This window comes from Peromyscus maniculatus, chromosome 11, assembly GCF_049852395.1.
Source record: "Peromyscus maniculatus bairdii isolate BWxNUB_F1_BW_parent chromosome 11, HU_Pman_BW_mat_3.1, whole genome shotgun sequence".
In the NCBI taxonomy this organism is placed as follows: domain Eukaryota; kingdom Metazoa; phylum Chordata; class Mammalia; order Rodentia; family Cricetidae; genus Peromyscus; species Peromyscus maniculatus.
This window is the reverse complement of record NC_134862.1, coordinates 102,177,680-102,248,079: the sequence shown is the minus strand read 5'-3', so window position 1 is coordinate 102,248,079 and position 70,400 is coordinate 102,177,680. Positions and strand designations below refer to the sequence as shown.

The 70,400-nt window shown below is 47.5% G+C and overlaps 3 protein-coding genes across 5 annotated transcripts; 1 reads left to right on the top strand and 2 right to left on the bottom strand.

Annotated features, from left to right (window-relative positions):
• Window positions 1-11,648: 11,648 nt before the first annotated feature.
• Traf3ip3 (TRAF3 interacting protein 3) lies at window positions 11,649-36,327 on the top strand. 2 transcript variants are annotated; one of them, XM_006988136.3, is made up of 15 exons: window positions 11,649-11,797; window positions 15,293-15,692; window positions 17,429-17,576; window positions 17,679-17,745; window positions 17,982-18,006; window positions 18,257-18,286; window positions 18,371-18,466; window positions 25,003-25,074; window positions 27,246-27,386; window positions 27,583-27,720; window positions 30,253-30,388; window positions 30,901-30,963; window positions 32,489-32,545; window positions 33,636-33,772; window positions 36,075-36,327. In XM_006988136.3, exons 2-15 carry the CDS (start codon window positions 15,351-15,353, stop codon window positions 36,165-36,167), a joined length of 1,545 nt encoding a protein of 514 aa, XP_006988198.1. In that variant the 5' UTR covers window positions 11,649-11,797; window positions 15,293-15,350; the 3' UTR covers window positions 36,168-36,327. The 2 variants fall into 2 exon arrangements, with proteins under 2 accessions (XP_006988198.1, XP_076404357.1); XM_076548242.1 differs by having other exon boundaries at window positions 11,658-11,797; window positions 15,293-15,632.
• C11H1orf74 (chromosome 11 C1orf74 homolog) lies at window positions 34,814-37,514 on the bottom strand. Its single transcript, XM_042258887.2, has 2 exons — window positions 36,701-37,514; window positions 34,814-36,137 (listed from the first exon to the last, which is right to left on the bottom strand). Exon 1 carries the CDS (start codon window positions 37,512-37,514, stop codon window positions 36,723-36,725), a length of 792 nt encoding a protein of 263 aa, XP_042114821.1. The 3' UTR covers window positions 34,814-36,137; window positions 36,701-36,722.
• Window positions 37,515-40,493: 2,979 nt separating this feature from the next.
• Irf6 (interferon regulatory factor 6) lies at window positions 40,494-59,829 on the bottom strand. 2 transcript variants are annotated; one of them, XM_006988138.4, is made up of 8 exons: window positions 59,623-59,829; window positions 55,482-55,658; window positions 50,852-51,056; window positions 49,759-49,887; window positions 45,914-46,072; window positions 44,048-44,440; window positions 43,191-43,309; window positions 40,494-42,543 (listed from the first exon to the last, which is right to left on the bottom strand). In XM_006988138.4, exons 2-8 carry the CDS (start codon window positions 55,653-55,655, stop codon window positions 42,319-42,321), a joined length of 1,404 nt encoding a protein of 467 aa, XP_006988200.1. In that variant the 5' UTR covers window positions 55,656-55,658; window positions 59,623-59,829; the 3' UTR covers window positions 40,494-42,318. The 2 variants fall into 2 exon arrangements, with proteins under 2 accessions (XP_006988200.1, XP_015862099.3); XM_016006613.3 differs by lacking the exon at window positions 59,623-59,829 and adding an exon at window positions 55,780-55,905.
• Window positions 59,830-70,400: the final 10,571 nt, after the last annotated feature.

The window sequence follows — 70,400 nt, the reverse complement described above, 5'->3', positions numbered from 1 at the left end:
GGTGGTGTTGACAGGACTGGTCTGGTTTGCAGGGCTTCCCGTGGTCTTCCTCTCTGTCCAGGAAGGGGAATTTCTCCCCAGTACAGGCGAGCTGTCCTCTGCACAGGAGTGGCAACTTGGGCTTAAAGAAAAGCCATAAGGCCAGGAAACCGGAGGCTGAATCCACAAAAACTGTGAGCCAAAATAAACTCGGGGGGTGGGGGCAAACTCCAAGGTCAGAGGGTTCTCCCAGCCTCCTCGCAACACACACCTCTCACCCACCCCCATCCTCCAACCCCCGGTTTCAAAGTACCTTTAACTGAAACAGCTTTGCAGACAGCATATGTCTGCCTGCTTTTGCCCTTTGTGTGTGTGTGGCGGGGGGGGGGGGGGGGGGGGGGGGGGGGACGACACACCACCACACCTGGCATAGGCAGTGCTGGGGATGGAACTCAGGACCTCTTGCATGCTAGACAAGCATTCTGCCAACTAAGCCATCCTCAGCCAATATAAAAATGAATGCTTTAAAAATCGAGCACCAGGGGGCTGGAGAGATGGCTCAGCGGTTAAGAGCACTAGCTGCTCTTCCAGAGTTCCTGAGTTCAATTCCCAGCAACCACACGGTGACTCACAACCATGTAATGAGATCTGGTGCCCTCTTCTGGCCTGCAGAAACACTTGCAGGCAGAATACTGTATACATAATAAATAAATAAATCTTAAAAAAAAAAAAAAATCAAGCACCAGATGTACAGGAACTGAGCAGGAAAGGCTGTGAAGAGAAGATTTCAGGAAGCAGAAGTCACAGGAGAGGACCCAGGGGTATGCTGAATGACCTGGAGCCAGAGATTAGGGAAAAAAAAAAAAAAAAAAAAAAAAAAAGCCCCACAACCACCCACACCATATTACAAGACAGAGCAAACAATAGTATTCCTGAGTCTCTGATGGGTAACTACCTGGTGGGTGGTGTATTTCAAGGTTCTCTCGCTGTCCTTGGATAGACTTGCAGGGAGCAGGTTCAAGAGTGAACCCCTAAACCATCACCATGCCTAAGGCACAAGGCATTAATTACCAGGACTATCGCCAGCCTCCTGCTGGCAGACAGGGGCAGCAGCACCACCCAGTGGCTCCACGCCACACTGATCCTTCTGACAAGGTTCTACTCCAAAACTCATCACCATTCAAGCCAAAGCTCACGAAGGAGTCATGGTCCGTGGACCACGACCAGAACAGAAGAGGGGAGTCAGCTCCAACACCCTGGCTCCCCTGCCCTAGTCACCTAGGAGATTGGCCTGGAGCTGTGGGAGGGAACTAGTCCCGTTCAATAGCGGCCCTTAGTGGTGCTCTCAGAAAGGCACACTGGGCCTGGCAAGGAATGAAAAGCAAAAGGCTAGGGGAGAGAATTGACAGATTCCCTGCTGGGAGGAAGCTGGCTTCTATCCAAAGCCAACCTTGAGCAAAATGGAAGACACCTGCAGGCACATCCCAGGCCGCCTGCTCTGCTTCTGACTCTCCAAGGACATGGAATTGTGTTCCTCTGTCGGTATTCCCACCCCCATCTCCTCTGCTCAAACCACTCTCCATCCCTGTTGCCTACCTGAGCTATCTGAGTATCTTTCTATCAAAATTCCCGGGTTTACCTCAGTTGACTCTTGCAAACTCTTCTTTAGGAGACACTGGGAAGCAATTCAAATCTTTCTCCCATACACAGTCATATGCACACATCCTTTAAAGATCTTTGCTAGGAGGCAAGGGAGTAGCTCAGATGCTAGAGCACATGCCTGGCACACACAAAGCCCTGGGTTCCATCCCTACACCACATAAAACCTGCTGTGATGTACACACCTATACCCTAGCTCTTGGGAGGAGAGGGATCATAAACTCACATCCTTGGCGATAGAGTGAGTTTGAGGCTGGCCTGGGCCACATGAGACCCTGTCTAAAAGAAAACAAGAACTTGGTTAATTGAGTTGTGTTAGATGAATTTTAAAAAGTATGTTTTAACTTCTGCTATCATCCTATGAAATGAGAGGCCATGTGCTTATGAATTTTCCAGGTGATTGGTTCTCACAACATTGTATCAAGTAGGAACAAAGCATAAATAATTATGTGTGTGTTTCATAATGAAACCCATTTTATGAACTAATTAAAATTAATTTTTAAAAAGCACATCAGACAGAATGCACTCCCTGGGTGACTCCTCGGTTGTCACAAAGATACAGATCTGAAGGAGAATCCCTCTTACTATAATTGTTAGGTCACAGGTCAACAGTCTCAACTGCAAGTGTTACTACAGCAATGGAACAGTAGGGTCTGACTGCTGTTTGCTTGTTTGTTTGGTTTGTTCATTGGTTGGTTGGTTGGTTGGTTGGTTGGTTGGTTGGTTGGTTGATTGGTTCATTGGTTGGTTGGTTGGTTGTTTGGTTGGTTGGTTGGTTTGTTCATTGTTTGTTTGTTTGGTTGGTTGGTTGTTTGGTTGGTTGGTTGGTTTGTTCATTGTTTGTTTGTTTGGTTGGTTGGTTGTTTGGTTGGTTGGTTGGTTGGTTTGGTTGTCAGGACATCACACATGTTGGACAAACACTGTACAGCTCTGTTACACCTCAGCCCCTACTGGGTGCTCTATAAGTGGTATCATTTTAGTAGCACCCTAAGACACCTCTGTAAAATAAGGTCTCCTCCACATTTGGCACTAGGGATACGCCCAGGGATGAGCCTACCCGTCCCAGAGCTGCACCCCAATCTAGGTCAACATTATTGATATGACCGTTTAACAGTGAGGGAATCAAATGGCAGAGCAGGTGAATATGTTTCTAACTGTGGATGAGCCTTTGTGGGAAAGCCAGTCCAACTTCCCAGTTCCCCTGCAATCTGTGTCCCAGGCTACTGCTATAAAGGAGTCCTGTTACACTGTGGACAGTTATCTCAGCTCTGAACTACTGTACCCTGTAGCCTAATTGGTCTTATTAAATAAAAAACACTGAGCCAAATATAAGGGTGAAAGCTTTAGAGATCAGGGAAATAGTGAAAGCCACCAACCACCTTAGTTCACCAGCTCTGTCGCTTCCAAAATGCAACTTCTTCCTGTTTAACCTGCACCTTTATTGCCTTGCTGTTCTGCCCTCTCATTGGCTCTTAACCCAGCTACCTCACTTCCTTGTCACTACCTGTCTGTACAGACCTCCAGGTCTCTATGGTTGGTACTTGGATTTAAAGGCTTGTGTCACCACACTTGGCTCTGTTCCCTAGTGTGACCTTGAACACACAGAGACCATGCCTGCCACGTGATTGGATTAAGGGCGTGTGCTACCACTGCCTGACTTCTATGTTTAACTAAAAAGGGCTGGCCTTTTTCCCCTTGATCTCCAGGCATGCTTTATTAGCAACATACAATTAAAATATCACCACATTTCAGCACAAATAAAATATCATCACAGTACCCTTAGAACGCTAAAGCTCATGTTGACCTTAACTGTGTGAATTAAGATGTGTTTGTGTTGGACTCACCAGTGGTTAATAATTACCATCAGTGATGTTAGGGCACATGGCAGCTGCCCAATAATAAAGAACTCATTAAACATTCCTAGAGGTGAAAATTATGAAGACATGGAATATATTTATATCTTAGTGCCAAGTTTAAATAACAAAAACAATGATGGGTCCCAAGACATGAAAACAAAAAACAGGTGAAATTAAAATACAGTGACAAAGGCATGGGACTTTCTGTGTTGGGTAATAGGACTTTTTTCTCAAGACAGGGTTTCTCTGTGTAGCCCTGGCTGTCCTGGAACTTGCTCTATAGACCAGGCTATCTTGGAACTCAGATATCCACCTGCTTCTGCCTCCGAGTGCTGGGATTAAAAGCTTGTGCCACCACTGCTCCGTTTAAAATCTTTTAAAGCCAAGCATGGTGGTATACATCTGCAGTCCCATTGCTTGGCAGGATCAGAAGCTCAGGACCAGCTTGGGCTAGATGAGATTGTAAAAAGAAATCTTTTAATGGTGCTACATTATACTTTCATAAAACCGAGAGAAATTCTGAATGTTTCCCGGCCATTTTTCAGTGTGTCTTCCTCCCCCCACACGCTGACAGCACAGTCTATGACCCTGTACTTTGGTGGGGTCAGTTCAGGGCAACTCCCCTATGTTACTACCCATGACAGAATAAGAACAGGTTTGAAAGGTATGTGTGAAAACGTGGAAAAGGCTCTGGGGAAGGGGACTCCATCTAGAGTAGGGCACCATTCGTGACATAATTAAGATAGTTTTAACTGAGGGTGAGCCTCTTAGATAAATGCTGCTGACACCACTAAACACCATCATACACTAGAACCCACGTCTCCAGCCCCAGAAAATACATAAGCAGTCACCTCAGCTGAGTCCCTGGGACTCTGAGCTGAAGCCACCAGTGAGGGTCATATGAGAAAAAACGGCTCATACGAGACAAGCAAGTGGAAGCACTTCATAGCTTTGATTTCTGATTAAAGGATGATTTGCTAATCTGGTAATTTATGTAAAATAATGTCATTAACTCGGTCTCCAATTGCTGCTTGTTGGACAGCTCACACAGCCCTGGAGAAGAGGTGAGATGTTTTCCAGTGTGCAGAATGAGGGGAATGCGTAATTCATGAGCAAGTCTGTGCTTTTCTGCCAGCCCTCCCCTCACCCACCCATCCCCCCCCCCCCCGGGGGGGGGGGCGGTGCTGAAGACACTGAGCTGTTCTGAAAACTGAAACAGCTTTGTCCTGTGGTCCCCAGATGGTTACTTTAGTCAGCCTACCTTACACTTTGCTTTTCCTTCAGTTAATCTATATTGCATCATACTACATATGTGTGTGCCTGTCTATATATTACAGACCCCACCCCAGGCCTGAGGCTGTATCCTGCAGGATACTGAAATTAAAGGCTAAGAATTCACCCTTCTTATCAGCCTAGGACAGAAAGTAACTCCTCCTTTGCAATGCTGGACCCTAAGGACAACCCCACCATTGGTGCACTAGGGCAGGCCTTCAGGCCTTCAGCACTGAAGAGCAGAGAGAAGTTAGTTAGCTCTGCTGATTCAGGACTAGCATCGTGGTGGGAACAGTAAACCATGGAAATCAGGAGGTAGTTGGAGGAGAGGCAAGCGGAATCTTTAAAAGCAAAATGAGGATTATTAGATGACACCTCTGAAAAAAATCCTTGTGCCAAAGGCCAGTGACAAGGGTGGCATCTGTCCAAGATTAAACAAACAGCAGGGCAGATGCCCTTGCAGAATCTGTGGTGTGTGTGTGTGTGTGTGTGTGTGTGTGTGTGTGTGTGTGTGTGTGTGTGTGTGTAGCTAGAGTTTTCCCCCTTGCCCACAGTCAGGACAAATCTTTGTCACCCGCCAGTCCCATAGCCGCTCAGACCCAACCAAGTAAACACAGAGACTTATATTGCTTACAAACTGTATGGCCGTGGCAGGCTTCTTGCTAACTGTGCTTATAGCTTAAATTAGTCCATTTCCATAAATCTATACCTTGCCACGTGGCTGGTGGCCTACCGGCATCTTCACATGCTGCTGGTCATGGCGGCGGCTGCAGTGCCTCTTGCCTTCCTGTTCTTTTATTTCTCCTCTCTGTTAGTCCCGCCTATCCTTCCTGCCTAGCCACAGCCGATCAGGTTTTATTTATTGATCAATCAGAACAACTTGACATACAGACCATCCCCCAGCACAGCCAAGTGCAGACCATCTCAGACACCTGCACTCAGGCCCATGGTCCTAATCATCCTCTATGCGGACCTGCTGGGTAACGCCACAAAGAACCCAAGAAGGGCTCCCACAGGATATACAGAACGTCCCACAGCATGTGTGTGTGTGTGTGTGTGTGTATGTGTGTGTGTGTGTGTGTGTGTGTGTGTGTGTGTGTGTGAGAGAGAGAGAGAGAGAGAGAGAGAGAGAGAGAGAGAGAGAGAGAAAGAGAGAGAGAGAGAGAGAGAGAGAGAGACTGGGTGTGTATGTGTGGTATTTGTATGACTCTGTGTGTGTGTGTGTGTGTGTGTGTGTGTGTGTGTGTGTGTGTGTGTGTGTGTGTGTGTTTGCAGTGGACTTTGTGCAAGTTTGTGGCGCTAGCTCTGATACAGTTTTTTTGGTTTTGGGCTGGCTTCAGACTCCCTATGTAGCAGAGAATGATCTTGAGCCTCATCCTTCTGCCTCCACCTCCAGAGGGCTAGGAATACATGTGTATACCACTGCACCCAATTTATGTGGTGTGCAGATGAACTCAGCCTCGTACATGTTGGGTGGACAATAAGCACTTCTTGTTGACAGGCGGTTGTCTCCTTCATAGCCTCCCGGTCCCCCAGGATCTATACAACAAACACAGATCTTGCTTATATTGAACATTTCTTACATAGAAATATGAGGTTTTTATATCTAAGAGACATTCCACCAACAAGGCCCACACAAATCCCATAGAGGGCTGAGTGCCTGTTGTGCCACAGATGTGAATTACAGCTAGTTCTTTACAAATGTAGGAAATAAGGAACATTGGCTCCCTCCCAATGAGTGGAGGCTAGACCACCTCCAAAGGGTGGACACCTGATTAAACTGTGACCAGAAAGACCCTTGAAAGACCAAAGAACAAACTCTATGAAAACCTGGCAATAGTCTGCCTACCCTGAGACCTCCATGGTGTGGGAGGCCAGCTCCCACCTTTTAAAGGATTTCTATGAGGAGGAGACAGGGATAAGAAACTTTTAGATAGAAAGATAGCGAAGAGGAGGAAGACAGAAACACAGGATAGCTTCGGGAGGACCTGGGTCAATACTCAACAGCCCAGAACTTTATTCAAAGGGGATTTTTATAACAATGCCAAGGGACGAGGCAAAAGACCTTCCCCTAGCTAGACAGCCAAGTATAGACCCTTCCAAACACATGGTATCCATACCTGTGGTCCAATTATCCCCTCATGCAGCCCTGCTGGGAAAAGCAAGCTCAGATCTCACCAGGAAACCTCTGTGGGCTCCCACACTGCGGGACTCAGGGTGTCAGTCAGCTTTCCCTTACCTTAATAAACTCCCAAGAAAATCTGTTATAAAGAGAGAAGAATTTGGAAGATTCTTCCAAGTTGATTCTTCCATGATTGGTTCCGTCAGACATTTCCAGGCCTGTGGAACTTCCAGTGCAAAAGCTCACCTCATGACTAGGAAGAGAAGAGCAGGGAGAAGGGCCTGCAAGGCACTCTCCCCTCCAAGGACATGCTCCCAGCAACCTAACTCCCTCCCACCAAGCCCATTCTGAAGATTCTACCACCTTCTAACAGTGCTCTGAGATAGGGGATTTTGGGGAATCCAAACTACAGCAAGTGCCACATGTATACTAACATGCTAATAAAATTTATTATAGAATAAGTTACTTGGGCTTGAGAATGCATTGCTGAGAAACAGGGGCCAGTTGGGAGAAACTCCAAGAAAGAACAATTCTGATTAACATTACGGTTTTCCGAGAAAGATGCAAGCAGCTAGCAGAGGTACTGGAAAGGAAGACCCTCATAGCAATCTGAGTGTCCAGTGTTAGTACAGTGCAGATCTTTTCTTTTCCTCAACGGGCTTCCTTTAGCTTCCTGAACCACACCATAAAATCTGATGGTCCCAACATGCTTATTGACACCCAGACTAATGCAACAGGTCTGTATTCAAGTGCTGTGGACCCTGTGTCTGCGCTGAGAGACTGCAAGTTCCAGCAGCAACCACCCAGCAGCAGAGATCCCCAGTGACCCGGGAGAGGTGAAGGGACACACAAGGCTCAGGAGTCACTGATTAAACCCTCCCTTTCCATCCTCAGAGGCCAGCTGGGGATGAGACAATCTCTTTGTGTGTGTGGTTTTCTTAAATCCATTTGACTCTGATTTTCAAGGCCATCAGCACAGTTATACAAACGACTCTTACGTCATTTACAGGAAAATTGATGAACCAGGGATCATCAGGCCAAGTGAAACAAGCCAGACTCAGAAATCAAAAACCATGTGTTTCCTCTCCTGTGAGATTTTTTTTTTTTAGGCAGGGTCTTACTTCATATCCCAGGCGGGCCTCCAACTTGTGCCAATCATCCCTGCCGCTACCTCCCAGGTGCTTAGAATACAGTGTGAGCCACTCTACCTGGCTTTGGAATCTAGGTTTAAACAGACAGACAGACAGACAGACATGAAAGTAGAAGGGAACTAAGTAGGGGGAAGTGGGTCTGAAAGGAGGGGGGCAAAGAGGGACTATTGAAAAGGAAAGGTAAGTATCATGTTTTCTCTCACATGTAGAATCTAGACTTAGCAATACACGTACTCTATATAAGACATGAGAGCAGAAAGAGGCTACTTCTGAGGAAGAGGGCAACCCCTGGGAAGGAGAGGGGTTGAACCAAGGAGAAGTATTCAAGGGGCTGATGTGAGCAAACTGAAATTATGTACACATCAAAATGCTATAATGAAACATCATTCTAACTAACTAAAAAGTTAATAAAATAAAATGAAAATGATTCAATGTATTAATTTCCACCATAGTTAGAAATTGCTTCCTAGGGTTTTACATATGTCCTTACTCTTGTTTTCATTGATCGGACCAGGCAGTAACTCCCTTTTAAGTTTTGCTTTCTATTGGTACTTATACCACCATCCCCTACACCACAGCACCCATGCACCCAAATGCCCAAGTATCCATGCACCCATGCACCCAAATGTGCAAGCATCCATACACCCATTTACACAAGCATCTCTGCATATATGCACAAACTTCTGAATTCTCATTACACCTGCTCAGTATTCTAACTTAACATTTTCTTCTTTCCTTTTTAATTTTCACCTACTTTCCTTGGTTATTCTGATTATTTTTAGAAGTCTGCTTGAATGTAAGTAAACTCATAAATCATTTTAATCTTATTTAAACAATGGTATGGTTGTAGCTATGAGTTTCTCTTGGGGCATGCCTCAGCAATGACTCACAGGCTTCTGTCTTGGTGTTCCCATTATCACCATGTCCACTGGATTTTTCATTTAAAACTTGATTCTCTCCATATTTCAATACTGAGCTAGGAAAATTTTTTCATCCTTTTTTTTTTTTAATTCCCAGCTTTCGTTGTTAATTTCTGGTCTCATTGTACTATGGTCAGATAATCTTGTTTCAAAGGCTTTTTCTTTTTTGAAAATCTCACTGGCTAGCCCAGGCTATCCTCAGGCACACGTTCCTCCTGGCCAGTACTGGAATTACAGACATGTGCCACCACACTCAGCTCAGACATTTTTTTCTGTCAACATGGTCAGTCTTGTAATGTTTCATACATATTTGAAAATAGGATATATTCTCTATTCTCAAGGATAGTGTGTGTCTGTGTGCACCCAGGTGGGTGCGTACCTTTCTTTTTCAATGTAGATAGATTAGTAGGCGATGGCAACTTCATGAACTGTTAATTCTCAGAGCAATGTTAAGAGTTCTGGCTTTGCCTCTGGTGGTGGAGGCTTACAACTTTAGTCCCAGTCCTCAGGAGGCAGAGGCATGTGGATCTTTATGAGTTTGAGGTCAGCCTGATCTACGGAGTTCCAGGATAGCCTGTACTACACAAAGAAACCCTGTCTCAAAAACAAACAAACAAAAAGAGTTCTGGCCTTGATGTGGAGCAAACCTGGGCCAGCCTTTGCTACCTGAATTTGAGCATACATTAAAAACCTATTAGCCGGTGGTGGCGCATGCCTTTAATCCCAGCACTTGGGAGGCAGAGGCAGGTGGATCTCTGTGAGTTCGAGGCCAGCCTGGGCTACCGAGTGAGTTCCAGGAAAGGCGCAAAGCTACACAGAGAAACCCTGTCTCGGAAAAAAAGAAAAAAAAAACCTATTAGTATAAATAGTGTGAGTGTGTTAGGGTCCACAGATCACCCCACAAAAGACTATCACTCACATATGCAAAAGTAAGAGCGTTTATTTCTCAAGAGAAGAATTCCTGCATGCTGGAGTCAGTCATACAACAAAATGGCAATGACTCCCAGAGAAGCTCACAGGCTCCTTTTATAGACAACCAGGAGAAGATTAGGCCATCCTAAACATGATTGGTTTTAGCAATCCTATTTTTAAATATGCATGAAACATTACAAGACTGACCATGTTGACAGAAAAAAAAGTCTGAGCTGAGTGTGGTGGCACATGCCTATAATTCCAGTACTGGCCAGGAGGAACGTGTGCCTGAGGATAGCCTGGGCTAGCCAGTGAGATTTTCAAAAAAGAAAAAGCCTTTGAAACAAGATTATCTGACCATAGTACAATGAAATCAGAAATTAATAACAAAAGCTGGGAATTAAAAAAAGAGCAGCCACACTAATATGTTTCTGATTGTCTGGGGCTGTAAGTGCTGAATCATGCCTGGTACGCAGTTTCTCCCTCACCTGCCTAATCAGAAATCAAAACAGAAACTGAAACTTAGGCCTAGTAGAGGCTGGGGCCAGGAGAAGCCCACCATGGTGCTACTGTGGCCTCTCAAGTGTAGCCCCCAAAGAGTGTCCAGCCCTAGAAGAGATTTTGATCTCTGTACACATTTCTGTACGGTTTTTGATAGAGTCCAAACAGTCTGCAGCAATTCAGTACAATCTCCTGACTTCCTGTATTCTCTAGTGTCTCCCACCCTGAGGGCGTCTCATGGCCTGCCTCACATCTGCCTCCCATCTGCCTCACAGACGTCAAACCTTGCACTTACAGCAGCCACATCAACCACCTAACCCCTCCATACTGAGGGCTTGCTCAGAAGATTCCAGAGGTGTTCGTGAACTTGCACCAACCCAGTTTCCTGATTATCTATCCTGAGCCACTCTGCAATTTCCCATTGGTAATAGTTTCTTTTTAATGTGTCCGTTCTCTTTAATTTTTCCCAAAATGTCTCAGTTCAACTCACTGGGATTCTTCTTCTTCTTCTTTTTTTTTTTTTTTTTCAGATTCTGCTGGGTATCTGCCTTCTGCCTTCCAGCAGCCCAGACTGTCACCCCTCCACATTGCTTCATAAAGAAATGAATCCAGAACACACATCCTTAAGGGTCTAGAATGCCACAAAACACAGAGATCCTTCAGATCACAGGAAATGCTACCCAACGCCAACATTGAGAAGAGATGCCCAAAGGAAAGAGAGACTGCCAAACAGATAGCTAGATGGCATAGGGAACATCCCTCCTGGATCTTACCACAGAGATGACAATGTTTGGATCTGGTCCAGAGCCCATCCCTGTGTAGTCTTAGAAACTATTAAAAAAAAAAAAAAAAAAAAAAGGCTTTTAATCAGGGTTTCTTGTAGCCCAGGCTGCCTAGAACTCAGTATGTAGCTGAGGATGACGTTGAATTCCTGGTTCTCCTGCCTCCACTTCCTGATGTTGGGGTTTCAGGAAAACAGGAAAACACTACCAGGTCTGGCTTTTAGTGCTGGGGACAGAATAGGGGCTTCACACATCTAGGTAAGCACCCTACCTACTGAGCTACATCACCAACCCCTGGAAATGGATATTAGCTTAAAACTGCTGGGGAGCACAGACCAATCAGGTAGTGAGAGAGTGGGTGGCTGGGTGGAGTTCCTCACCAGCCCGGGGAGGCCCCAAGGGTGAAGGGGCCCTCTCAAATTGCTAAGAGTAAGGAGAGGAACTGAGGTTTGCAAGCACTGTGGCTTGTCTGTTTCCTGTTTCATCAAGCTGCTGTACAAAAAAAGAATGTCAGTACAAGAGGAAAATGGTGAGGGGGCTGAGAACATCTGATTGACCGCTTCCCTGGCCATCTGAGACCAGAGAGACCCGTAAAGGGCTGAAGGTTCTCCTGAGACACTTGAGACAGAACCTGGGACCAGAGGTAACGGTGGAGGAAGATGCTTTGGGATCTAGGTTTGGATCTGTTGACTTTGGGGTGGGGCGGAAAGTTCTCTGCCATGCCAGCCTCCTACATAGCAGCAGGTGGTAGAATTTGAGTACTGGGTTTTATGTGACCAAGAAGGCATCCTGGGTTGGATTCCTTGGGCAACCACTAGGATATGGCTACCAACTCTGCTCCACCTGTTAGCTTACATTAGATGTGAGTCGCATGACTTGGTGTTGGGGTGCTCAGCATCCATGCCATGAATTAAATGACCTTTTCCAGATCCCTTTAAAGCAGGGATCCCTGTAACAGGCCCTTCTCCCTCAACTCTCACTGAGAACTCTGGACTAGGAAGGCCAGATCCATGCAGGATACCACCCATCATTTCTTCTGCATACACAGCTAGGAGGTAGGAGCAAAGTTCTGGAAAGGCGGCAACAAGTCTGTAGGTGGGGGACAGTGCCCTGCTGTCTTCCTGTGTGGGGAGGAGAGCCTCCCCTAGCCAGTATTAAGTCTTCCTCCAAAGCTCTAACTGGACCCTCTCTTGTTGCCAAATAGTACCTCAGAGACTCCAGAAAGCCTTGGGCAGTGGCCCTGTGACCTTTCTCTGAACTACAGGACCAGTTCCTTTTTCTGCAGCCCATCCCTGTCCATCAGGCCTTCCACAAGGAAGAGACATCAGCACAGGCTTGCCTCAACCCCACAAGACCTTTCCTCTTCCCATCTGGAAGGCAGGAGGACCCTCAACCCAGGTAGCTACTTCCAGTACAAAGCCTATGTGGCCCAACATGGAGGAACCTAACTAACCCTTCACACTCGTAACACAGCACCCATTACTCACCCACCTGTTTTTTGCCTTCCTGTCTGACCTAATTGAGTTGATGATTATGTCCAGACCACAGAGAAGTGCTTTGTCCTTGTAACCCAAACTCAAAGGCCACAGGAACCAGAGTAGTAAATTTATTCCAAGATGGAGCTACAAGCCCTGTTCAGAACTGAGAGAAGGAATTAGGGGAATCAGAGGGTAAAATTGAGCATTCTCGGTCCTAGAGTCTGGCTTTGCCTGGGACATTTGATTCATATCACCAATTCTTCAGTATCTAGCATAGCAAGGATAAGTATGATATTTTACATCTATTATTAAAAATAATATTTTATTTTTTATATTAATATTTTTTAAAAGCTGAAATTTATCATAAGTCATGTGCTAGGGGTATGGAGTGGATATTGTTATTTAATACTCAATCCCTTCAAGGGAAGTTTTAGCCCCATTTCAAAAATGAGAACCCTGAGGCTTTAGCAACACTTAACACCTTCCCCTCTGGTAGGCAGTGACAGCCTGGGAGTGAGTCACAGTCTGTCCCCCAAGCAAGAGTTCCCCTCCTCCAGTGAAGACAGAATAGTAAGGTGCTATGGCTTTGAGGTGCACATGTATGTGGAATCCCAAGTCCCCTCCACCCATTCATTTATCACAGAACATGTGTCGAGGTGCATGTGTGTGATCCCAAGTCCCCTCCATCCATCACAGAACATGTGTAGGCCTTTTGGCTCCTTTTCTACATAATTTAATAAACAGAGTGACATGTGGGAAGTCTAGGGAACCCCATAGAGTAAGAGTGAGGGCAAAAGCCTGAGGGAAGACATTCAGAGGTGATGGAAGAGGACAAACACTACCTCACAGTCCTTGGGGTAAGCTCTACCCAAGGGAGAGGGTGTCCCTCTACCCTCAAGAGCCAGATAACCAAAACCATACGGGACTTGGCCACATAAGAGCCCTTCAGAAAGTGAGACTGTCCACCCACTGGTTTGTGAATGAGTATAGTGACCAGAGACAGAGCAGGAGCCCTGCACAGAATTCTATCTTGTGCCAGGATAGGGATCAAAATTCCAACAAAGACGCACAGGGCCTCTGCCTGTAGAGTCTGTGCTGCCTATAAACAAGCCTTGAGTGAGGGTCAGAGCTGGCCAGTGCCTGCTAGTCAGTGAGGCTGGGACACTTCCTCTGACTACCCAGGAACTGAATTCCTGGGCAGTGGGATGAGTGGGTAACAGAGAAGAGACAGCAACTGTGAGGAGGACCTTCCTCATCACCCCAGTGTAGATGTAACCAACCGTCTTATTAAAATAAGAAACACAGAACCAATGTAAAAGAGAAAGCCGAGAGGTCAGAGCTCAGAGCTAAAAATCTTACCTCCAGGTCCAGGTCTTAAAGGCGTATGTCTCCAATGCTGGCTGTATCCCTGAACACACAGAGATCTACCTAGCTCTTCTACCAAGTGCTGGGATTAAAGGCGTGCGCCGCCACCATGCTCTTGCTATGGCTCTAATAGCTCTAACCCCCCCCCCCCCCCCGCAACTTTATTTATTAACATATAATGAAAATCACATTTCAGTACAATTAAAATACCACCATACCCCAGTCTGACTCCAGAGGGCAGAGGAGGCAGAACACAATTTCTGATGCTAGGATATAGCCCATCTGAGTCCAGCCCTGACTTCACCAAGCTGCCAGAGACCAAAATGAGACTAGCCAAATCCACAACAGGTAGGTGAAGATAAGAATTTGGGTACTATATGGATGGTAGGTAAGGCCACCTAGTGGGACACCAAGCCTGTCCTGAAGACAGTCCCCAAAGTTCCTTGGGGACTTTGCATTACAGGTTTCTTAGGGTTTGTCTTTGTAAGACTCCTGTTGCGAGTACTCTGCATGCTTGCTAGTTTAGATGGCAGCTTTGGAAACAGACTGAGCCTGGCAGGGAGGCTATCCTAAAAAGGTAGAGCCCTCCTCTCTGAGTCATTGAGCCAGGTTCTCTGAAATGGACCAACACTAAGTGTTTTGAAGGTCCTCAGCCAATAGACTGACTTGATTAGCAACTAAAGTCAGAGCCTAGCCCTAGATACACAGTAGATGACAGAGAGAAAGGTCGGGATGTGGTGGTGGAGGAATCGGGGCAGGTTTCCCTAAGCCATGCCAGTCCAGAGCCACAAGATGAGTGCTGAGAGCTAGGAATGGAGCAGAGGGTGCCAGTCACGAACCTGATCACTTCCTGAGGAGTTGTGGCTAACCCTCTAGGTCTCAAGAAGTGCCACTTGGCTATTTTAGTAAGAATGTGGGCAAGAGAGCAGTAAAGATGACATCTTTCATTTTAGACTAGAAGATAGAGTGGGCTGGAGTGTCCTCAGTTCTACAAGCCACTGGAACAGCTGTAAGCTCAGGAGGATTGTAATTTGTTCCTTGTATTCCCTCACTTAGAGGCAGCAAGGACGAAGGGGCTCCAGAGAGGCCGCCCACTTCAGGGATTAGTGCTAGAGAACGGCAGAAACCTGGCCTTGCTGGATTCCATCAGTTCATGCAGGACTGAGCCCGGGAGTCCTGGCCCTGGGTTCTCAACACACATGGATGGAGCCCTGTGCTATTTCTGCCCTGACCCAGGGAGATAGATTGTCAGTTTTCGGCCCATCTTCTGACTCCTCCCTCTTGGCATCTGGTAGATCCAAGCAGCTGTTCAAGGAACTGGAAGCCAAGCACAACAGGTGCTCGGAGGTCACCATGATCAGCTCAGACCCCAAGTCCTCCCCTGGCTCGGCTCGCTGGGCCGAGAGCTATGAGGCCAAGTGTGAACGACGTCAGGAGACCCGAGAAAGCCGCCGCTGCCGCCGCAATGAGACCACTTGCCGCCAGCCAGGGAAGCTGCTGAGGACCCAGCACAGGGAGCAGCTTCAGAGAGCTCGGCAGCTCCAGTTCTTCAGAAGGAGAAACCTGGAAGAGGAGAAGAAAGGCCAGGCCAGGGAGCCAGGGCCCTCCAGCAAGACAGATGGAGGGACAGGCCAGGTGACTGTCCTCAAGGAGTCCTTGCCTGGGGACTACAAGACCTCCTTCCCTGGACAGCAGGTGGGATATGTCCGAGAAAACCCTGCTGCAGGCCCAGGGGTGGGGGGTCTGGGAAGTACAAAGGCTGAAGGTCATTAACAAGTGATTTCTGTAAGTCCCTTCCTCAACCATGCAATCAAGTTTCCATTACCCATCAGCCATTGCTCTTTTCGGGATTTTGTTGTGTCTTTGTTCAACTTCTTTTGAAGTGAAGGGAAGGGGGTGGTCCTACACCTGCCTATTAGGAGAAGGGAAATAATTGTACAAACAATCCAAAGCCAATAACTACTATAAGGTCCGGGGTTTTTTTTCCTGAGATAGGGCCTTGCCATGTAATTCAAGATGGCTTCAAACTCATGATCCTCCTGCCTCCCCTTCCTGAGTGCTGGGATTACAGGTGCACCATAATTCGCAGATTCTACTGTTTGTGTTCTCTCAATGCCGAGGGCCTTATGCACAGTGGGCAAGCATCCCGCCACTGAGCCACATCCCCAGCTCTGTGACATCTTCTGCAGCTGTCCATCATTCACTAGAGACTGACTAAATGCTTTTAATATGCCAGGAACACAAGCCAATGTTCTTCGTGTCCCAACATGTATAGTGTGTGTGTGTGTGTGTGTGTGTGTGTGTGTGTGTGTGTGTGTGTGCGCGCGCGCGCGCGCGCGCGCGCCTAGACAACCATCCTGGAACAAAACTGCAAAAAAACCAACTGCCTGTTTACATGGTAACGAGGCCTCTGAAAGGCCTGGCAGAGGGGCAGATGTACCGAGAATGGAAACAGAAAAGGCCGTGAAGTAACTGCCTACCATGGTTATCGAGTCAGTCCATGATGGAATCCTATAGATATTTCTTAGCCTTTGAGTACCGGGTCACCAACATAAACTTTTTAATTTTGTAGAAGAAAACATAAAAAGAGCAGAGAAACTTGTGACTACCACTCCCCCATTGTACCAACAGGTCCCTACTCTGCCCTCTTTCAACACAAAGGCTCAGTGGCTCTGTGGCTCTAGGGAGAGGCAGGCAGCCTCTCTAGGCCTTTCCTCACAGGCAGGAGCCAGAGGCCTAGAAAAGGCCAGATCTGACACCTGTCACTCATTCTTGGACATGGCTGAGTGACTGAGAGCAGAGAAGGAGGGAAGATCGATCCCTTGTCTGGGCTGTGGAGAGACATCCCCTCTGTCCAGGACAGGGAAGAGCAAGCGCAGAGGTCAGCTCACGGATGGGAACCCTTGGGCGGTTTGGTTTCCTAGGAAGGAAGTATCATTTGCTGCTGTGACAAACCACCACACGGAGAGTAGCTTGAACAGCAGAAGGGTGTTTCTTGTCATTTTTGAAGCTCAAGTCCAAGCCCCAGGCTCCAGTGAGTCTGGAATCTGATGAGGAGACTCTTCCCTGTATCCAAACATGGCAGAAAGCAGGCAGAGAGGTGAGTTCTTGCACGGCTCTTCTGGTAGGGCACGAATCTCACTCACAAGGCAGCCACGTTCAGACATAAGGATTTCCCAAAGACTCCATCTCTTAACACCGTTAGAATTTCAACACTGGAGTTTCAGGAAACCCACTCAGTCCACACAGATGTGATTAACAGTTTGCTTGTTTTTCCAGTGCTGAAGGTGGAACCCAGGGCCGTGTACGTGCCCAGCAAGCCTGCTAGCACTGAGCTGCAGCCACAGCCTCTGGTTCTTCTCTCTGCAGTTGTCTGGAAAATGTAAGAGGCCCTTCAGAGTGGCATTCAGCAGCCTTCATCTGCTTTCCAGGTAACAGGGACGAGCTCTGCAGTTTCCCCAAGCCTGCATCATTCCTCCTCAAGCATCCAGAGAGATTTGGATGGCCTCCATTCCTCACACGTGACAGCCTTTCCACCACAGGACTCTGCCAGCAAGAAGCCACTCAGACAGCACCGGGGTGAGAGCACAGCCCTGACCTGTGAGGGCAGCCCAGCTCTCCCGTCCCTCCCCTCGTCCTCCCTCCTCCCCTGCATGCTGAATCACCCTGCCTACCTCTCAGGTACTCAGACAAAGGCAGAAGAGGCACGGCCAACAACAGTAAAGAACGATGCCAGTCAGCAAACCAAGTGAGTTCCTTCGTGTTCCTGACCCCAACGCTTCACTCTCATTCATTCCTCTCCTCCAAATGTTTATTGGGAACACCTCCACTGGACACGCTGAGAATCCTGCCCACCTCAGCTGAGGAGGAGGAAGCCCCTCCCCACCCTACTGCCCTTCCGCAGGGATGCCAGCTGCGGCTGACATCCTGCCTGCTCCCAGGTTTCATTTGGGGCCCATTGTCATGTTTTCCTTCTCTTCCCAGCTGTGGAGTTGCAGTCCTAGACAAGGTAAGAGAACCCTCGTTTGGAGGGGTTTGGGCCAGATGGCGCCTAAGCTCTAGCATTCTAGGATTCCATGATGAACTCAGGCTGGGGTGGAGGGACACCTTCCTCCAGGACAGCCAGATGGTCCTGAGCATAGATGTGGGCCTAGGAGGATCCTGCCAGACCCAAGGCAAAAGAGATCTGCTACATGCAAGCCAGCTAGGGCTCTCTGGTTCTCTGCTTCAGTCCTCCTGAATCTCTTTCTTCTCTCTAGGACATCATCCAGCTCTCCGAGTACCTCAAAGTAAGTAGCACAGTGATGCCTGCACGCAGCTTCCCACCCACTCTTCCTCCAGGTTAATCCTTCCCTTTACATTTTTCCTTCTAGGAAGCCCTACAAAGGGAGCTGATCCTCAAACAGAAAATGGTGATTCTCCAGGACCTGCTTCCTGCTCTGACTCGGGCCTCTGACAGCTCTTGGAAGGTAAGAGTAAAATCTTCAGACAAGGTATGCAGATCTCTATGCATGCCCACCTCGCTTCTCCTGGCATACCATCCAGCAGGGGAAGGGCTGTCCCACTGGGAAGAGGCAAAGGTAGGGGTGCTGGGATGCACAGGCCAAAGGGTCACAGTAAGTGTATCCCTGGGGAAGGCCCAGAACTGAGAGTAGACAGAAGGCCTGCTTTTGAACCAGGGGAAAGAAGAAAGGAAGGCCCAGCCCAGTGGTGTCCTGAGAATTGTCAAGGCAGTGACGTTCACACAGGATCCTGTATTACTCACTTTCTTATTGCTGCCCCCAAATACCTGACAAAAGCAGCTTTTAAGAAAGGGCTTATCCTGTTCATGATTCCAGGGTAGAGTCCATCATGGTGGGGGTTCATGGCTGCAGGACTGTGAGGCAATTGGTCACATTGCATGCACAGACAAGAAGCCAAGTAAGAAAGGCTGGTGTTCAGCTGGCTTCCCTTCCCAATTTTTCCCCCACTGGGAACTCCAGCTGGTGGAATAACACTGCCTCTACTCCAAGTGGGTCTAACCACCTCTGCAATCTAGAAGCTCCCTTGCAGAAATGCCCAGGGGTTCGTCTTCAATATGACTCTAAATGCCATCAGGCAATCAAACTCAATCATCACAGATCCATATCAAGACTCACACAAGCCAGCCTGAATAATATTCAGCCGAGAGAGGACTTCATGGGTGACCTAGTCTGATTTTCTGTTTTCCATGATAGGCCAAGGCCTTGCCCATCATCACATAACTACTTAGCAAGGTCCAGGTCTCCAATGTTGGTCTGTTCATTCTCTAGATAGCCAAAGGCCATGCTCCTGCTACCAAGCACTGCAAATTTGTTCTTTAGGCAGACACCTGCATTTTTTTTTTAAACACCATCTCACTATGTCTCCCTGGATAGCTTAAAACTCTATGTAGGCGAGGCTGGCCTTGAACTCACAGAGATGCACCTGCCTCTGCCTTTGCTTCCCAAGTGCTGAGATTAAAGGCATGCACTGCCATACCTAGCTCAGGCTCCTGCTTCTTAGAGAGTTCATAGTTTTATAAACATGTCACATGCCAAAATAATATTAGACATGAGAAATAAAAGAAATGCTTCCAGGGTGGAGCAGGCTACAGAAGAGAACAAACAGCCCAGAGAAAGAAGCTGGGTCTGTGGACAGTTACAAAGCACTGAGGCAAACGAGGACACAAGGACAATTGTCAAGCAAGAATACGGAGTTGGCACGAGCCAGAACATGGCTTGGTTTGGGACAATGGCTCTCTAACTCTTTTTTATCTCAGGATTCTTTTTATTAATTTTCAATTAATTAACTTTTCCCTAGATCAATCACATTTTCCCCTCCATTCCTCCTCTCCTCTCAGTCCCCCCCCACACACACAACCTCCCCTCTCCATTCCCCCATCCACTCCTCCTCCTTCCTCTTCAGAAAACGGCAGGTCTCCCCATGTATATCAGCCAGCCATGGCATATCAAGTTGCAGAAAGACTAGGCACCTCCTTTCCTATTAAGTCTGGATGGGGCAACCCATCTTTATAATAATTTTTAACTAAAAATTCCAAAGAACTTCTGGTGCATGCCATATTAGAATTTACCATGTTAAAAATTAAAACAGAAATTTAGAAATATTAATTGAGAAATCACAATAGTCAAGCACCATGTGCTAACTTAAGTTATGTATTTTAATGGAAAACTTTGTTTTCAAAAGGAAAAATAGAGAAGTAGCGTGTGTAGTGGTTTTTGCTCTGCCCATGACCTTGGGCTATGTGGTCGGAAGGAGGCAGTGCTTCTTGCATGGCTGTACATTTTCAATATGTAGCTAAACAAAAGACACTAAACTCTATGAGCTTCTAAATTCAGCCTCTTGTGACCACTCTTTTAGTTGAAGCATTTGAAATCTGTCAGTGTCACGGAGACATGTGCTGGAAAGGGAAAGGCCTTGCAGATCCCTTGAAAGAGTCCCTAGGACCTCATGAGTTCAGCAGATGATAAGCAGGTTGGTGCCACCAAAGCCTAAGGCAGAAGGTGTGTTGAGCCAGAACAGACAGCCCACAGGCCTCAGTGCACCTCACCGTAGGAAGGTTTATGCTTAAAGAAGTGAAGCAGCGGGGAGGAGAATGGGGGCGGAACACTCCAAGAAGTTTGCAGACACAAAAGACCACCACTTCCACCCTGCAAGCCCATCCTCCTTACATCAGCCACTGAACCTGGGTTCGGGAGTCTCTCTGGTAAGGCCTCTGCCAAGTCATTGCCACCGGCAGAGCAGGGGCCGGAGCCCGCAGAGGGCATGTCAGGTAGTTTCCAGTACTGAGCTAAATTGTGATCATCTCACCCATTTGTTCATAAGATGCTTGGTAACTTTCAACTCTATGCTGGGGGTTCAGGAACACAGAGAAACAGAATCCTTGCGCTGAAAGACTCACAGTCCAGCAAGGGAGAAACAGAACAGACAACTCCAGTGAGACGAGGCTGCAAGTGTGTGTGCAGCCTGGCACAGAAAGAGGACGATTCTGCCTTAGGTGGAGGAAGGAAGGCTCTGGAAAGAGGCCAATTTCAGCTGGGTGCTAAAGGATGAGTAGAAGCTCACCAGTTCAGAAGTAGCTTGATGAAGAAAAGTGTTTAAGGAGTTAGGGTGTGTGTGGGCCTAGGTGCGGCAAAGCATTGGATATAGTCCAATGTGAAGGACGGGAAGGGATCCTATCTGAACAGCGGCAAAGAAAGACCTCTCTCACACTTTCAGAATAAGAGACTTGAGCCTTCTCTGTTAACCTTAACATGTTTAGGACTTAATGTGTAAACTCCTTTTTGAAGGAAAAGTCACACAAACACACTTACATATTTGTATGTGTATGCATGTGTGTCACAGCAGGCATCTTGCATTGGAGGACCCATGGGATTGCATGCCGCCCCAGGTTGAGAAACACAGTTACGGGGGACAAGGGGCGGAAGTTAACCAGAGTTCAAGTCCTGCACTCTGAAATGCCTGCCTGTCTTTAGAGCAGCTTGGTCACTACAAAACTGGACCGAAAGGAGGGATCTGGTCTGTGTGCATGGCTTCTCTAAGCAGAGGCCTGACTCTGAGTGAAGGGTGGGACCCTACAGAAGCCTAGAGGAGCCTAGGTCAGCTGTGCTTAGTGGGAATGAGGCAGATTCCCACTAAGATACATTAAGAGCTATTTATGTAGCACTCAGGAGTCTGAGGCAGGAGGATTCCAAACTTCAGGCCAGCCTGGGCTACATGTTGAGACCCTGGTGTTTTGTTTCATTTTAAGTCATTTCTTCGATAAACTTGGGAGGGGGGTGTTATTTTAGATCAGACTCCAGACGGAGAGCTGAGGTTCCTCTGGCTGTCACTTCCTCCCTCCCACCTTCCTACCCTTCCCAGGTCTCACATTCACCCTTCTCTTCTTCCTTCCACCCCAAGCTCCCAGCTTCCTGTATTCAAGAAAAGTCATCACTAACAGTTCAGTTGAGGGTCCTTGCTTCTCCCAAAACAAAACACTTCAACTCCATGCCTCCCCGAGAAAGCCTCAGGATCAGTGAAACAGTGGCCCCATTTGGTGATTTTGAGAAAATAACTGAATGAAATGAGGCCAGAACTGGGACTCAGGCCTCAGCCAAGTGTCCACTTTGTCCCTTCCATTTGGTTCCACGTATGACTCTCCAGCTTCTCCTGTAGAGATGTTCATGGCAAGATCTCCACTAGAACCCCAGAGTCAGTGCCCTCCAGGACACTCCCAGAGCTGGGTCTGACCATTGGAACAAAAGGAGCCCTGCCAACAGAGGAAGCTGTGGAGCGCCGCTGGGGCTTTAAGATCTGCAAAGCGAAACTGAGAACTTGAGATGACAGCCCAATGGGGACTGGCTTCGCGCCCTATGTAAACTCCGTTAGAGCAGAGATGAGCCCTGGGATGGGGCTTCTGTGGTGAGGTGTGGTGTTTCTGGAAACAGATCTGAGGCAGGGGACCAAGCAGCAACAGGATCAGAAGGCCTCAGACCAGCACCAGGTGTGTGCGGCCTCCCCGCTGCATTTCTCCACCAGGGGTGGCCTGTCTGAGGGGCTCTGGGCTCCTGGGTTAAGGTCCAAAGCAGCCTATAGGGCTTCTCAAAACTCTATCACTGGTGTCAGCAAAGGGAGATGGGGCGGGGGAGGGGGAACTGTGTGCTCCATTTGCAGCAACTTGGCTTCAGCTTTCCTGCTTGCCTTAGGGAGTCTGGGAAGGCAGGGCTATGGGCCAGAGATTTTGTTCATGCCCTAGACTTGGGTGGCAGCCCCTATCCCTACTTGAAGGGGCTACCGTGAATCATCTTGTATTGCAACATAAATGGAAAAATAATCTGGGGTTGTGCTGAAATGCATAAACACTTGGAAGAGGAAAAATATTGAATGAAAGTGATACTACAGAATAGGGAGCTACCCAGAAGACATTTCAAAGATACTGTCTGGAGCCTGTATTCCTTCCAGGCCAGGAGGAGGCAATCTTTAAACTTGGTGGGCGTGGCTGGCTTTTGCCCCATAGAGTCTGGGCAAAGGAAAGTGCTTGCACTCTGTTGGAAGACCAGCACAGAGAGAGGCAAGGTGGGGCCAGCTGAGTTCAGCGCCTGCAGACTGACAATGAACAGCCCCTTTGGGGAATGCAGCTGCTCTACCAGTTATGCCTGGGCCTGAACAGTGGAATCCTTTGTCCTTCTTTTCCTTTGTCCCAAGCCCTGTGGTTACTGTAAATGCCAAATCCCTTACTCCCTACGCTTTCCCACATGCGACTGAGAAAAACATTAATAGCAGGAGGCACTTTGAAAAATTGTTTTTGGCCCAGGTTTTTACTTTTGCAAGGCCCAGCTGAGTAACACAGGAAGCAGAAAGGGTGGGTTCTCCCCCCTGATCCCCACAGTTAGAAGAATTAGACAAATAAGATCAAAACAGGAGCTCTGTGATACCACTTCCTGCCTTCCCCAGGCACGCTGACTCTGACCCCAGAGGCCCTCTTCTGCCCCGAGTCTTTAGAGCCACGAACTGCCATGGCTGTTCAGTTTGATGACAGGGGCCACAGCATCCAGGCCTGGAGGAAGGTCCCCCAAGTCTCACAGGACTCGGGTGGAGAAGTCAGAGAAAAAGTATGAAAACCACATACAGGTTCATGGCCCTATCTCTGAGAAACATGCTCTTATTAATGGCACCCCCGCCATCCCAGACAGATACACCTGAGGTAAAACTCAAGGCTGGCAAAGGGATGTCTTCAGGTAGGAGGAGCAACAAAGTACAGGAAATGCTGGGGGGTGGGGGAACCCTGAAAACCACCAGAACTGCACCTCTACCCACCCTTCTCTGCTTGGTTCTAGATCAAGGAATGTCTTCAAGTGCCATCACGCACCACACGACCTGGGGCATGCTGTGGGGGAGGGGCACAGGACGACACAGCAGACATACCAGACCTTAGAGTGACCCAGCTCTTGAACACCTTTGGGACTTTCCCAGAAGCCCTCTCACTCTCTCCCTGCACCCACTCCCACTCTGCTAATATCTCTAGGTCCATTTCTCACTGAGTCCTGCTAGGCAGGGAAGGACACACACTAGGACAGTCAGAGTCCTCCACAGCCACAGGCTCCACAGCCTCAGATTCAACCAACATTGCATCAAGAACAACTGAAAGAAAAAAATCCTGTTTTTCTTGTCTTTCTTGTAACTAGTCCAAGTAATACATTATAGATGTCATTTACACGGTATTTCCAGTGTACGGTGAGTGAGCCAGAGATGATTTTAAGCATATAGGAAGATGTACATGGGCCATCAGTAAGTGCTACACATTTATATAAGGAACTTATCATATGAGGGGTATGAGATGCCAGGGCTGCCACTAGAGACCTCTGCCCCACTGTGCTGCCTGGCCTGAGATCGAGGTATCAGTAGTGTCAGTCCCCCTCATGTCCCTCCTGGGTTGCAGACGTCCCTCTCGTCTTCAGGTGGTCTCCCCTCAGCATATCCGGGTCTTCTGATCTCCTTTATAAAGACCCTGGGAAACTAGACTAGGCTCCCTTGACTGCATTTTCACTTCTTTGAAGGCCTACCTCCAAATATGGTTCCATCCGGAGCACTGCAGCTCACTACAGCATTCAAGCCCCAAGGGCGAACACAGTTCGTTCAGTCCAGAGCAAAGAATTGTAGCAAATACAGATTCTCCCCAGGAGCAACCTGGGCAAGGAGAGCAGCAGTGGCGGATGGAGAAGGACCAGAGAAATGACAGCTTAGGAACCTCCCTGTCCTGTCAGTGGCCTTCTCTGATGCCTGGGCCATTTGATAGAGAAACTCTATCAAAGTACAAAGAGGGGCCAGTCTGGATGGAGAGAGAGAGAGGCCAACTTCCCCTCAGAGCTCCTAAGCCACTGTACCTGAAAGGGTTCAGCCCCATGGCGCCCCACAAGCTTCGGCTGTGTGTAACTGGGCTGGAGAAGATGTAGCCTCTTTGTGTATTTTCTGGCCTTAGTTTACTAACTCACCCTGTTTACTTTAGGGGCAGCTCAATGAAGACAAACTGAAGGGCAAACTAAGGTCCCTAGAAAACCAGCTCTACACCTGTATGCAGGTAAGCACCTTAATTTCAATAAAATGAGCATGTCTGAATCTTAGTCCTGCCTTCTAGAAATGCTACCAACTGGAGACTGCCACACTCCTCACTCTGTGTTCACTCTGGTTCCTAATTTGCCACGTCACTATCTCCACTGTTCCTTCTTTGTCTGAGCATGTACCCCTGTACCCCAGGAAGGAATCCCAGCACTAAACATGTTGATGGCTCCTAGGGAGCTGTAGGGAAAGGCCCTTTCTTGGTAAAGGTTCGAACCACACAACCAGTCTCCACAGACCCAACCTGAGGGCAGGTGAAGAGGACATGACAGGAAACTGCAAAAATGATTTTCATCTCAGGAACAAGTTGTTTTTAGCAACAACTTACAGGAAGCAAGAAGCGTAAGAGTTTGGAAGAAAGTGAATCCTGGCTTTCCTTGTTAATATTCAGCTTCAGTAATCTCTTGATTTGGCCTAATTTCAGGTTACAAAAAAAAAAATCAATTCCTCTGACAGGTAGAGAGATATTGAATATGAAAGTGGGAGAGCAGGGGCCAGCAAGATGGCTGCATGGCTGAGGGCACTTGACACCAAGCCTGACAACCCGAGTTCAATCCCTGGAATCCACATAGGAGGAGAGAACTGCACCCCTCACAAGTTGTCTTCTGACCTCTACACACCCTCTGTGGCAAGTGTACACACACACACACACACACACACACACACACACACACACACACACACACACACACACACGGTGTTTCTTTAAAACCATTAAAGAAAATGTAGATAGGCAGGGAATAGATGGGCTTCTCTCATTTAGAGCTAGAGGGATCAGTACTTTCCTACACAGCTGGGAACAGTTTATATTGTGTATAGTTTCCTGGTCTACATTTTGTTTGTTTTTCAATGTGAGCTGCTATGTTAGGCTCTTATTAGCTAGACTATGCCGACCAAACTTGTAGACCAGCATGCAAGCCAGAATACAAGTCTTTAATGTGTTGTTTGAGAAAGGTCTCGTTATTAAGCTGGCCTTAAACTTGTGACCCTCCCACCAACCTCCCAGGGCTGGTGTTACAGACGTGAGCAACTATGCCCAGGTACCCTGCTGATTTTTGAAGCTAGTCGGTGACTATTGTTAAGTGTAATAACTAGGACACCACCATGTTGGACTTCAACCATTCACTCTTCGGTTTGATTTTTAATGTAAATTCCAAAAAGCAGGGCACCCTTTCAGACACAAATACAAAATTTCAGACAGTCCCAAAGTGAAACAAAACTGACTCCTCATGAGCCATTCCTTCATCTTCATTCTCTGGACTCAGCCAGAGGGGTCTAGAAGGCTTCCTGCCTCCCCCAAGTCACAGAGCCGGAAGGTGAAACCCAAGGGCGGCCGACACTTCAGTGGATCTGCAAACCTAGTTTATCTGGTTTGGGGTATTTTCCTTGGTCCTAAAACCAGGGGAAACACCTTGCCAGGCAGTGGTGGTGCACACCTTTAATCCCAGCACTCGAGAGGAAGAAGCAGGAGGATCTCTGAGTTCAAGGCCAGGCTGGTCTACAGAGTGAGTTCCAGGACAGCAGAGCTGTACTACAGAGAAACCCTCTTTTGACAAAACAAACAAACAAAACCAGGGGAACATTCAATGCAAATGTACTACTTCTAGAGCACTAAGTCCTCAGATTCCTGGGATTTCATTTGGGCAGCACTGTGTTCCCCGTTTGGAAACCGTTTCAAGTGGAGTAAGGGAGATTCATCCACAGAGCAGAGCAGTGGAAGCGGCGGGATGAGGGTGGGGAGGTGGGAGGCTCGCGTGAATGAAAATTCCAAAAACATGGGTCCCAGTCTCATGAATGCCAATACGTCAGTGCTCAGCAAAGTCACCACAGCCGGGGATAGAGGAGTTAGCGGAGAGTTAACAGAACTGGCTCATGTTCTCCACCTGGAGCTCAGCAGTAGGGTAGCCAGCTGAAGGGATAGAGGAGGCGGCTGTGGCACAAGTACCCTGCCAATGGCAGGCACCTCTCAGATAGCCTGAGAGCCTCCTCTGCTCAGCTCCAGCCTGAAGAAAAGTCTACCAGACTGGTATCTCTGCCCTGGGGACAAGACCCACATTCTTCTCACGTGTGTGTCCCAGCTGCTGGGTAGGCAGGAGTTCAACGTGTATTTGCTGACTTGCTCCTGGTTTGCAGAAATACACTCCCTGGGGGATGAAGAAGGCGCTCCTGGAGATGGAAGACCAGAGGAGCAGTTATGAGCAGAAGGCTAAGGAGTCGCTCCAGAAAGTGCTGGAGGAGAAAATGAGCGCAGAACAGCAACTGCAGAGTGCACAGGTGGAGACGCTGTGTGGTCCTGGGGCTGGGACCCTGGGGACAGTCCCCAGAGCAGGGGGGGGGCACACACTTTGAGCACGCTCCTCAAATCCACCCTGCATTTTAAACTGCAATATAAACAAATGTAGAGTACGGTGTGCTCCCTTTCTCTAAGCTCCTGCTCCTTGGGAACCTTCTCTCCTCTGGTTTCTCTCAGCTGTCCCTGGCTTTGGCAGAGCAGAAGTGTGAAGAGTGGAAGAGTCAGTACGAGGCTCTCAAGGAGGACTGGAGGACCCTAGGGGACCAGCACAGGGAGCTGGAGAGCCAACTGCATGTGCTTCAGTCCAAACTACAGGTACCAGGCCCTGGGCATGGGAGGGCAAGGAGGGCAGAAGTGGGAGAAAGAGTCTGGTGAGAAAAGATGCTCCCGGGTTGGGCCCCAAAGGCTTGATACATGCAACAAGGAGCTTTCAAGTCTTCACCTACCTAGTACTAGACTCAGTACTGCCCACTTAGTACTAGACTCACTATTTGCCTCTGAATTATGATTCTATACTTAGAAATAATGCCTGCAGTGCTTATGCAAATGAACTAAGTACCCCCTGGAAAAACATTAACCAAGTACAAATGCCTGGGTTGGAATAGTCATTGGGTTGGTCAGCCTACTAATTGCATACTATTCAAACACCATCCCAGAAGAGTACAGAGCACAACTGCCCACTGTTTTACACACAATAAATGTTACTAATTTATTTACATATGCTAATACATCCTGCCAACGTGCTCCTTAACAAATTACAGTAAACCCTTGGCATACTCCAAAGTTCTACACTTTCAATCTGTCACTTTAGAAAATCTAATTAACCTCCATAAGCTTGTTTCCTCATCAACAAAATGTGGGTAATAGTCTTTCTATCACAGTATTGTCACATGTATTAAATATGGATAGCCACACATAGTCTCTGGTACATATGAGCACTTGACACAGGTTAGTGATTACTTTGCATGGGTTGCCTCTGGGTGGAGACCTAACATTCCAAGCTACCTAAAACGTAGGAGTTAATCCATTAGGGCTTGTCAATCATCTGGCTAATGAACCACCTCTCTGGAAGGCAGACTCACCTTAACCCATGCAAAAGAAGGAAGAGTAATCATCCCTTTAATAAGACAGTGCACTTTCCCTTCCCAGAAAGCCTGCCGCTGGTGTGCTCACTTACCAAGCCATAGCCAGGCTGCTGGGCTAAGTCTGCCCATTTTTCTGAATTTCTCAGAAAAGTACAACTTTCATCTCTTCTTTCTTTCTAATACTTGCCAAAGCCAAGGCATGCTTCCAGAACACTCTGGGCTTTCTTACTCTTTTTCTCTCACGTTATTCTCTCTCCATCCCCTTTGCCATATGGCTGTTTCTAAACCTCCACCCCTAACTCAAAAGGCATGGCTTTCTTTTCCTCTTCTCCATCTTTGTCCTCCACGCAGCTGCTGAGATTACAGTATGCCCACTCTGTTTTTGTCATCATTGTTATTGTTTGGAGTGTTTTGTTTTGTTTTTTTCTTTTTTAGCCAAGAAAAAGCTTTCTTCAGAATCTGTTCTCTCTTTTTTTTTAATGGTTACAATGTTTCTTCAGTTTTTTTTTATTCTTGAGATTTTAATTACATTTCTCCCTTCCTTTTCCTCCCTCCAAATCTGCCCATATATCATTCCCTGCTCTCCTTCAAATATATGGCCTCTTTTTCATCAGTTACTATTGCATGCATATATGTATATGCATATATATTCCTAAATATGAACTGTTGAGTCCATACACTACTTGTATGTATGTTTTCAGGGCTGACCATTTGACACTGGGGAAACCACCTCTTCTGCTCCTGGCTTTCCTCAGGTGCCTGTAGTTCTTTGTGCAGGATTGAAGCCTCCTGGGCTTTTCCTTATCCAGTGTGGCATATCCATTGGTGTCTTCCCTGTTCACTTCACATTCGAGCAGTCATGCTGGTGAAACTTTATGGATGTCATTTCTGATGTTACTAGGAGACAGACTCTCACGGCAAACTCCCTGATCCTCTGGCTCTTACAGTATTTCTGTCCCTCTCCTGCAATGTTCCTTAGGTGCCAGAGTTGTTTTGTACATTTATTGAGACTGGGCTCCACAAGAAGCATTTTGATTGGCTGTGGTTTTCTGTAGTGGGCTCCATCTATTGAAAGAGAAGATTCCTTGATGTGTTCTTGAGTTTTTTTATTAACAAATCTAAGAACTCAAGAAAGGAAGCCCCAATTTCCCCAATAACATATGGCACCCTAGGTGGGGCTCCCCAAAATCTTCAGTAACACATAGGTTTCACTGACTTAGTTTGGAACTTTGAGGATCTGCCCCCAAAGTAGATCTTTATAAATTCCCCCAAACAGGAATCAGAAAAAACATAGTTGATGAGAGAGGGTGTGAGACTTTTAGAGGCACAAATCTCACTGGCCACACAGCACATGGCATCCACATGGCAATCTCTGCGCTCTTCTCCCAATCATGTATAAGGCAATTCTTAGGAAAGTGTTGTAAGGTTTATAAACCATAATTCTCTGTGAAAATATTCCTAACTACGCCTCTCCCTCAACAACTGATCATGCTAAAAGTAAAGACAAAGAGAAATATCTAGAAAAGTTCTGACTTGGTATGCCTTGATGTGGAGATCTGTCAAGGCATCAGGACATTCTCCCCTGTAAATATCAAGTCAAATGCACTTTAGAAACATGTAGAATAGAAAACAAAGGGAAGTGGAGAAAAGTTTCCATTTCCCTGAATCCCCATCTCTAGAGTTCTACTGTTTTCGGTTCCATGGCACCTGCTCTGTCTCCACCTACACTGACCTCCTGCTGTGTGGCTCCTCCTCCTCTCAGGGAGCAGAGAGCAGAGACTCACAGATGAACCAGGCCCTGCGACGTTTAGAAAATGAGCACCAGGAACTACAGGCCAAGATGGAGCGCCTGCAAGGGGACAGAGAGCAGCAGAGCTCTGACACCCAGGACCTACAAGGTACTTCTTGGGGGTCACAGGATCATGAAAACCACAGCTGTAGGAGTTCAGAGAGGGGAGGCTGCGGGGAGAAGCTCTGGTCTTCATTTCTGCTTGGCCTTATGATTGCATCTTTCTGTGAGGGAAAGGCGGGGTTCTACCTTCATTCCCCTAAACGAACATCACTTGTGCTTCACTAGACTTTGCACACTCTCTTCTCCAGCCCGTGCCTGTGGGCCAGACCACAGCTGCCCCCAAACTAGTCACATGCTGAGGCCATATTCCTAATTTGAAAGGGAAAGGTTAGCACAAACACTGGCAGAATGAAGGTTTCCCGGCAGTGCTGGTGTGGGCTGAAGGGACCCACGAGTGTGTGTACACAGCACTGTGATGTTCATGTGTGGATGGTGGCCTTCCTCTTCAGAACTGAAAGACACTTGACACTTCAGAGACCACAGAGAGGACAGGACGCGTCTCTCGGTTCCGCCCTCCTGCGCTTCTATTTCAGTCTGCATCCATTCTTTCACTTTCAGATCAGCTAAAGAGGTCAGAGGAGGAGAGACAGGTCCTGGTGAGCAGAGTACAGCAGCTGCAGAGTAAGTGTCTTTTTCGGTCCTATACCTGCACAGGTGGCTTCCGGCAGGCCTGCCCACAAAAGGCATTCGAAGGAAGGCTGGGCTCCAGGCTCTGGTGTGTCCTGTTTTGGTGCACTCTTGGGCCTACTTCCTGCAAAAACAGGGTCATTTGCATAGCTCTTCACAAGTTATATGGTTTGTTTCTTTCCCAAGTTATATATTAACATCTGTTCTTGTGTTTCCTCTCTGTTTTCCTCCCTGTCAATGACAACCATTTACATTTCTACAAGAATTTGCAGCTGTGTGTGTGGTGTGTATGTGTAACGTGTGTAGGTATGGTATGTGGGGAGGGTTGTCATGTGTACTGTAGTGTGTGCATGTGTGGTGTGTATGTGTGGTGTACATGTGTGTAGTGTGTATGGGTGCCCATGAAACATGCACAAGGGGGCTGAAGGGTGTTGAGTATCTCCGCTCTCACTCTCTGCCTTGGTCCCTTGAGAAAGGGCTTGTCACTGTTTCCAGCTAGGCTAGCCAACAAGCCCCAGTGATCTTCCCTTCTCTGCCCCTGGACCTGATAGCATTAGGGTAACAGGGACTGGTAGTGTTGCCCAGTTTTTTACGTGGATGCTGACTAGTTAAATCAGGTCCTCATGTGTGTACAGCAAGAACTGTTGCTCACCCACTGCCCCAGGCGCAGAACTATCCATTCTAAGAAATGTTAAGCTTTCTAAGATGATTGTTTTCTTACACATTCTATGTATTCACATGAACATGTCACTCAGATCTTTTCACTAGAGGTGGTTCAGAAAATGAGCATTCACCAAACCCCTACATAAGATCAGGCATCCTGAACATATGCACAATATGGGTACACAATAATAGGGGTACACAATAAGCAAAAGGTAATCGTTTAAGAAACTTCCATTCTAAGCAAGTCCAGGGGTAGGGGTTCCATGAAAAAGAAATCAATGTATGTCAAGTCACAATAACAACTATAGAGAAAAAGAAGCAGATTAAAGGTCAAATTAGTCATTGTTGTATAGAAGGTAACCTGAGAACGTGTCCCTTTAAAGTAACAATTAAGCAGACTCACAGACATGTAGGAGCTGACATAAGGATGGCATATTTGTAATGAAGGACCATATTAAGTGACTTGGACAAAAATGAGCTGTTTCACAGGACAATCAAGCTGTCCAGAGGGTTGGCGCCTTCTGAGGTGAGGGCCTGCCCCAGGCCTCTCTTTAGCTTTGCAGGCGGCTGTCTTATGTGTCTTCATATCCCTTTCCCTGGAGCACATGTGGGTCTAAGTATCCCCTTTCTTATAAGAATACCAGTTATCTAGACTAGGGCTCGTGTTAATGACCATATTTTTACTCAATTGCCTTTTCAAAGACTCCATCTCCAAGGAAGGTCACATTACAGGAGTTAGAACTTCAACACAAAAATTCTGAGGAACAATATTCAGTCCCTGACAGATGGTAACATCTGCAATGAGTCCTTACAGTAGGTCTGCTAGCATAGACAACTTCCTTTTTTCTCCCAACAGGTCTGCTTCAGAAACAGTCCTTACACCATCACGAACAGGAGAAACTCTTAAAGAAAGGTCAGCAAATTTATTCCCACTAATGTCACTCTTCTTTTGTCTGCCTAGAGTATGGGAATGGACTACATGGCTTCTTGGGGTCCTACCCACTGCTGAGAGTCTGTGAAGTCAGGGAGGTAGGGAAATGTTCTGAGAAACTCTCACTGACCTGGATACTTTAGTCAGCCTTCTACTCTGAGAGGTACATAAACTGTGGGAAAGGGTTTCTACTTTCTCTGAAAACATTGTCTATGTTGAACATTTCAATAAATTGATTTTGAACTCAGAATTTCATGTCAGTTTTTACACAGTTGACTTTACAAATCACATCCAGCTTCTCAGCCCAACCACACAGCACACCAGAGTCCTCTCATCAGCCACACAGAGGCCCCGGTGGCTCCTCAGCTGTCCACAATACCTAGTCTGTTGTTATATTCTCACAACTATTGGGGGTAATAGAGGAGAATGTAGAAATGATTGTGCCCACATAGCACAGACATGAAAATAAAGGTCTCTGGTCATATAAATTAAGGACTTAACTCAAACAATAACCCAGAACTTGACTCTAGTCCAGTGCTCTTTTCTCCAAAACTGACTACAAGGTGGCTGAAAACCCAGCTTTAAAACATTAAGAGGCGTCTAGAATGATTTCCATTTTCAGGGCACAAAGGTGAAAAGGGTGCAAAGGACACAGAATTATACAGAAGCATTTGGCAAACCTACATGAGAAACTAGATACTTTATGGCAATAATGGAACAATTTCAATTAGTAAGCACTCACTAAAACTAACAGATTAAGACAAATTCAAAGAAAAATAAGCTGTCAACCTTCAAGGAGCCCAAGCCCAGCTGTGTATCTAGGTCACAGGGTGTACCAGAGTGGCTGTCCTGGAACTCACAGATCCACCTGCCTCTGCCTCCCAAGTGCTAGAATTAAGGTGAGCATCACTATGCCCAGCACATCAGAGTTTTTAAATGCAGAATGTTCTACTCCGTTCAGTGTAGACAAGGACAAACCTGCCATCTCCCTATTCTCAAAACCCTAAGTTCTCAGTGACAGGGCCAGCCCTCACAAACAAGACTGTCACTGAGACTCTGGCTGCTTTTTTAGATCAGGCTTTACCTGTGTGGAATCCAAAGCGCTCCCTTGATGAAGGAAAACCGGAGAGTACAGGGGAGGAGAAAGACTGGGAACTCAGAGACCAGCTACAAAAGGAGACATCTCAACTCCAGGCCAAGGAAAATGAGGTGAGGAAGTGACCTCAGAGTGTAAGGGCTCATCCAGAATGTGAGTTGCATCCACATTGAGTGCTCATCCAGACTGTGAGTGCTTATCCAGACTGTGAGTGCTCATCCAGACTGTGAGTGTTCATACAGATTGTGAGGATTCATCTAGGTTCGTGGTTCCCAACCTGTGGGTCACAACCTATTTGGGGTAGCATATCAGACATTTACATTATGATTCATAACAGTAGCAAAAATACAGTTTTGGAGTAGCAATAAAATGTTATGGTTGGGGGACACCACAAATGAGGCACTGTATTAAAGGATTGCAGCATTAGGAAGGTTGAGAATCACTGATCTAGACTGGCAAGAGCAGGAAAACCTTCTGGGAGGCAACTGGGAAACAGGAACTTCCAAGCTTAAATTGTGACTGAATGCCCGCACATGTTCATTTTCCTCCACAAATGTCTTTGCTCTTGGAGAGACTTGAAATCTTCCTCCTTCCTAATTTATAACAATCCCTACCAAGGTTATATTGGTAGCCTATTAGGAAGTCAACCAGAAGATAAAAACATTTGGCAAACACATTCCCTTCTTAAATTCCAACACATACTAAGTACAGCAGTGCTTTTATCTTACATCGTATCTTTTAAGTAGCAAACACTTTCCTAGGAACATACTTCCCTTGGTAGCGTGCAGAAGCAACTAGCTCCCAAGGAAGAGAGGCTTGTCCTCCAACTACTTTTAAGTCTATGGTGCTGTAGGAACTTATTTTTTAGTATGCCCACTTACAAAGCACTTTCACAAAGTTGTGTAAAAGCATTTGCATGTATTGGGGCCAGTAAGCTGGCTCAGCAGGTAAAGGTACCTGCTGTCAAACCTGATGACCTAAATTAAATCCCTGGGACCCACATGGTAGAAGACCAGAAGTAACTCCCAGGGTTGTCTTCTGACTCCCACACATGCACTGTGATATTAGCATACATATACACATACATACATGCATATATACATACATATGCACACACACAACAAATAATGTAAAAAAAAATATTTAAGCATTGCCATGTGTAAAATGTAATATATTCAGCATAACCAATCATATAACTGAACATTTTCCAGATAAACTATGTAAATGGGAGGAAGATTAAAACCTCTGAGAAGAGTGGGAAGAATGGAAGGTGAAGGAGTACAGTACTCAGGGCAGTCCTCTTCCAGAGCCATGTCCCAAACTGAATTGGTGACACTGTTCTGTCGTCCCCAGTGCAGAGAGCTGCATTCAGAGTTAGACATCCTCAGTGACAAGTAGCTCTCCTGTCTTCGAAAGCTACAGCACTGTCAAGAAGCCCTGAGCCACAGCCAGGAGCTGCTGGCCAGAGTAAGAGCGCCCATTCCTCTCTACAGCCCTCCATGACATTGGGGCAGTTCCCATTCCTCTCTACAGCCCTCCATGACATTGGGGCAGTTCCCATTCCTCTCTACAGCCCTCCATGACATTGGGGCAGTTCCCATTCCTCTCTACAGCCCTCCATGACATTGGGGCAGTTCCTTTTTAATGCCCGGTCGTCTATATCAATCCACACCAACATCTGGTCATTCTGTCCTGTTCCACCTGATTCACATTGTGCCAACAATGATGATGTGAAATAATATGAATATTATTAATAAATAGGAAAGAAACGCTGTCTAGATCTGCCCAATATTCATGCATCTCTTGAGTCTGTAAGACACTAGATGGGGTATACTCTGAACACCTGACATGTTCTAGATCCAAAACATACTGCTCATGCACAAGCATGATCCTCAAAGGCTGCAGGTGATTTTGTAGCATTTGGAATTTGGGATTTAGGATGCCTTTCTATTAGATCTGCTCAACTGGTAAAGTCTATACAAATATTACAAAATGCCAAAAAAAATTTTTTTGAAACACTTCTAATCCCAAGCATTTCAGAAAAATGATACTTAACCTGTGTTGACTCAAGTATGAAAAATACTCTTTTGATTTATTGTGAACATGACAAAGACAAGAGGAAGACTTAAAAATCACTGAGGCACACAGTGTTATTTTGCTGAATTATTTTCTATCTTTGAATATTCATATCAGCCTTTAAATATCTGTCTGCTATTGGATGTACATCTCTAGGTCACTAGTAAAGTGGTTTTATCTCAAGGGAAGTGACAGAACATGAGGAGACACAGAAAAAGTCTTTTCTGCCACCGACGTGAGGTTTTCTCAGGGGTTAGAACACCAAACAACTATTCTCGCCCATATTTCCTCCAGCTAACTCACAGATGCTCTCTCCTGTCTCCATCTCCTTCCACACAGCGGCAATGTGGCCAATGGCTCCCGGTGCTGATGGTGGTGATTGCTACGGCACTGGCAGTGTTCCTGGCAAACAAAGACAGCCTGGTGATCTGAGTAACTTCTGGCATCTTTCTGGGGTAAAGTTCAGAAGGAAACAACTCCATAAAAAACTTGAGTTTGGGTACCTTACAACTTGGGTTCTCCCTCCAAGAAAATCCAGATTCCTAGTTTTAATTTTTTTCATCACACTGTAAATAAACTTTATCTCACAAGACTATTCTTCAGAACTGTCTATTCCTGAAAACCACAGCACAAGTATGACACTTAAACATCACAGTCTCATATCCTAATTCAATTAGAACTACATAAACATTCCAAGTACCCAGTCCTTCTCCTTTCCCCTAAGGCACCATCCAAGGGTACATTGCTTAGTCTCCACACAGCTCCTTCTCCCACTCTCTTTTCTTCTGTTTCTTATTCAATGACAGACAAACAGACACCTCTGCTAAATACGTGGGAACTCCTAATATAGAAACGGAAAACATGCCACGGCTGACAACAACTATCCCCATTCACACATGTGGTCTAGTGACTGAACACTTAGGAGGATGCTAATCTTCCACCCAGAGGTGAGCATTCACTGATACCTTCTCAACCAGCAGAGTTCAGTCAGAGGGCCACAGCAGGCAGTGTGACTATCTCAGAGGAGATGCTGAGGGCACCAAAGTCACTCTGAGTCCTAAATCGGGTTCTGAGTTCCTTCTCCCAGGTGCTTAGAAAGTTCCTCAGGGCTGGGAACAAACTCTCTGGAACACTAAAGGAGTAGAGCAGAATTGGAGGTTGACCAGGCAGCCATGAAACCTGAACAGTGAACACCCGCAAGGGGGTCATAGCTAAGCAGTTGCCACCTCCATGGTTCAGGTGAAATGTGTAAGAGACAGGATAGCCCAGGAGTATCCCAAATACAGTGCAGAGATTCCAATCTGAGGAATGCAGCTTGCTGTAGGAGACTCCCAGAGACCCATCCTTCTGCAGTCCTTGAAAATGTGTGATGATCTCAGCGATGAGAGATTTCAAATCCTGGAGCTGGTCCAAAGAACAGACAGAAGGATGGGGCTGTGAGCAGGAAACATCCACTAAAGCTGTGGTACCCAGCAGTACCTGCTCCAAATGCTGACAGGCATGCTCAGGACTGACAATGAGGTTGTTCTCTCCAATCTCAAGAATGTGAAGTCCCAGGGTCAGGAAGCCCAGCCCCTGCAGCGCCTCCAGGTAGCTCTGGAGCGCCAATACTCCAGCAGAATTGCAATCATAGAGAACCGCTGGCTTCAGCCCGCGGGCCACAGCCAGCACCTCTCCGGCTAGGTGAAGACAGACAGCTCTCGGTGGGCTCTTTCTCTTTCCCGTGCCCAGGGTCTCCTGAGCAGCTGCCACCAGCAGCTGAGGGCGTGGTGTGGACATGAGTTCTGGAAGTGGATCTGGAAGTTACATGAAGCATGGCCTTAGCTAGCCACGGTTCAGGTTCCACCACTTGAGGGAGAGCCTAGAAACAATGTGAGGGGGAGTCATTAACAGTCAAGATACCAGTGCTACACCCCATTTCTCTGGCAGACTTAAGTTTCCCGAAGCCATGCTTCTGGCTTCTAGCCACATTTATATTGTCTCTGGCTTCGATTCTAACTTTTACCTGGTGCAGTTTATGCTCTGGGATTCAAACCTTAATGCGTCTGGCACAGTCTCTGGTAAAAGTTTCCGCCATTTCTCCCCAAACTGCCCTTCTGGGACAGAGCTCTGAGCTCCGAACCTAAGCTTTCCACTGCCAACTCCCCTTTCTCCCACTAAGAAGAGTTCCCTCAGCAGCCTGAGAAAGAATGCGGAGTAACCATCGCCTCACCCTTAGACACACGGGAAGTGAGAGCAGCTACAGGTGGGGCAGGGCCACATTTTATCACTGCTGGGCCCGCCTTCCCTTCCGGGAAGACCCGTTCCCTCCACCACACGTACCCACGCGTGAGATTATTAGGGACTAGTTACATAAGGTAGCGCTCTGACTCAAGACACTGGGCTTGCATTTCCGCTGCAGGTTCGGGGACGCAGGAACTCATTCCGGCCCCCTGCCAGCGGCCAGGAAGGCAACTGACTGTCCCGTGCCCCACACAAAACTGCGAAAACCCCACGGTTATGAACAAGGAGCCCCGGGAAAGAGAGCCTGACGCACATGCGCACCGCCATACTCGGTCCTTCCGTGACGTCATTCAGAGCGCGTACGCAAGCCGGAACCATCGACGAGGCCATGAACGGGATGGGAAGTACAGCCACCCTAGACCCACCCCTTCCGGTAGAACAGAAGCCCGCTAGCCGGCCGGGCGGAAGTGGAAGGTAGTATCCGGAACCTGCTGCTGTCACTCCGCGGTGCAGCGGGGACACCGCTTCTGTGGGTAGCTCTATAAAGTTGTTTTTGTTTTGTTTTGTTTTGTTTTTCAAATGTCCCTAAATCCTGGACGTGAAAGGTTGAGTGCCGAGACCGTGAATATTCACTCCTTTTTAAAAAATGTCTTGTGTAGACGCGTGCTACAGCGCAGCGTCAGTTCTCGCTTTCACCTATAAGTGGGTTGGGGGATTGAACTCAGGAAACCAGCCGGCTTAGCGAGTGCTATTAACTGCGGAGCCAGTTCACTAGCCCAGTATTTTATTATATTATTTTACTTTGACAGCGTTTTGTGTAGCTGGGCTGACCTGGAACGAGACTTCTCTCTGGTTTATGCCGTGCTGGGGACTGAGCTCTGGACTTTATACTAGACAAACACTAACGGAGCTACCTCTGCAGCCTTGGGTATTCACTCTCAGTGTGCCTAGGCGGGAGAGGTATTGCATTGTACAAAACAGCAACCCTATCTCATGGACCTCAAGGCCCGAGAGTCCAGTTTGCTGATCATTTTATTAAGAGATTTATCTTTATTTTCATTTATATGTTCGTATGTGCGGGTGCCTAGGAAGCCAAAGAAGGGAGCAGGATCTCCCGGAGCTGAAGTTAAAAGTGTTGTGAGCTGCACAACATGGGTTCTGGGAACTGAATTCAAATCTTTGGAAGAAAAGCAAACACTCCTACCCGCTGAGTCATCTCTATACCTGCACTGTTGTGCCTTTTCGAGACAGTGTCTTGCTATTGCCCTCAAACTTCTGACAGTCTTCCTGCCTCAGCCTTCAGAGTGCAGCGGTTAGTCTTTCCACCACATTAGGGTTCAAATAAGAAATGAAGATCTGGAGGACACGTGGATCAGATGGTGGTGTACCTATCCGTGGAGCCAAAGTGCCACCATTTTCATGAGTTCAGCTGTGTGGTCTTGTAAAATCATTGCAACTAGGCTTAACTGTTGACATTCCCATACAGAAAGAGGGTCTTGGGACCCTCACTGGAGTATCTAACCACTCTTCCCAGCCAGTTGTGTGTGATTCTGCCCTATCTGAATGTTGCCTTAAGGAGGAATTTAGGCTGGGAAAAAACTAGGGAGGGGAATGTCATCTAGGAAGCCATAGAAGAGTTAACATCCATACTAGATGCAGAACTTCCATCGAGACTGCGTTTTGTTTTGTTTTGTTTTTGTTTTGTTTTGTTTTGTTTTGTTTTTCAAGACAGGTTTTCTCTATATAACAGCTCCAGCTGTCCTGGATCTCACTCTGTAGACCAGGCTGGCCTCGAACTCACTAAGATCCACCTGCCTCCGCCTCCTGAGTGTTGGGATTAAAGGCCTGCACCCAGCTTGGCTGCTTTAGGCCACCCACACTCCTGCACATAACCCCTCACCTGTAAGTAAGCCTAATAGACTCACTGGTTCCCCAGATTGACTTTGGCGGAAATGTAGCCCCATTTGTCACTGGGACCTTAAGGGAAGTAGCTGTTGCCTTTCCCCTTATCCCAGAGAAACAGATAATTAGGAAGGACAAATACTAACATAAAAAACTAAAACCTTTTAAACTACCAGCAATTTAACCTCTATCTCTGTGAAGGGAAATCTTTGGTTTCTCTGTGTAGCTTTAGTGCCTGTCCTGGATCTCGCTCTGTAGACCAGGCTGGCCTGGAACCCACAGAGATCCGCCTGCTTCTGCCTCCCGAGTGCTGGGATTAAAGGTGTGCAATACCACTCCCGGTTTGAAGGGAAATCTTAAGAAAACTCTAGCCTGGAAAAAATAGTTCCCATTTGTGAGCAGCAGAAAGCAGACCTGGCCTGGAGGTTGGCTTTACCTCGCTGGTACCTTCAGATGGAAAAGGACCAACAGCACCTAGGGAAGAACAGTTGCAGGGCCTGCCAATCCAACTTAGGTTCTTAGCTCAGAGGGAATCAGATACTCAAAATTGATACAACCAGTACTCTAGCTTTATATTTTTCCCTTTCCAAATTTATTTTATATCCCCACGGTAGTTAGCAATAAATCTCCAAATTAAAAGACTTAGTTCATTTATTACAGAACAAATATCTGAGAACACACCGTATCAGACACTGCTGGAGACCTGAGAGTAAATCCAAGACAAACAGTCATGTAGGATGCAGATGGTGAGGAGTTTACACAGAACACAGTTACTCTGAAAGTTTAAGATGCTATGCAAACAACCAGGGACTTAATTATGGGGAAGAGACCAGATTTGACATTTGCCCTCCCAGTTTACCTGCAGTGGGTTCTTTTTAACTTTGAGTTAATCTAGAGTGCACACTGAGGAAAAGGAGGAGCTAGGGAAAATCCTCCTCCCTTCTGAGTCTTCAGAGGAGAGCAAGGGAGAAGACAGCTAGCGAGTGAATGGAAGAGACAGGAAACTGAGCCCTAAGAAAGGATACCTGGTGTGTATTAAAACCATCGAAAGCTTACTGAAGATGATCAGAGATGCCTGCATGTCATGTACTCTCCCAGCATTCTGAAAAAGATGCAAGACAAGGAAGGTAAGCCCAAGTAAGTAAGCCTCACTGTCACCCAAGATTGGGTTGAGCTTTTAGACTCTAAATCCATCCCAACTTTCAGTGCCTTGAAAAGTAGAAGGTGTTGTTCTTAGTGTAAGGGCAGCAGACTATGCACACGGGCGTAGGCCCTGTTACATGAAACAAATAGACATCAATATTCAAAAGGATTGGGGCCTATAACCAGAGATACACATCTGAGTCTTGGAATTCAAACTATAAGAAGGGACTGGGGCAGATACTCTGTAAGACACAGTGCAGTGCTCTACACTGCTCGTCTCCATTGCTCACAGCAAGACATATAAGCAGGTTTGAGCCTTTCCCAGAAGAGCACTGGCGAGATCTTTAACATACATAACACCTCTTTCTTCCCAATTGGAAAAACCCAGATGTCGGGAAGACCCTGGTATTCTCTACACAGGAACCATCCCTTTTGTTGTCTGAGTGTATCCCAGATGCCCAACACCCTCCAGGTCATCTTCAGAGAAGGACTCAAGAAAAAAGGAGAGCTTCTACCCTGAGTACACCATGGAGTCACATGCACTCACCCACCCCACACAGAAGGTAGTATGAGTGGTGACAAAAATCACACCTGACAACCATTCTTTCATGGAATCCCAGGCCTTCCCTGTCACCAGCTTCCCCAACACTCACTTTATGAGCTTTAACTCCACAGGTTGGGTGACTTTCAGACCTTGGCATCCATTTCTATTTAGATCTCAAACTGGTTCCTAGGCAACCAGTCAGCTCCTCTCCCTCTTACTTCCCCCAGCAGGGCGCCAGCTGACTGTACTAGCAGAGCAAGTCAAACAGAGCTCAATTCAGGACAGATCAGTGCTTCAGGAACTTGGATGAAAGCAAGAGGGGGGGGAGGATGGTCTAAGAACAATGCAGAAGGGTCCTGTTCCAGGCAGTTTTGTTTTATACAAGTAGAGGAAAGTAATCAAGTCAGAGTTTTAAGGCTGAATGCAACTGGGCATCATCCCAAACCTTATCTATTTACACGTGATACATCTGAAGCCCTCAGGTTAAATGACCAGCCTCCTGGAAGTGCAGCTGCAGCTAGAACTCTGGTGTCTAAACTCCCAAATCAAATCTCTCCTACACCCACTGTGGGAGATCTAAGAGGAACCAACCCCTCAGAGGGATAGTATCTCGATAAATTAGAGCAACTTAAAACTAGGCATATTTGGAAAGTCACAGACCTCTGGTGATGTTAGAGAAAAGAGACTTAAAAGTTGGTTAAATTTGAATAAAAAAATCCATATGTACAATATAAAAGAGAGGAGAGAAGAGGACACACATAGCAGTCAGGATCACTGGGCAGGCAGGGCAGGGGGCAGCTGCATGCTGGGGGCAGGTTGCATGGGCTGCCAGCTCTCCTGGGTTTGAAGGATGCGGTACAGCTGTTTGAGCTGAGCAACGATGTTATCTTTGATGTCTGGAGTGGAGATCTGCAGTCGGACACTGCCACTGTCAAAGGACCGGGTGAAATCACCAGAAAACATCTCATAGATCATCCGAGCCACCACTGGAATGACCTGTTCAGGCAAGAGCACATGAGTTTCTGCTGAAGAACAGGTATTTTTAAGTAGCAGGAGAGCCCTGACATTGATGAAGAACCAATGAGTCCCTGAGAAGGCCCCTCCCCACCCAAACATCTAAATACTGGTGAAGGGCTGTATTTTCCCTAGTCAAGGTTCACCCTAGAAACTGGTTAATTCGAGGTAAGAAACCTGAATGCAAGCATCATTCCACATGCCTGACTAGATAGCTGCATAGCAAAACTGTGAATCAAGTGGTATTCACTGCCTAACTAACTTGGTACCTAACTCCATGCACAACCCTAAGTAGACTTGCTACCAGAACCAAGTAAAACATGGCTACCTCTTACAAACTTGGCCAAAACGTTTTATAATACAAGATGGAAAATGTTACATCTCATAAGATGTTAGCAAGACCCTAACATCAGCAGGAGGATGAAAGGAAAAGTGTCCATTGAAGTGTCGGCCCATGATCAGAATGTGGTATTCTTATCCAGCACAGTCCTGCTGTGCAAAGCGTAAGTCTGCTGCCTCTCTGAGGGCATTAATGCACATGCGCCAGCCGATGCTCCACCAAGACTCGTCCCAGATGAAGGGCTGAAGCACCAGCACAAGGAGTTGCGGACATCGTCTTATCTCCTCACCTGAACCAAGATGAGCTTCCTCTCCAGGGGTTTCCCATCCGGCCATTCTTCCCCGAAGCATAAGTAGATCTCAAATGGTGGCTGCTTCTCTATCTGTCCTTTCTGGTGGGCAATGAGCTCTGTAGAAGATGGGAAAATACTTCTGGATTGTTCTCTATCCATGTCAATAAATGTCATCTTTCATGCAGCCCAGTACAGTAGCCACAAGCCACATGGGCTATTGATTTTAAATTAATTAAAATTAAATAACTCTTTAGTCATATCAGTCATATTTGCATGCTCACCAGATATATGTGACCAATGGTTACCAAATTGGACAGGACAAAAATACAACTTTTCTGTCATTTCAGAAGGTTCTACTGGACACTGAGGATATAGACTTGGGGTTCAAGCCACATTGTAAGTTGGTATCTCAATACTTTTCCTAAACTTGCCTCCTTAAATTAACCACTCAAATATTTCCGGAAAGAAGAGTGTGAGTTTTGCGGACCATGATGAACAAGGTGAACCTTCTGGAGTGAAAGATAACCTAACATTTGGGGTCGGGGGGAGGTAACTGCAGGACTGTTTCCTCTGTCCCTGAGGGAGCCAGTGGATGGAGGTACCAGCAGAACTGTTTCCTCTGTCCCTGAAGGATCCATAACCAACCTCAAAACACCTTCCATGAAGACAGCCTTGGATCGCAGCTCCCTTTGTGACTGTCTGAGTCCCCGTCCTGGCTTAGAACCAGGGCTCTCTTCTCCCTTTACGTTTTGCTATGCCAGGAAAGCTTAGGAGGGGAGGGAGGAGGAGAAGGCAGAAGGAGAAAAATGTCCAGGGGTCATCTCCCAGTATCAATCTTCTAAAAACAGACTCACCACTCAGGAATGTTTCCAGACAAAACAACTTGACCTTCTTCTGCCTCTCAATCAGGTTAGGAGCAGCAAGCGAAGGGGCGCATGGCCCGGACCAGTACACTTTGCACTGGCACAGCCGGATGGCGTAAATGGCGTGTCCGCTGACCTCCAGGATCAGTCCCCTGTCCATGACATCCAACAGCTTACTGGTGAACAGCTTCTGCTTCTCATTAGTGATATGCTCTGGACCTGGGAACTTGACCTGCTCCAGGCTGACGGGACCAAAGAGCTCCTCCTGGTCAGGCATGGGGCCCAGGTCCCCATAGAAGAGCCGGCAGCCCTGAGGGTTGCTCACTGTCATGGTTTGCCCATACTCCTTCCCACGGTACTGAAACTTGATGTCCAAGTCAGTCACTACAAGGTGAGAGATGACAGTGAGTCCTGTTGCTCTGCTTTGTCTGTCCGTCCCTAACTCATGTGAGTCCACCAAGATCAAGCCATCTTTCAACCAGCTCTCAGGAAGGCCATTGCCATAGTTATCCTTCCTGCAATAAAGGGAGATGTCAACATACCCCAGGATGGCCTCACAAAAGGATGCCTTGCAGCAGGGCTTAAGGCCCTGCGGTACTCTGCTCAGTCGCCACACCCTCAGGGCTATAAACTAATTCCAAACACTGATGGTCCTGGTATCTTAGGTCACACCAAATTAAAGATACATTGGCAACACTTGAGGGGGAATGGGTAGCTATTGGCCACATGTATCTACTGAGCACATGTGTAATTAATGTGACCAAGGATCTATTTGACATCAATTAATTAATAATTACACACAGCTGGTGGCTACTGTATTGTGCAGCATAGAAACTGGTATTTGTTGAATGGATGGAGAATGATCATGCCAACCATATTTCCAGAGACTAGGCAACACAAGGTTGTTTACATATCACTTTTTTCTGAGACAGGGTCTCGTGTAACCCAAACTAGACTTGAACTCACTGTATAGCAAAGAATGGCCTTGAACTCCTGATCCTTCTGCCTGTAGATCCTGAGTGCCAGGCTTACAGGTGTATGCCACCTTACCTGGTTTTATTTAGTGCTGGAAATCAAAACCAGGGCTTCCTGCACCATAGGCAAGCACTCTACCAACTGAGCTACACCCTTAGTCTGCATCTCACTTTTTAAATAACTGGAGAAACAAGAAAAAAATACCAAGCCATCCTTCTGAAAATCATGCATGTTTGTACACACCCTGAACCTCTTCTACATGCCATACAAGGAGGCTTACTGAGAAGTACATTTTCACTCAGCAAGTCTCCACTGACCCCAACAAGCCTCATCAAAGTCTCTTAGAGATGATTCCAGGTTCATGCCCTATCATGCAGAGTGTGAAAGATGACAGAGTAGTGAGGTTGATTCTTCACCAAGATAAATGTGTACCTAATTAAGAGAGTCCCTAAAGTCCCTCAAAGTCAAGAACCTTGGGTGACCAAATCCATGGCCTAGTACTTCCCTGTCTTATAGCAGACCTTGTCACTAAAGCCCCAAGTCAGAACAACAGTAATCAACCTGAAGCTCTTACCAATCAGAATATCTACACAGGCAAGGAGGGACGTGCTAGCACTTCCTTACTTCCCTGGTAACTCATTTGGCAGCTCACACAGAAAGCACACAGTTTGTGCAGGTAGCTATTCTAGACACAGCAAAAAAAACGAAGACAGAAGAGATCTGGAGATCTGGAGGTGTGACTCGGCAGCATGGTGCTTGTCTAGCATGCAAGAAGCTCTAGTCTGATTCCTTGAACTTCAGGAAAAGAACAGAGAAGGAAGAGGGAGACAAGAGAGGAAAGACAGAGATGAAGCCCCAGCAATAAAAAGCAGGCTCACTTACTGGGGAGAGAGCTGATCCACAGCTCTGGAGAACTGTAGAAGGGCTGAATGGGTGCCTGGGGCACTTCCATCTCCAGAGGCTCTGTTTTGGTCCACACTGATTCAGGGCTGCAGTTGCCCACACTGCAGTTGCCCACGCTGGCTGGTGCCATGGGAGAACCTAGAACAGAAGAAGTGAATGAGCACACAGAGGCACGATATCACCTAGTCTGAAGATTAGAGAACAGGCAAGGTCAGTAATCAGGAGTCACTGAGCCATAACTTGGTATGATCTCTCAGCCTAGCACAGAGCTCATGACTCATGACTCAGTGGCCATCACAGCTCCTGCTTCCTAGTCATTTTATTTCTCCCATAAACTCATGGCTCTTTATTTGCTAAAGATCAGATGGAGACATGGGAGCTTTCTCTGGAAACTGAATTGGAAAGGCGTAACTGAAAGATGATCTGCTGCTTAATCTGTACACAGTGACTTGATGTCTTCATAAGGGGAGCACTGCACAGTGTGTTCATGGTGACTTGATGTCTTCATAAGGGGAGCACTGCACAGTGTGTTCATAGTGACTCAATGTCTTCATAAGGGGAGCACTGCACAGTGTGTTCATGGTGACTTGATGTCTTCATAAGGGGAGCACTACACAGTGTGTTCATGGTGACTCAATGTCTTCATAAGGGGAGCACTGCACAGTGTGTTCATGGTGGCTCAATGTCTTCATAAGGGGAGCACTGCACAGTGTGTACACGGTGACTTGATGTATCATAAGGGAAGTGCCACTGACTCAGCCAACTGGCTTCAAGTGAGTGTCAATGTACAGTCAGTGTACAACACACTGTTCTAATAAAACAAATGCATTTTACAGTCATAAACTGTCTTAAAAGAGGGCTGGCAGGTTAGTTCAGTGGGTAAAAATCACCGGCTGCCAAGCCTGACAACCTGAGTTCAGTCCCCAGACCTAAGTGACTCCTGCAAGCAGGCCTCTGACGTGTGTGTGTGTGTGTGTGTGTGTGTGTGTGTGTGTGTGTGTGTCCACACACAGTAAATATAAAATGCAATAGAATGTTAAAATGTCTGGAAGTGGGGGCTGGATAGATGGCTAAGTGGTTAAGAACACTGACTGCTCTTCCAGAAGATATGGATTAAATTCTTAGCACCCAAATGGCAGCTCACAACTGTCTGTAACTCCAGTTCCAGGGGATCTAACACCCTCTTCTGGCCTCCACAAGCACTACTAGGTCCACGTGTGGTAGGTACACAAGCATGCCATCAAAACACCAACACACATAAAATTTAAAAATAAAAATAAATTTTTGAAAAAATGCCTGGAAAGTATCAATACTTGAGAACCTAGCTAGATTTGTCTATATCAGTGAATGAGTTAGAAGGCTCGTGAAGAATGCAAGGAAAGCCTTTCAATTGATTATCTTCTTATACTGTTATAAATTTTAAAAGCACAGAAAAGTGTTATTCATTCAACCAAGTCCAATTACAGCTTTTAAAGAAAGAGAATGAAAAGCCTAGTCCTTGACAGGCTCGATGGTGCACATCTGTGGTCTCAGCTCCAGGAGGCTGCCACAGAAGGGGCACTTGTTCCAACCCACCCTGAACCACCTCTAAAAACAAAAGGAAAGGAAACCCCAGCTCCACTTCCTGCTGCCATCAGTGTTGGCTTGTCCAAGGCCCACAGGCTCCATCTGGGCCTCATCTCTTAGGTCTTCCTGTACCCCAGCAGGTCTGAAATCAGGGACCGATGTTCTTTGACCCTTTGTGTTAAATACAAAATCATCTTACATTTCTGTTCTTAATGTATATTCTACAATTTTCCCAAAAAGATTCAAGGTGGCCTCCAACATGAGGAAATGCAGAATTAATATCAAATAAGAAGTCAGGACACCGGAAATAGGTTACAGCCTTTCAAGGGATGGCAGCAGAATTAGTGTGTTAAGAGTCTGGGAAAGGGCCCCACATTTCCAACTCTTTTAAACTGGTTGTTTGTTTTGATTTTCTTTCTCTCTTTTTAAAGATAGGCTCTCACTAGACCAGGCTAGACTCGAATCTGTAGTGATCCTCCTGTCTCTGCTACAGGGGTTACAGGCGTTTGCGACCGCACTCACCTCAGATAGATGTTCAACTCTTCCAACTTCACTACGTGAGAAAGCAGCATGTGATAATGCTGTCTGGATCTCCATGGATTTCTTTTTCTTTTTAGAGATTTATTTTCATTATTTTTTAATTGTGTGTATGTGTGTGGGCACATGAATACAGGTCTCCAAGGAGGCCAGAGATACCAAATCCCCTGGAACCAGATAATTGTGAGCCACCTGAAATGGAGTCTGTCAGGACATGTTCTTAACCACAGAAACATCTCTCAAGCTCCCAAGAAAGTTTTCTTTATCCATCACTTGCTTGCAAAGGTCTAAAAGGAAGCTAGGAGCGGAAGCACTCCCCTTCAGCCCCAGCACTGGGAGGCACAAGCAGGTGGATCTATGAGTTACAGACCATCCTGGTCTACATGGCAAGTTTAGGCCAGTCAGGGAGCTACATAGCATCCCATCTCAAAAAAAAAAAAGGAAGGGGAGGGAGCAGGATAAGGAAGGGCTGTGCACAAATGCTGCTATTTCCTGGCTCTAGGCAGAGCTAGAATAAGCCACCCCCAAACCCGAAGGTGGCATCTTGGTTTACTGAATTTTCTAGATGGTAAAAGTTATCTCATCTGACCCACAGCATGCAGATAGAGTAAGATGGCCAGTCATTCAGCTCGCATCTCCATGGGCAGATGTGGTAAGGATGCTTCAGGAGGGTAATCCAGAGCATGCTGGGGACCCTCGGAGGAGCATCAACAGACTCAGAACCTGCTGCCACGCAGTAGTTCCAACCTCTCCCCTCCTCTTTCCTGGAGAGCTGAATTCCAAAGTCCACACGAAAGGGTGTTACTATAGATCTGCCATGAGGCTGCTTGGCAGGACTCAGAAAGGCCTACTTTCCTCTCTCTCTCTCTCTCTCTCTCTCTCTCTCTCTCTCTCTCTCTCTCTCTCTCTCTCCCTCTCTCTCTCTCTCTCTCTCTCTCTTTCTCTCTCTCTCTCCTGGCCTAAGCCTGGGCATACTCTCCCTAACACTCCCGGCTTTCTTACTCTTTCCTTGAAGTCCCTCATCCTCCACCATGTGGCTGTTTGTCTGTTTGTCCACCGTGTGGCTGTTTGTCCACCATGTGGCTGACCACCACTTTGCCATTACTAAAACGGCCAGCTCAATTCAAACAGCATGGCTTTCTCTCGTCCTCTTCTCCATCTTCCTGCTCCTCGCAGCTGTCAAGATTTACAGCTTGCCTGTCCAGGGAGTTTTCTTTTAAATGTTAATAAAATTGTCAAAAAGCTTTTAAAATCAAAAACCCATAAAAGAAGACTCTTATAGATAAACCCACTGGAGCCAAGTGCCATCAGCTAAAATCAAGTTTTCCATGACATGCTTCAATAGAGCGGATTCTGTTAAGGACGTAACTCAGAATTCACTCAGGGAAAACTACTGAGACTTTAACTACAATTCATAAACGGGATATATCACTTACCCTGAAGTAAACTTCCCAAATTTATCATTCACGGGGAATGAATCATGCCTCTTTATTTCCTTGAATTGAACGTTCTCTAGAACCTCCTTGTCTGCATTGGAATAACTGAGGCATCAGAGGTCTCCCACCTGTGACTCCTGCTTACTAACACCCCAGCAGTCTGGCCACTGGGGCTTGCCACTGCCCTCCCCGGCCCCAGCAATGGTGGCTAATAGGTCAGCAATCCCAAGGCCAAAGCCAGTTACATGCTCCTCACCCCTGAGCACCACCAGCCACCCCACTCACCATTGATGTTCAGGAAGGGGAAGGTGTCCTGGATGGGGACGTGGTGCTGCGACTGATCAAGCTCATCCTCCTCATCATCTTCATCCACATCATTATCTTTCTCATCCCAAGGAGCAGACCCTGTGGAGCCTACCCATGACACATGAGCCCACAGAAGGGCAGTTTATTTCACTGCCATCTCAACAGTTGATCCACCACCCAGGCTAGAGGCACCTCAGGCTCAGTATGCACCCACAAACCCTGGCTAGTTCTAATTCCTTCTACAGAGTCTGTTCTTATCTTGCCTTAGAAATCCCTATACATGGGGGCTGGAGAGATGGCTCAGAGGTTAAAAGCACAATCTGTTCTTCCAGAGGTCCTAAGTTCAATTCCCAGCAACTACATGGTGGCTTAGAACCATCTATAATGAGATCTGATGCCTTCTTCTGGTGTGTAGGCATGCTTGCAGATAGAACACTGTATACATAATAAATAAATAAATAAATAAATTTTTTAAAAAAGAAATTACTATAGCTACACAGTAGCTTTCTACACATTAGTACCCCTTTAAGGGCTCCAGAATACTCACTTTTCATCTTTGTGAACCACATATGAGGGAAACACAAACCCTGCATCATGCCTGGGCCTCCCTGGATGGCAAGGCTAAATGTCTGGTTCTTCATATTCATTATGCATTGCGGACTGGGTGGCATGCTCTCAGCAAAGGTACTCTACAAACTAAACTACCATTCACCCAGCGTCTATAGAGAACACAATAACTTTTACAGATCCTTTGAAAGACACAGAGTGATGAGAGTTCACATCTAGAAATAGAAGAAACGGACTCAAATGCCCAGTAACTCTCAAGTCCAACAGCAGTAGAGTGATACGGGCAAGTTTGGGATGCAAGCCCTCTAGTTCTTACTCCTTCACCCCTACCCTCACACCCCAGAGAGGCTGTCCTTCCTGTAGAACTGTACCCCATCTGCTTGAAGCACTCATTTTGTAACCTTACACCATCTGCTCTCTGAGCTCTTCCTAGGGAAAGGCCTGATCTCAACCTGTCTCTTTAAGAGCCCAACCCTGAGTCTGTCCAAGCCTTTACCTCACTCACCTGGGTTAATGACAGAGCCCTGGGGCTGGGGGATGTCACACACTTGGTAGATCTTCACAGGATTCATGGGCACTTCCTTGGTGCCATCATACATCAAGTTGAACTCCCTGCTTTTGTTGAGAGCACAGCGGAGCTGAGCCTTCCATTTAGCCGGGTCAGGGTCGTCCACACCTTCCTGGTACTTTCCAGTCTCCACAGCCCAAGCCTGAGGAACGAGACGGTGTGAGTGCTGACCACTATGAAGAACCACTGTCAAGCGTGTGTGCACTCCTTTCACGTGTGCACACATGCACACACACTTGCACATACATCTGTGAGTGCTCTACAATCCTAACATCAGTTTAGAGATTGCATCGGATAGTACTGACCTTAGGAACCAGCCAAGGCAGGCCGAAGAGAAATCAAGCTGTATGCAAACACAGCTGTGAAAAGAGCCTTAGCACCAGCATGCTGAATCTGAAGTCTGGGGCAACAGTGTACAGCAGGGCTTCAAGTAGCCTTTTTCTCCTCTTCTACCCTTTTCTTCCTTCTTTTTCTCCTCCATCCCCCATCTTTTTTTTTTTTTTGAGGTTTTGTTTAAGATTTAATTTTTAATCATGTCTATCTGGCACATGGGTGTGTTCATGTATGTGCTGGTACCATCTGATCCCAGAAGAGATGGCAGGATCCCCTGGAGCTGGAGTTACAGGCTGTTGTGAGGTGCCCCACATGGAACTGAACCTAGGTACTCTACAGAGCAGGATGCTCTCCTCACCACTGAGCCTGTCTCTTTTTTAAAAGACAAGCTCTCACTCTGTAGCCCCATGCTGGTCTCAGCTCCAAGTCCTCCCTCCTGAGCCTCCACAGTGATGGACATGAAGTGTGCTGCTCCGCCTCACCATTCTCTTAAAACAGGAACATCTTACACACAATAAGTACGACAAAGGCAATGGCAAATGACACAAAGACTCTCAGGAGCCAGGTATGGTGCTGTTTGCCTGTAACTTAGGAGGCCAAAACAGGAAGGTAGTGAGTGAGTTCAAGGCCAGCCTGGACTACACAGTGAGGCCTTGTTTCAATAAAACCAAAGTCCTTCAGGAAGCATGCTCCGGAGTTCAGCCTGCCCCCACCTCTACCTGAAGGCCTCAAGCTTTAACAAATTTACACACATCTCTTCCTGGTTCTTCAAACTCCCTCTTCATTGGAAACTTCATGCAGTGGCCTGGTGGCATGGCCTAAAAACCACTTTGGAGCTTCCTCTCTCATAGTACCACTGCAGATAAGAGGAAGGGATCATCTGCCCAGTGAGAAGAGGAAAACCAAAGCCACTGAGGAACAGACCCAGCCCCTCAGGAGCGTCCCACTCAAAGGCTGCCCACTATCCCGTGGGCCATGTGCCCTCTGACCACTAAGCTTTCTTCATCTCTCTCTAATGTGGAAGGAGGAGACCTCATTAGAGCATAAGAAAAACACACTAACCTTTTCTCATTTTTGATTTTCGTTACATTTAATTTATTTAGTGTATATAGGTGGGAATTGGTTCTCTCCTTCCATGTGGGTCTTGGTGATCAAACTCAGGTCATGAGGCGTAGAGACACGTGCCTTTACCCTCTGAGCCATCTCGCCAGCCCTTCCTGGACCTTTTCAAGTTGACAGGACAGATTACTTGTCCAAACTCTTGCCACAGAGGACTTTTTTTTTCTTTTTTATTTTTTTATTTTCTGGGACAGGCTCTCACTATGTGGCTCAGGCTGGCCTCAAAAACTCTTGCCTTAGCCTCTAGGGTACTGGGATTATAGACATGCACCACCACGCCAGGCACAGACTTTTTCCTTAAGCTGAAACTGAACGTTTGCACCCTCTTTAGAGATCTCTGATCTTCTTCAATCCCACCCTGCAGAGCAGTGGGGTCCAGGGTTCATCAAGGTCCTCTTCCTCTCCCGACTCAGGCTCGCTTCCTCTAGACACCTTCTCTGATTTGGCTTCCTCTGCGTGCTTTGCAGTACAGGATGAAAAATACCAGCAAAGCTGAGCTGCCCCGAGTGGCACAGCCACACCAGAGAGGCTACGGCTGGCTCCGTCTATCTAACTAACCCCACAGGGAGTCTCACTTCCACTGTCCCTAGTATCTGAGGCGCACACCTGCCATTACCCGGTGCGCCCGCCTTCCGCCTCCCGTGTCCCGCAGTTTGTCTTTACCCTCTGTATTCACACTGGCGCCGACTCCACCCAGCTGACTCCATCCGGATTCTGGAAGAAGTCTGTACATTTCGGTGACTCCCGTAAACTCTGCTCCTTCACAGCACAGCTAGGCCGTGTCCCTGCCCAGCCCCAGTTCCTGCTCACACCTAGCCATCTCCTCATCAAACCCCGCTGACACTGCAGAGGGCTATACCCTTTACAAGCACATACTCAGCATCAAGAAGGGAGGGCCAGGAAGCACCACGTGGGCAAATGCTGTGATATATAAACTTACTTGTTCAAACCCCGGGTCACAGCTCAGGCCCTCTTTGTCTTCCTAAATGGCTATTATCTCTACATTTTTATAGTATAGATACTTTACAAATATCCTCCCATACTTTACTTGATTTTCATGACAATTCTAAGAAGCAGACAGACTGGCTCTGCCCTAGCTTACCAAAGGGAAAACTGGAGCCCAAAGTGGTTGTGTGCTTTGTTCAAGACCTCCCATAAGGTTGGTAGTTATAGAAGTTGAGGCTGGACAGCCCGGCTCCCACTCAGAATCAGAAGGAGGCAAAGGAAACAAAGACAGAGACACGGGTTCAAATCCTGAAGCTACCATTGATTGGCTGTATGATGAGGGGATGTTTCATAGCCCCACTCACAGCTTCTACACCTACAGCATGGGGTGGAAGAAAGACTTCCCTTGCATGGTCATCATGAGAATTAGGGGACATAGGGAATAAAGGCGCCTATTTGGTGCCTCATCTTTGTATCTCACCAAAAGTTCATCAGAGCAAGCAATCTGTGACAGTATCCTCTCTCTTCTGACTGCTCGGATGCTCCGTAAGCATTCTACAGACAGACACACCAACGCAAAGCTTCCTCATGCCCTCATGTGCGGGGATTGCAGGATCATCTTCTTGTGACCAACCATACACTTCAATAGCAAACTGGACTGAGAGCAAGGCTTCAAGGGATGCCATTGGGGCCTGGGCAAGCCTGTCCCTTTCTCAGGGTCAGCTCTACCAGTAATGGGCACTGGTCTACAGATATTTTCCTCAACAATTTCATAATCTTCGTATCTATATTAAGATGTATCATTTACACACTTTCAAAATACTCTCAAGCCCATCTTCTCTCTGCCTCTCCCCTCTACACCTGACATAGGTGGGAAATACCATCATCAAGAGCCCTGGACCTGCCTTCTCTGCCTTTTCCTGGTCCCACAGTCAGGACTGGATCACAGCTCAGCTTCTAGCTTATGAGCACGGAAGAAAGGACAAGCTCACCTCACACCTTGAGCTGCAGGAACTAAAGCTGCTCCTGAGATGGAAGGGAGAAGTTGGTCTAGAGTGGAGAGGCAGCTCCTAGAATTGCAACCCCAATGAAACCTTTCCATAACCGCTGCCCACCTACTTCTGTCTCAAGTCAAGTTTTGGTTTCACTTAAATTTAGTAAAGTACTATGTGACTTAATCTCATCTTCAGTTAACTACAATGGGGATCATAGAAGAATTACTCGCTATTTAAGAAAACGTAATTAGGGCTTGGGATGTAGCTCGGTGGTAATATGTATGCTTTGCATGTACAAAGCCCTGGGCTTGATCCTTAGGAATGAAAAAGAAAAACAATGAGAGGAGTGGGGAGAGAAGGGGAGGGTAATGGGGAGGAGAGAAGAAAGGGGAAAGGAAGAAGGAAGAGATTTAAAGAATAAAAACCTGAGGCTGGAGAGATGGCTCAGCAGTTAAAAGTATGCAGAAGACCTAAGTTTAGTTCCCAGCACCCTCATCAGACATCTCACAATCATGTGTGACTCTAGCTTCCGGGAATCCAGCACTTCTGACCATGAAGGGCACCTGCACTTACATGTACATACCCACACACAGACAGTACCCCATACACATAATTAAAAATAAAAATAAATCTTTAAAAAGGAATAAAAATTTAAGTCATGCACCTTTAATTTTTAAGCAGAGGTTATTAGTAGGACACATTATTTAAGATTAAAAGAATAGCTTCCTGAGTGAAGGCCTCTGAATTTTCTTATGGCGATGTACAAGCCCACTGATGACCAAAACTCTGCCTTTATCAAGTCAGCCATTCATAGGCCCAAGTACCTTTCTTCATGACAAAAGCCCTGGGTGAGTTGGTGGACGATCTTAGTTCTTTTAGAGAAGCCACATCCTATGTTCTCTGGGAGTTGAGCCTCCAACACACCACACCAGACACACACACACACACACACACACACACACACACACACACACACACACACACACACACACACACACCCTCTCCCAGATCCACTAGGATATGAACTGAGTATCTTCCAACAATGGGAATGTAAAAGATTTCAGCCTCATAGACACATTGAACATCTCGTTGTATACATCCCACTGTGCCAGAACAAAGAAAGCAAACAGACCCAGAATAACATTCAACTCAGATGGCAGAAGGAAGTTCATTACCTTAAAAATGGTGTTTTCTTCCTCTTGTTGGGGGCTGTGCCGGGTGGCATGCTTCCAGGGGATCTGGAAGCGTTTGGAATCCCTATGTAGCCAGATGAGACCAGGGTAGAGGCCACTGTCCACCTGGGCCACCAGCCAGGGCTTTAGCCGGACTCTTCGAGGGTGGAGAGCCATGATCTAGGAGTAGGGAGGATGGGAGAATGGGGTTAACCTCTGGGAACTTTCCCAGCCACTGTTCCCATGTGCTGCGGCTACAGTTTCACTAGATTACAGCAAAGAAATTAAATATGGCAATAACCTGTGCCAGAGAGAGGAAAAGAAACGAGGTAAAAGGGCTCTTTTGATTCTTATTGCAAAGCCGTTTATACTTCATGCTCCAGCCATATCAGACTTATCATGCGAGCAGATCACATTTCTTCTGTTTAAGTCCTTGAGCGGAGTAATGAAAAGGTGATGTCACTTGTGCTGGAGCAGAGCTTCCTGGGGGGTGGGGGTGGGGGGGGATTCTGCAAAGGAGAGGCGATTGCTCTTTTCAACCTCACCTCGGGAGAGGGAAGTCAAGTTTTGGAAACAGAAAGTATATGGGCCAGAAGCTAAACACATCGTCGTCTTTCCAAGAAGACAATGGAAAATGAGTGAGATGGTTCCTTGAGAGAAGCAGGTGAGGGGCGGGCCAGTTCCAAAGTCCTCGCTTACACGGGTGAGCAGGCAGGCAGCCTGTGTGCGGAAATCAGAAGAGCTGGGCCCAGACAGCCTTCCGAAATTCCCTTGGCTCCCAGCAAAAGGAGTCCTAGCTGGTCTCCAGCGCCTGAGGTACAACTTGGGGACACTTCCCCAAGGTGAGCCTGGTAAAACCCTAAGAATCCCTACAACAACCAAACCCCATTGTCACAGCCAGGCTGGCCTCACACTTGGGTCTGTTTATCTCCCCACAGAGGCTGGAGGAAGCCTACTGGTTCCAGGCGCCAGGCTGGGTAAAGTCTGCGATTGATTCTCCCAGAAACATGGACGCTGCAGATAACATTCTACAGCAGCCAGCACTCACAGCCCGACACAAAGGCCTGTGGACCCGGTGCCAGAGGGGAAAGTCACTCGCTAGAAGACTGTCTGCTGGTGGTGTGACACTGGATCAGGTGTGTTCAGAGTAGTGTGGCCACAGACTCTTCCAGTGTTTTAGTGTCCTTGTTTTGTTTTTACTTAAGATAGAAATGGACACCTGGAAAAAGTAAGTCATTCCACAAATATTTGTTCACGAACGGCCCTGCGCCAAGCACTGTGTTACTAAACATCGCTCAGTGTTCTCAGCCCATGTCCTTCCTTCTTGAAGAAATCTATACTGGAACCGTAAACCCCATGATGGCCTGCAAATACTGCTGCCTTCTCCACTCCAGAAACCTCCTATCAGGGTCGTGGTTCTGGAGCAAGCCAGTTAAGCCGGCTGAAGACTGCCTTTAGAAAAGCCGAGCCATGGGTGAACCCCTAACACCACTTCTTTCCCTGACCAGGTTCCCCCCAAATATGAGGAACTCAACCCAACTCAATTTCTGGCACTTTAAGAGCAAGGTAGGACCTGAGCCTTCTGACCCACTTACCAAGTCCTGCAACTGAAACCTTCCCCTTGGGAGTCCAGCTTGCTGGGGCAGTTGAGCAGGGCATAGAGCCTTCTAGAGTTCTTGCTCTTGACCCTGGTTTGGGATGCTTCACAGGGTATCACATGGAGCCATTAAACCAGAGAGCACGTGAACACCCAATGAAAAGGGAGATTAAGGCCAGACTGGATTACATGAGACCCTGCCTCAAAAAGAAATATCCATACCCCAACGGCAAGTGCCACCTTCTCCTCTCAGGCCCCATTCCTTGTAGAAGAGGATGAGGCAAGGACAGGAGAGTCAGAACAAGGAGGGGACAGCAGACCTATTAACCTAGCACTGCAGCCTGATAAGTTCTGACTCCTCTGGTTTGTCACACACGCAAAATCCACCTCTTGTCTGACCACGTACCTAAAGGGCTTATGATAGTTGATTCATAGTCGTCAAGGAAAAAAAAAAAAAAAAATGAAGGCAACCAGCCCATGACAGCAATCTGTACTAACAAGGCAAGAAGAAGAGCCACCCCTAGACACTGGTGACTAAGATCTGCACCTGGATCTCCATGTTCTCCCCAGAGCAGACCACACAAGTGTGGCTCCTCAGCTGCCCTTCTCTGCAAGCCTCTGTGCCTTCTAAAAGTCACCCCAGAGATCCTCGTCTGCCTTCTGAGATTAAGACAGGTATGGGGAAGGTAAAAACAGCCAAGATGTCAGAGAGGAAGGGACTGTGAAGGCCACAGCCACGACGGTCTCTCCACTCCGTAACACACACGGACAGGAATCAGGGAAGACACTGCGACACACCACGACAGATGCAATGTATGGAATATATGCAATGCCCAGCATTTTGTACACTTCTCTATATGTTTTTATATACATTGTGGACATTATGTTTCAATTCCCAATTATTTTAAAGCTGCAGCAGCATTTTTCTATGCCACGGGACAATGGCATGTCTCAGGAAGAATGGCAGCACCATCTTCCACATCAACAAGGCTTTATGGTGTCACCTGTGGATCACCCTCAGGATCCTAGAAGTGGTGTCGGCCCCATTTGACAGCTGAGTTAACTGAAGCACGGGGATATTAAGTGGCCCCTTCCTTACCTCTGGGTTGCACCAAACTCTGCCATTGTGTGCTGCACTCTAAGCACACACACACACACACACACACACACACACACACACATACATACACACACACACACACACACCTTCTTCTACGCGTAAGAGGTCAAATCTAAACCAACAAGGAATTAAGGACACCCAGTCTTAAATACACCTATATCACACCCCTTTAAACCTTCATGCCACCGAGCCTGAGCCGGGCCATCTCCAGCTGCCACAGGAAAATGAAAGTCCTGTCCCCTGAGCGGTAGGAACCATCCAAGTGACAAAGCCACCACCCACCTTCTCACTGTGAGCAGAGAGGCAGGGGCACTTTCAGGCTCCCTGGGGCACTAAGTGTCCCCGCATTGCCTGTTCCAAGAGCAGGTCCTTTATAAGAAACATTCCACCACCTCTGCAGCCCCTGCTGGGTCAGTTTCTGGGACCACAGACCTCAAGCTGGAAGGCTGTCACAGTTTGAGCTAGTTTTCAAAGGCGGCTGTTGGGGCTGTCCTAGCGCCCCATTCTTCCTGGTGGGAACGGAAATGCCAGCTCCGTGGATTTTAGCCATGCCTGGGAGTAAAATCTGGGCGTCTGGTCACATCCTCACATCCCTCCTCCCTGCGGGTTTGGAGTTGGTGGATGACAGGGCCTAGTTGGAAGCCACCGTGCTGTCAGAGTGACACACAGCTCTAACGAGCAACTTCACCAATCCCTGCCCAAGCGCCTTCGCCCTCTCCCTTCCCTAGCTTCCATCTTGATACCCAACAAGAGAACAAGGAAGGCTGGTGACCACTTCACCACCAAGCGGGCTCCTGCGAAGCGCTGCAGCCCAGGCCTCCCTTCCAGGCAAGTCTGAGAAGCTTTCCCTGCGACGCCTCCAGCCCCTTTCAGGCCAAGAGGGCCTCGCCCGCAGAGCTGCCACGCCTGGCGCCACCCTCCCCAGCACCTAGCTTGACTGCCTGGAAATCCACGGACGTCTCCCAGCGTGAGAGGCCGGACTGTACTAAGACACTTGGAAAAAGGAAAACAAATCCGCCAAAGCCCTGGGTCATCCTTATCTCAGTTTCCCCTAAACCGTCCCTAGGACCCAGGGCCTCAGGGCCTGGGAAGTCCCCGCTGGGACACAGGAGCCAGCCACTGAACAAGCTAGTTAAAACCGGAGGGGCTGGGGTGGGGGATGCCTTCACTTCATTCAAGGCAGAACAGGCGGGCAGAGAACGAGCTCATTCCGTGGGAGGGAACAGTGTCCAGTCGGTGTGAGATCAGGAGGGACCCGGTGCCGCCCTAAAGCTACATGGGGAAGGGTGCCCAGGACCCAGGCTGGTGCGGGACACGAAACAGTCCCCAAACCAGCTCCCCCGCCCACATCAACTCCAGTGGGCCCGGCCCCACCCGTCAGGTGCCTCTCCTCCCTCCCGGTGGCCTGCCGACGCCAGCGTCCCTACCTGGCCTCAGTCGGTGTCCAGGAGCAGGTGCACAGGAGTTTACGCCGCCGCGGCACAGAAGTTCCCCGGACAGCTGGGCGCGCCTGGGAACCGCCGGCTCCTCAGCGGCCCGCACAGGCCCGCACCTGCCCACCTAGGTGCCGGGAGCTCAGCGCCTAGCCCAGGTTGCCGCGGCCCCAGAGCCGTCTGGCCACACCCTCCAGGTGTGGCCACATCCCCCGGAGATCAGGATTGGTGCCTTGTAAGAAATCTGATACTCTGCGTTCTTGGGCCGCGGGCCCCGCCTTGCCTGTTCGTCACCCAACGCCCCTGCCACCGACCGAGGGAGCGGTGCCTGCGTGGGCCTCGCCCTGCGGGTGTCTGATGGTCCTGGGGACCCGGGAGGTTAGGAGGTCACGTGGAAATAGGAGGGCGTCGCCCCTCCCGTAGTGACCCTGCACAAGTGAGGGTTTTGAGACTGGGCCCACAGGTAGCTCAGGGACCTACGGTAAGTGGACTCGGCTTTGAGAAGCTACGCCAGCACCTGTCAATGAGGCCTCCAGGACGGTCCGTGTGACCCCGGGCTCCACCTTATGTTCTCACCTCTTCAAAGAACACTGCAATTTCTGCTTTTCCGTTCTCCGTGAATCGCTAGTTGAAAGCACAGACCCTGGAGCCAGCTGTGGGGTCCAAACTCCCAACTTCATCAGGCACTAGAGACTGGGGAAAGTTTTCTCAACTGTCTGGGCTTCTGTTTCTTTTTTTGTGGATTGAGATTTCTAAAGGTGCCCGCCTCGTGGGTGATGTGGGCACTCAGTAAGTGTCTAAAGCACTTAGCACTCTCAGTTATTATTGAAGTGAGGGTAGAATATCCCATAGTGCCTTGCAGAGTACGGTGTCTTTGCCGTCACCTGGAGTTCAAGTCCTGGATGCCTGAAGAGTGTCACCCACCTTCCCCATTCATAAATCACCCATAGAAGCAGTGTCAAATCCAGTGAGTCAAATCTCCCACCCCCAAATACCTCTGTCACAAGGAGATGGAATATGGGCAAGGCTCCTAGACGGGAGGTTGGGGGCATAGCTCCTTGTAGAGTGTTTCTCTAGTATGTCAAGGCCCTGGGTGAGAACCTCTTCTACACCACCAAAAGAATAACAGTAATGAATGACGTCCACCACTCAAGAGACTGAGGCAAGAAGATTGAGACTTCAAACGAGTGGGATACGTCATATTGTGAAGATTAGTGCTGTCATCTGAACACCAGAGGGCAGGCCTCTGGGCACATGTGTGGGGGATTGTGTAGATTAAGTTTAGCCTCTGAGAATGTCTGTGAGGGATTGCCTTGATTAGACTTATTGATATGGGAAGACCCATCTTAACTGTGAGCAGGACTATTCCCTGAGCAGGGGTTTCTGGACTGTACAAAATGGAGAAGCTAAGCCTAGCTTTAGCATGTGTGCATTCAATGCCCTGTGCTCCTGACTAAGGATGCTTCAAGCTCCCGGACCTTGAAATCCCAGTAGCAACAGGCCGTATGCACTCCTGAATGGAGCCAGAATAAAACTTTTCCCCCTTAAGTTGCTTTTCCTGGTTATTTTATCACAACAATGGGAAGGAAAATAAAACAGCGAGTTGGAAGGCAGCCTGGGGTCCATAGTGAGACCCTGTTTCAAAAAATCAAGTAAGGTAATGAGGGAGATATTGTGGAGTAGTGATGTGAGGAGTTGAGTGTGGGGCCCTGTAACCATATGCTCTGGCCCCCAGGATCAGAGTGCAGCTTTATTTGGTTGCATAAAGATGTGATAGAGTCAAAATGAGGTCATTGGGTTGGCCCTAATCCAATATGACTGCTGTCATTATAAAAGGAAGAGAGTTGAACACAGACAGCATAGGATGAGTATGGTTCAGAGATAAAGGAGAAGATGGCCATTGGAAGTTAGAGGTAGAGACCTGGAATCACTTTCTTCCTACAGTTCTTGGCTCAAAGACACCACAGCATTGCCCTTCCAAACTCCTGAATGACAAGACAATAAGCCACCCGGCTATCATATCTATTCTGGTAAACGTAGTAAATTAATATACATTGGTTGGAGAGCCCTAGATTGGTGATAAACTTAGTTTTCTCCCAGTCCCAACTCAGCTCAGGATGTCACCAGTGCAAAGGCCTGGGAAGGCATGGAGGCCCTGAGGCATGACTCAGCCAGCCTCCGTTTCAATCACTGCCAGTGGCCACTCTTCCCTCTGCTCATCAGTCCAACCCACTCTCTATGACTGATGCTCAGGAAAGCTCAGGTCTTCCCTGTGGAGAGAAGGGGAGGCTGGCCTTTGAGACCAAGCAATGCTTTTTAAAGTGAGTGTGCAGAAGAAGACTACCCAAGGCATGTCACCCGAGAGAAGCCAGGAGCTGATGTATGGCACTCACTCATGCCCTGGCTGAAACTCCCAGGACTAAAGTGATGCCTGAGAGTCTTCTTTAGAAGTATTTTGAAGTGTTGGGGGTTGGGTATGGCATATGTTTGTAATCCCAGTGTTTGGGAAGTTGAGGCAGAAGGTTAGTGAATTTGAAGGCCAGCCTTAGGCACATAGTAAGGTTGAGTCTAGCCCCAAAAACATGACACATATTTTAGAGTGAGGAACATTTAAGATGGAAGAGTCCAGATTCTCTAGTCCAAAGGCTGGGGACATAACATACTGGTAAAGTATTGCCCGGCATATACAAAGCTCTGGGTTCTACCCCTAACACCACAAAAGTAAATAAATTCTCTAGTTTAGGGGTGAGATTGGCTTAGAATGTTTGTTTGGTCCACACTGTGTTCTCAGTGCAGGAAACTTTCACATAAGCCCTGGAGTTCACACTGTGGACAGACACCCAGCCAGCATTTCTAGCTGGCCAGAGCTGCCCATGCAGAGGGAAATCTGTGTATCAGGGTTAGGACAGGACACCCTAGAGCTGTGATTCTCAACCTTCCTAATGCTGTGACTCTAACACAGTTCCTCATGCTGTGATGACCCCCCAACTATAAAATTATTTCATTGCTACTTCATAGCTGTTACTTTGCTACTGTTATCAATTGTAATGTAAATATTTGATATGCACGATATCTGATATGTGGTCCAAAGGGGTCGCGACCCACAAGTTGAGAACCATTGCCCTATTGGGTTCACTTGCTTAATTATATGAAATTGTGTGTTAAAGTTTGGAGTTCAAGATCCCCCCTCCTCTTCCTAGATGAGGCTTCAGAAAGGCCAATTGGTTTTCTCAAAGTTGTTCAGCCAAGGAGCAGCAAGGTCAGGCCTAAAACTCAGACCTGGGTGCTTTCTACTTGGACCTTGCTCAGCACCCCAGCCAGGCCTTATTCCGACAAGTGCCGCACCAGCTAACTACTAAACCACAAATCACACATGGATGGAGGCACAATCATTAACATAGTGCATGGCACAAAACTCCAGCTCTCTTTTCACTCTCCTGAAGAATCGACAGGAGGAGGAAGCCAGGACGGCTACTAGGAAGAAACCCTGGCTTTGACGATAGAAAATCCGCTTGAGACGAGCCTCATCTGTGTGGGCCAGGCACAGAGTATCTCGTGAGCTCCTCCAAGGTCTTGCAGGAATGGATGCTATGTCCTCCCAGGAGGTTCTGTCACCTCTGGTGTGGTTGGGCCTGACCTGCTCCTGTCATTTTGCCCTGTGTAGCTGCTCAGGTGAGGTGGTGCTGACTCACCCGTGAGTCTGAGTTTCAGGCAGCAGTTGATGCTGCAGCATCGACAAGATCCGGGGAAGTCCCTCCTCTCTCCTGCCCGTCACCTCTGTTCCTGTCACCTCTCAGCTTGTGGGAAGGAGTTTCCCTTGCTGCTGAAGACGTCAACCTCTATTAATATAGTACCTGTGACAATAAAGCAACGAGAGCCAATCTTCCCTTTCTTTTTGGCAGAGCAAAGGGTGAGGTAAAACTGGGACCCCAGCCAGAAGCTTGTGCAAGGGAGGCCTGCACCCCACAGGAGTCAGGGACAGTGGCCGCTCTCCCAGGCTGTCTTCAGTGGGGTGGCTTGCTGAAGACTGCGGGAGGACACCCACCTGAGCAATCCAGCTCTGCACTCTCATAACAGACAGGCCCCAGTGAGTCTTCTAGAAGGCATTCCGTAGCCCATGAGGTTGTGCCCAAATCCTTTTTTGGCCCTGGCCACCTCTGCCTCCAACCAGGTGTTTCAAGGTCTCAGGAGTACTTATTTACCTCAAAGCCCCACCCAACGATGATGCACATGACTTGTCTCTCTTATCACCCCTTCCTCTGCCCTCTGACCCCTGTGCACAGCATCCTAGAATTCTCAAGATGGCAGGGAGCTGCAGCACAAACAAACCTCACCTTCTGCCTTGGACCGTGAACAGACTTTGGCTCAGGCTCTAGGAGGCCTCCCCACTAAGGTGCCCAGTTACTCATTTCTAACTGCCTCTAGCCTTGAGTTAAGCACAACTCTGACAACTGCTGACAGAGAAGCATCTTTCTTCCTGGACAGGAAGAGCTGGGGGGAAAGAAGACTAAGTGGGTCCCCCAGAAACTAGTCAGCTCACCCCGGGACTCTCCATCCATCCACCTCCCCACCCTGCGAAGCTGAGATTCCACTTCCCGATCACCCTAATGTGAGGGGTTTCCATCGACAGCGACCAAACTGTGAGTGTGAGGGCTTCTGTGTCCGCAGGGACAGGGCAGTGGCCTGACTTGGGGTTAATGGTCAACAGGAAACACCTACCCCATCACCAGATGCTGGTAGATAAGAAAGCGCCCTGCAAGTGGCCAGTGGCTGAGGCAGAGACACCTTCACTGTCTCAGCTGTTCTCTGTTTTGCTGTGCGAGCCATTATACAGCCACTCACCAGGCCTTTTCCAAAGACAGCCAGATGGGAACTCTAGGCGGCCATCCTGGCATAGGACTGGACTTAAGTGTGAGCTGAATAACTCAAGGCCATTCACTGACTGTAGAAAAATGAGGTGTGTGTGGACACCAACTTTTTTGGTGGTGAAGTGGAACAAGAAGCTGGACTGCTGTCCAGTTGAGTAGCCAGACATGTTTCTTTCTTCTCGTTCCCTGGACCTCCACAGTACAATGACAACGAAGACTAGAGACACATAAATATTAACCCACAGGGTGAGGGCAGAGCAACAAGCACGAGAGAGGAGCTAGGAATAGAGGAAAAGGCTATTCTTGTGGCGCAGTTGGCTGAACACTTGCCCAACATGCTTCAAGTCCTGGGTTTGATCCTCAGCACTGCTAACACCAGGTGTGGTGGGCCACTCTTATAACGCCAGCTTTCATGGTCATGGCGTGGAGGCAGGAGGATCAGAATGTCAAAGTCATTCTCACACGCATAGTTCAAGGCCCGCCTGGGATACATGATGCCCTGTCTCTTGGGGGGAAAAAAGAAAAGAAAAACCAGAACAAAACAATCAAACACAGCGGCTGGGACATGCCTCAGTGGGTAAATCAATTGCCATACAAGCATGAAGGCCTGAGTTCAAATCCCCAGAGTACATGTAAAGCCCAACAAGGTCGTGTTCCTCAGGCGAAGTGAGACAGAAGAATCTGTGGGAACTCGTGGGCTGGCATATGCAGTAGTGGACACCAAGAGATTTCAAACAAAGTGGAAGGCAAGGGCTGGCACCTGAAATTGTTCTCTGACTACACACACACACACACACACACATCATGGCATATACCTGCCAATATTCACTCATATAAATGTACACACACAGAGATTTAAACACTAACAACAACAACAAAAATAGAACAGGAAATGATGTCAGCCAAATATTAGGTTATAAGCTATTACTTCAGCAAGAACAGAGAAGAGGCTGTTCGGGTCACAAACCTTTCAGTACTATTGGACACCGATACACAAAACACTTAACACACACACAAATGTGTGTGCCTGACTGTATGCATGGGTGTCACGTGTGTGCAGAAGTTCATGGAAGTCAGAGAGGCTTTGGATCCCCTGAAACTGGAGTTACAGATGGTTGTGAGCTGCTGTGTGGGTGCTGGGAGCCAAACCCCTGTCCTGTGCAAGAGCAGTAAGTGCTCTTAACCACTGAGCCATCTCTCCAGCCCCAAGACTCATGTGTTTTTATTTTATGTGTGTGAGTGTTTGGACTGCCTACACATATTGATGGGCACCACATGCATTCCTGGTGCCCGAGGAAGTCAGAAGAGGGCATCAGATCCCCTAGAACTGGAGTTACAGACAGTTGTGAGCTGCCATATGGGTGCTAGGAATCGAACTTGGGTTCTCTGGAAGAGGAAAAGTGCTCTTAACTGCTGAGCCATTTCTCCATCCCCCAACAAAATGCTTAAAATTGCTTTTTTAGGGAAGGAGAAAGAGAACTTCTGTTTCCTTTGCTGAACATGAGTTCTGTGGTTACATTTCAGAGTTAACACAGAGACCCTCAGAAAAATGAAGTGTGCTCAGATGTGCCTCAGCTTCCCTTTCCTGTGTCTCCTAATTGTATCTGCCTCAGTTTACTCTCCTCATAAGGAGAGCTCTGGCTGTCTCTTGGGGATGACATAAGAATCAAACGGAATAACTGGAGCACGATGGTGCTCAGGGAATGTGACTTGTGATTGCTACTGTTCCCCATCCACACTGCCATCTTTAGGCCATGACAAGCACAGCTCCAGCTCCAGTCTTCATCCAATAAAAAACTGAGAAATCTCAAAACATGAGTTGCACATAGATGCTCGGGAGAGAATACGGGGTACCTGGTTTCTGTAGATTGGATCAGGAATGGGCCTAAGCATGAATTTCAGAGCCCAGTGAATATTTCTGAAGGACAGAAATGGAGAAGGATAACTGAAAAGTTTTGGACCAAGTAGTAGCCCCACCCTTCACCCCTCCACCTTGGAGCTTTCTCTTAATTTGGTCCACTTTCCAGCCTTCTGAGAAGTAACCTCAAGGTTCCCTGGAAAAGGCAAAGATGGTGCCTGCAGGGTTTCCCACTCTTTTGGAATGGCCACAGAGAGTCCTCCAGACTCCTGTCCACACAAATTCCCCCATATTGGTGAAAGCTTTAGTATAATAGCGCTCAAGGAGTCATTTGATTTAGTTCCTGCCCATAGACACCCACAACCCAGACCCTACCTGTTTCTACAGCCTAAATCTCAGCTTTGTCCAAGTGCAGGTCCCAAAGTCCACAGGAACACAGGAGCTCACTGGTGATGTCCTAGAACTCCGGCTGGGTGAACCCTTCTGGGCTACAGAGCTTCAGACCTCTCACAGATGGACCAGTCCAGAGCCCTGGGTTCACTTCACATGACACATCCCTTCATTCACCATTTGGGAAACAGTCACTGGGCAGCTGCTGGACACCAGGGGATTCCCTCCCTTGAGAAACTTCCTCCCTCCTGTGGTCTTCTGTTCCCACTGAAGGTCCCTGTCTCCACTTCTATGTTCTTCTGCAACTGCAATCACTTCCTCATCTCCTGCTGCTGCGCTCACCTCCCAGACCCACTCCAGTCTCTGCCTTAGCCCTCATCAGCTCCAAGCCCATCATTCTCCACCTCAAGAGCTTTCTGCCACTGCTTAATGTTCCCCAAATCAAGAAACTGAATCCACTCAGCCAACAAACGTATTTCATGTACTCAAGATATGCCAGGCTCTCTTGTCGGTACCAGGAGTATAGCAGTAATTACGACGGACAGGCGACATCTTCTGCTCTCAAGGCAGAGGGGAGAGGCAATGAACAGGATAAAAGTGTCAGTAAATTGTAACTCCAAAGAGCAGCAAGAAAACCGCAGGAGTTTTCAGGGGATAAAAGCACCAGGTGGAGAGCAGAAAAGTTGAAGGTCTTCTCTGTTGCCAACTGCATCAGAAAGAAGGTCATCCCAGAAAGAGAGGCAGGCAGGTGCCAGGGGCCTGAGGCAGGAGTGTACCTCTGTGTTCATGACAGATGAAGAGGTCAGTGTGGCTGAGGCAGGTTGAGGAGAGAGTGAGGAGTGAGAGAGGGGAGAGTGGTAGGATGTGAAGCCCGAGAAGCAGGCTGACTCCTGCATTGTGACAGGAGCCATGAAGACCTCTGTGCAGAGGAATGAGATATAGGTGTCTGTAGGATCATGTCAACTGCTGTGCCTCAGAAGGTCCACGGGGGAGCCGGAAAGCCCTGTCTGGCTGCAGCCTCCCTTTCCAACCATGCCTTACCATTCAACCCTCTTCCCTACAACTATCTTAAGATTATCGCTCTTGATACACTTTGGGTTTTGTTTGCTTGCTTATTCCATTTGTCCGGATTTTAGATGATTTTGAGACGGGGTCTCACATAGCCCAGACTGGCCTCGGACTAACTCTGTAGCTATGGGTAACCTTGAACTCCCCTTCTCCTGAATCAGTCTCTTTTTTAATACATTCCCACCTGCTGATCCTAACTGAAGTCCTTAACAGTGGGAACATCAATAACAATGACACTTAGGATTAAAGAGAGTGCCTACTGAGCATGGTAACACCATTCCTTCGGCAAGTCCCTTAGACATTACTTCACTTAATGTCAATATTTTGTTATTGTTCGCTATGGAAACTGAATCTTTTTTTGTCAATTGTCACCAGTCAGAAGGCTCCCAGGCCCAAATGAAGTCTTAAATGAGCCATTTGCATCTTCGAGGCACTCCAGATCATGTGACCTCTAGCCTTTCCCTCCAGGAATTCTTCACAAAGGAAGAAGCTTGAGTTTAAGCAATGTTTGAAGCCTATCATTGGTGTTCTGGATGGAAATGGAAGAATAGAAGGAAAAACCCATTTCAGGCCAAATGAGCAGTGTTGCTATGATTCTGAGATGTCCTGTAGGAGGTCAGGACACACCAGTCAGCAGGAGTGTGACATCAGCAGGGATGAGGTAGACTGGCAATAGTCTGAGGAGACCCAAGTGTCCCCCTGTGGAGCTGAACTTTCCCATTTACAGGGAGCACTGGTGTAAAAACTATCAGCAACAAACAGACAATATTCTGTCGGTTGTATGTATCTGGAAACATCAAGGGCCTGGCCACCTGGAAAGCTTCCTTTCTCTAAGGAGGTGTAGCACCCTACCGATTACAGGCCCAGTTTTTCCTGGGAAATCAAGGTTTTCTGTAAGATTTATGAATTTTGCATACATTTGCAATACATTTTAAATAAAATGAGCCTTGCAAAATACACACAGGGGTTGAGAAAATGGCTCAGTGAGGAAGAGTTCTTGTTTTGCAAGCATGAGGACCTGAATTCAAATCCTCCAGCACCCGGGCAAAAGCTTCCCTGCTGCTCTCTGAAAGGTGCACATGGTGAGCTTCAAGTCTGAATCACTGAATTTTAGGAAAGACAAGCTGGCATGCAATGGAGATGCAACCAGAGCAGGCTTCTTCATTAGTCTCTACTTTCCCTGGGGTCTCTCTTCCTGGGACCATTGCCCTGCACATGGTTCCTTCTACTTTTAATTCCACAGAGAAACTTCAGATCTGGGACTGGTTTTTTTTTTCCTCTAACTTTGTTCAGACCAAGGAATCAGATACAAGGCCACCAGCACACCTGTCCCTCCCAGCACAAGACACCTGCACATCACTGAGCTGCCAGCCATAGCAGTGGCTTCCTGGCCTGTCAGATGCAGGGAAGAGCCTACCATGCCTGTGCTGGCCAGGCGCTTGTCTAGCTAACTCCCCTGGGGTAGCCAAGAAGCTTCCAAATACAGCCTGCTTACTATTTGCAAAACATTCCTTGCGGGACTGGGCAAGGCTGCCGCATCCGTAGTGATGATGGGGCAGGTGACAGGGCCTCCAGTGAAGAGGTGTTAAGGGAGCAGGAACCAGCGCTGGAGGCTTCAGAGATGACCAATATTTCTATTTAGGTCTAGTTGAAATAAGACCCATGCTTTCTCCCTCCCTCCCATGCTTCTACACTCTCTTCCTCTCTTCCTCCCATCTGCGCCCCACGCGCGGTGATTGGCAGATAAAGATGAAGCTGAGGTGAGATGGTTGGAATGAGAAAGCAGAGGGAAGGCTCACTGGCTTGTTCTGACAACCAGTGTAACTTGTTCAGAAAGTTTGGGTAATTCCTTTTTCAGAATTCAAGTTAAAAACTTTGTTGTAAAATGTGTGTTTGATTTTCTTTTTTCATCTTTACCCAGCTGATTATAGTTTTTCCTTTTCTTTCAATTTTTGATTGATGTTTATGTTTAATGAATACATGACTTAGTTGTACAAAATGGTAGGTTTCTTGTGATATTTATTATTATTATTATTTGGACAGGATCTCATATACCCAGGCTGGCCTTGAACTTCAGTGTAGCCAAGGATGATGTTGAACTTCTGATCCTGCTGAGTTCTGGGCCACCACATACCTGGTTTTGGCATTTTCATACATGCATACAGGGAAATGTGGCTACAGTGTTCCCTTCCCGACCTCTCCCTCTCCTCTCCCCTCTCCTTCAGCTGAGGACTGAACCCAGGCCCTTGAATGTGCTAGGCAAGTACTCTCTCATTGAGCATTATCCCCAGCCCTCTTTTTATTTTTGTTTTGAGACAGCATCTCACTAAACTGCCTAATCTGGCATTAAACTTGCCCTATAGTGTAGGCAGGCCTTAAGTGTTTGCTCCCTTGCCTCAGCCCCCAAAAAGCTGGGATTACAGACCTGTGCCAGCAGATCTGACTCTCCAACGTGATTCTCTACAGTTGCCAATATGAGCTTTGAGGAGATTCTTCCAGAAATTTTTCTTTGCCCTTTGGGGAAAAGCAAAGCTGCCCCTATGTACAGGAATTCCTCACCAGCCACCCAGTCAGACCCCTTTGGGCCC

Excerpts from the sequence above, each read along its gene's own strand:
- Traf3ip3 (XM_006988136.3), top strand. The coding sequence starts at position 15,351 with ATGATCAGCTCAGACCCCAAGTCCTCCCCTGGCTCGGCTCGCTGGGCC. Across the intron at positions 17,577-17,678 it reads GCCACTCAGACAGCACCGGG|GTACTCAGACAAAGGCAGAA; the intron begins GTGAGAGCACAG and ends CCTACCTCTCAG. Across the intron at positions 18,007-18,256 it reads GAGTTGCAGTCCTAGACAAG|GACATCATCCAGCTCTCCGA; the intron begins GTAAGAGAACCC and ends TCTTCTCTCTAG.
- C11H1orf74 (XM_042258887.2), bottom strand. The coding sequence starts at position 37,514 with ATGTCCACACCACGCCCTCAGCTGCTGGTGGCAGCTGCTCAGGAGACC.
- Irf6 (XM_016006613.3), bottom strand. The coding sequence starts at position 55,854 with ATGAAGTATAAACGGCTTTGCAATAAGAATCAAAAGAGCCCTTTTACC. Across the intron at positions 46,073-49,758 it reads CCCCTTCCTGAACATCAATG|GTTCTCCCATGGCACCAGCC; the intron begins GTGAGTGGGGTG and ends CTTCTGTTCTAG. Across the intron at positions 44,441-45,913 it reads GTGGATCAGCTCTCTCCCCA|TGACTGACTTGGACATCAAG; the intron begins GTAAGTGAGCCT and ends CTCACCTTGTAG.